The sequence below is a fragment of the Topomyia yanbarensis genome, chromosome 2, assembly GCF_030247195.1.
Source record: "Topomyia yanbarensis strain Yona2022 chromosome 2, ASM3024719v1, whole genome shotgun sequence".
Lineage (NCBI taxonomy): Eukaryota > Metazoa > Arthropoda > Insecta > Diptera > Culicidae > Topomyia > Topomyia yanbarensis.
Genome location: NC_080671.1, coordinates 213,586,372 through 213,658,460, shown reverse-complemented (window position 1 = coordinate 213,658,460; position 72,089 = coordinate 213,586,372). Strand labels below are relative to the sequence as shown.

Below are 72,089 nucleotides of genomic sequence, written 5' to 3'. Positions count from 1 at the left end.
GAGTGACATTATTTGACACATACGCACATACATACACACACACACACATACACACACATACACACACACACATACACACACATACATACATACACACACACATACAGACTTTTTCCGATCTCGACGAACTGAGTCGAATGGGATATGACAGTCGGCCCTCCGGGCCGGGATTAGGTTGACGTTTTTCAGAGTGATTGCATAACCTTTCTATATGAGAAAGGCAAAAATGTGCCAAAATCCAAAAAAGTGAATCGTAGTCAAATTTTTTTTTCGAGTTTGCATCAAATCTCGACGTTTCATGCACCTTGATCACATTTAGCATCAAAAATAAAAATTCAGTTTTTGATTTTTCCTATAGTTTATATGAGAAATTTCTGTGTGGCCGCACTCTGAAACCCGTAATTCCGGAACCAGAATTCCGATCGATCCAAAATTCAATAGCAGCCGATGGGAAGGTTGCACCTTTCATTTGAGACTAAGTTTGGGCAAATCGGTCCAGCCATCTCTGAGAAAAATGAGTGACATTATTTGACACATACGCACATACATACACACACACACATACACACACACATACACACACACATACACACACATACATACATACACACACACATACAGACTTTTTCCGATCTCGACGAACTGAGTCGAATGGGATATGACACTCGGCCCTCCGGGCCGGGATTAGGTTGACGTTTTTCAGAGTGATTGCATAACTTTCTATATGAGAAAGGCAAAAATGTGCCAAAATCCAAAAAAGTGAATCGTAGTCAAATTTTTTTTTCGAGTTTGCATCAAATCTCGACGTTTCATGCACCTTGAACACATTTAGCATCAAAAATAAAAATTCAGTTTTTGATTTTTCCTATAGTTTATATGAGAAATTTCTGTGTGGCCGCACTCTGAAACCCGTAATTCCGGAACCAGAATTCCGATCGATCCAAAATTCAATAGCAGCCGATGGGAAGGTTGCACCTTTCATTTGAGACTAAGTTTGGGCAAATCGGTCCAGCCATCTCTGAGAAAAATGAGTGACATTATTTGACACATACGCACATACATACACACACACACATACACACACACATACATACATACACACACACATACAGACTTTTTCCGATCTCGACGAACTGAGTCGAATGGGATATGACACTCGGCCCTCCGGGCCGGGATTAGGTTGACGTTTTTCAGAGTGATTGCATAACCTTTCTATATGAGAAAGGCAAAAACACAATAGTTCTTAAATAGGAAATAAAACCAAGTCTGGAAATATTCACTGTTGATTTTCTTTGAATGGTATCACTGCTAGTATCGCCCTTTTCAAGAAAAAGCGTTGATATGATATTTCTTGGACTACCTAGTTATTTGCTCAGTCTTTTTGTGAACAAAGTGTGGTGTCAGCCAGTTGATCAGTTAATAGTTTTTTTTTAAATAATTTCAACCTAGCGAATTACTTGATTTTCTGAACGCCATGCAAGGTTGCCAAGCCATAAAAAGTATTTTCTGGCTTTAGATGACATCTTCAGCAAAGTTTAATGAAACTGGATTACGCATCTAAACAATTTGGCACCTTACATTTCCTTAGTATTCCTGTTTAGAGAAATCCTTTTATTACTCAACAATCAAAAAGTTTTTTTTCTGTCAGGTCATATCACAGTTCAATGGTCATAGCTTTTCCAAAGACACCATGTAGATATTTATACAGCTGATCTAAGCTGATAAAATACTGATTTGTTACACTTTTCAAGAATATTGTCTGATGTTTATGTGCATGAACAAAACAACCGAAATTCTATTGTACAGTTTTTTTGTGAGTGCGTCTAAATTGTATATATTTTTTACAGTGAACAAATCTTATATTTTAGTAAAAGCAAGCGATTCTTCGTCTGCCTTATACCCAACGGAGCTACATTATATTTCCGCTGTTAACTCCGAGTCTTGTTTAATCCATGTAATTCCTCGACCTTTAAACCATGTAGCTGCGTCCTGCGTTTCGTCATTCTCGCCGTACATTACACCTGATAGAACCTCTGTGTACTTGAGCCATTTCGCTCCGAACTCCACTCGGATATTCTCCTGCGGTAAATATCGCAAACCGGTTTCGTTTTAGCTCCGGTTTCCGTTAGTCATTTAGCTCCTGTTGTCGTGAGCCGTTTAGCTGCTGATTCCATGAGCAATACTCCAGTTTCGAATATTTCCTAGCGGTGAAACTACTCTACTCCGACTGCCAATTCTCCGGCGACGGAATTTTCCTAGGTACCGATGTGAGACTGTTAGCTTCCAGCTTCGTCGTGATCTACTCGATCCAGTGGTGGATCTAGCCTGCTCAAAAGCTACCCTGTAGAGTGTCGGTCCGGCGATTCCAGGTGCAACGTTGCATTCGGTACATCGGCGCCTCGACGACCCACAACCGGTCCAACCTACCCCGATGGAGAGTTTTCCGAAGACGGAATTTCTCCCGAACCCGAATTGTTGTTTCATGGCGGTTTTCTAGCCGGCAGTGCTACTTTGATGACCCCTTCGCCACTTGCAGTGCAGCCTCAAGAGTATAGGCGTCACTACTCTGATAATAGCGTTCCAAGCATGTTCGTCGTGAGACACCTCTTCGATAATAATATCGACTATCACGCCGGACAAGTTCTTTGAATCTTTGGACTTTCGAAATTCACGTATTCCGGTGCCTTCTGCCTATTCACACACTCCGGACAAAGTGGTGATGAATCATATCCAAACCGATGCAGCTATTTCCGTGTTGTTCTACTCTTGTAGCCATTTTGCCAACGAGTCCATTCTAAGTCTCCTTGAATTTGGTATATTCCTCCACTGGTACCGACAATACCGTTCTATACGCGCCTGCTACACGAATAGAGGAGGAGATACCCACCAAGAGTCGTCTCTTGCTGCATCTTGGGCCTCGTTCTGTATGATCGTAGCCAATGTGTTGGTTGTTCTCGCTGTTTTCTAACACACGTTTCGAAATTACTGTTATAATTTAACCGATACTCGACCGTCACACCCAGGTGCTTCTGCACACGCTTCGATGGAAATGACGCTGATCATGACGTGCTTGATTTTTTTATGAACGCTGACCAGCTCTTCCTACGTTTTGTGGTGAGCTAGCTGCAACCTGTCATCAGCCATCTAGATTTCAATGATAGGTCTCTGTCGCCAACGTCATCCAGAGTCTCGCCAGTTATCTTCAGGACAACGCTATCTGCAAAGCCGACTAAAGGGAGTGCATCACAAGGAAATGTTCCTTAAAATTCACCCGTTCAAACGATCGTTTTCAAACTTTCAGGAAAGCAAAACAATTTATTGAAACCTTTCCGTGTTCGTTTTATTCAATTTCACAGCCGTATCCAAATCCTTCTTCTTAAAACTGCGTTGAGATGGCACGGACTTGATCTCCTTGTACCACTCAAGAACATTTTTGAGTAATGATACGAGGCTGAGTCCAGCTAGAAAAGCGGAGGGTCATCATGAAACCTCAGAGGTGGGGAAGTACACGCTTTTAGCGGAATTCTTTCATTAACCGTTACGATCGTCACGAAGGGTTTGCTTCGCTTTCCGCACGATCAAATTGCCCGCCAAATCAAGTATTTTTGGGCAAATTTGGACATCTTCTACTCTCTAACTCCCTCAGAGATGTCTAATTTTACCCAACATTATTCCAAAGATTCCATTAGATCCCCCTATGATTTATATATGTATGAATAGGGTATTTCTTTCTGCACAGCAAAAAAAAATAAATTTAGCAGCTACTACCTGCTACTCTACATACCATAGCCTGTTATACCACACCTGTATCTACATCTCATTGCATGCGCGCCCCTACCTAAGCGCGCTGCTCTGTGCACTGCGGCACAGTTAGATATACCGCGATGAAGAGAAAACGCGAGGAAAATGCTCGCGAATTATTGAATAAATAAAAGTGTTAAAACTAAAATTGGTTGTTGTGTTATCGTTTATTGATCCGTCACAACAGTTCTGGCGACGAGGATGGCGAATCCGGATCCATTACCTGATGCTTTGCTTGCTGCTGCTGTGCTTCCACCACCTAATTTTTCAATTGATGCTTTCGACAAGATAAAGTTGAAATGGATGCGGTGGGTGGAACGACTGGAAACTGCTTTTTCCATCTTCGGGATTGCTGACGCTGTGATGCGGAAAAATCTACTATTGCATCATATGGGTCCCGAAACGTACGATGTCATTTGCGACAAAATTGCACCAGAGGTTCCCCGAGACAAAACGTACGAGCAAATTGTCGTTACCCTGGAAGGATTTTTCAACCCCCAGCCTTTGGAAATAAGTGAAAATTTCCGGTTCATGTGTCGCCGGCAAGGTGACAAGAATGCTGCTTCCCCCGATGAATCTGTGGACGAATATTTAGTGTCCCTCCGCCGAATTGCTGTTACGTGCAACTTTGGTGATTATCTTGACACGGCGCTGCGAAACCAGCTGGTATTCGGGATAAAACGAAACGATATCCGAAGTCGGCTATTGGAAAGAAGGATCCTTACCCTTCAGGAAGCCCGTGACATTGCTGTTAGTATGGAGCTGTCGCGGAAAGGCGGAGCTGAGATCGAGGGAAACTTGGCGAAGCAAGAAGTCTTCGCGCTGCGCCGGATGAAAGGTAAAAGTGCTAAAAAATTGAAATTAGTGAAAAAGGGAAATCCTCCACGAATGTGCATCCAAACGCGGGCAAGGTTAGCTGTTTTCGCTGTGGGGATAAATCTCACCTTGCAAATGCATGTAAGCATAGGGAAACCGTTTGCTCATTTTGCAAAATAAAGGGGCATCTCGCAAAAGTGTGTATGAAAAAGAACGCGAAAGCGAACGATACTTCTGGTCGTGCCGGGAATACAGCAAACGTAGCTCAGACGAATTACGTCGATCAATCCGGTAATAGTGCGAAGCCTACTAATGCGGAAGTGCGCGAAGTGTGTACCGTCGAGTCGATGCCAGGAAATACGAAATTCTGGCTCGAAGTGCGTGTAAACGGATCGAATATTCGGTTTGAGGTCGACACTGGATCGCCAGTCAGTATTATCAGTGCTAGGCTCCGGAAAAGCCTGTTTTCGAAGGCGCGGTTGCGTGTGTGCGATACGAATCTTATTAGTTACTGCAACAACAGCATCGATGTGCTGGGTATCATCGACGCGCGGGTGGAATCCGACGACAAGATTATTACGTTACCGTTGTATGTGGTGAATTCCGATAAACATCCATTGCTGGGAAGAGAGTGGCTAAAAGTTTTGTCGGTTGACTGGAATAAGGTACTCCGGGGACCGAGTGCTGTTAATACAATTGCTGCTGCCGCTGCTTCTATTTCTACTGCTGCTGCGCTCGAAGAAGTGTTGGCGAAGTACCCGAGGGTGTTCGATAATTCAATCGGTAAAATTTCCAGTGTCCAAGCCAACTTACCGTTGAAGAGTAATGTGCGTCCTGTGTTCGTGAAAGCAAGGAAGATGCCCTTCAATATGCAAAAAATCGTGGAGAACGAATTGGATAAACTCGTTTCGGAGGGAGTACTTACAAAAGTTAACCAAAGCAATTGGGCGACACCAATCGTTCCTGTGAAGAAGTCCCAAAATCGTGTGCGGATTTGCGGGGACTATAAACAAACTGTGAATCCAAATCTCGTGGTGGACAAGCATCCACTACCTACTGTGGACGAATTGTTTGCTTCGTTGGCTGGTGGAATCAAATTTACTAAAATTGATCTCGTTCAAGCATACTTGCAAATGGAAGTCGCTCCTGAGGATCGAGAAATTTTAACATTGAGTACTCACAGAGGTTTGTACCGTCCAAATCGTCTGATGTACGGCGTCGCTTCGGCGCCAGCAATCTGGCAACGTCAGATGGAAATAATACTGCAGGGAATTGACGGAGTCAGCGTGTTTCTGGACGACATAAAAATCTCTGGTGCTGATGATGAAACTCATTTGCGTCGGCTGGAAGAGGTTCTTCGGCGACTAAATTTACATGGTATTCGTGTGAACAAGGAGAAATGCGACTTCTTTGTTGACACGATTGAATATTGCGGGTACCTGATTGATAAGGATGGTATCCATAAACTGCGTAAGAAGATTGAAGCGATCCAGAAAATGCCCCGACCGAAAAATAAGGACGAAGTTCGGTCGTTCGTGGGATTAATCAATTACTACGGTCGGTTTTTCGAGAATCTGAGCACTGTGCTGTATCCTCTGAACAACCTATTGAAACATGAAGTGCCCTTCAAGTGGACTAATCAATGCGAAGTGTCCTTCCGGAAGGTGAAGGAACAAATGCAGTCCGACAGTTTCCTTGTCCACTATTCGCCCGAACTACCGCTGCTGCTTGCCACGGATGCATCACCTTACGGAGTTGGTGCTGTGTTAAGCCATGTATACCCCGACGGTACTGAGCGTCCGATACAGTTCGCGTCTCAAACCTTGAGCCGAGTACAACAAAACTACATGCAGGTGGATAAAGAAGCGTACGCTATTATTTTCGGCGTAAAGAAGCTTTTCCAATTCTTGTACGGTCGGAAGTTTACCCTGATTACGGATAACCAGGCGATTTCGAAAATCTTCGGAGAGCACAGGGGATTGCCTGTCATGTCCGCATTGCAAATGCAACACTATGCAACCTATTTGCAGTCGTTCGACTACGAGATACGCTTCAGGAAGTCTACTGATCATGCGAATGCTGATGCCATGTCACGCTTTCCGCTTTTACGTGCTGATCCAGATAACGAAATTGAAGAATCTGATGTCATAGAGTTGAATCAAATTGATACCTTGCCGCTTACAGCTGCTGAGCTAGCGCAGGCTACCGCGGAGGATCAAGCAGTGCGCAATTTGATTCAAGGTATTAAGTACGGGAAACCTGTGGAAGGTGGAGACCGATTCGGAGTGGACCAGATCGAGTTTTCACTTCAGAAGGGATGTCTACTCAGAGGAATACGTGTATATGTGCCTGCCATTTTGCGAAAACGAGTGTTGGAGGAGCTACATTCCACGCACTTTGGAACAACCCGTACGAAATCATTAGCCAGAGGTTACTGCTGGTGGGTAGGCATGGATCGAGAAATCGAAGAAATGGTTTCAAACTGTGCTGAATGTCAATCGGTGAGACCAGAACCTGCGAAGATGAGACTGCACTGCTGGGAAACTCCTACGGAACCTTTCCAGAGAGTTCACGTGGATTTTGCGGGTCCTTTTATGGACACATACTTCTTCATACTGGTTGATGCGTACAGCAAGTGGCCGGAAATCAAAGTTTGCAGGTCGATTACAGCTGAGAACACGGTGAACATGTGTCGTGAAATCTTCAGTACGTTCGGTATTCCGTCAGTATTAGTAAGCGACCATGGCGTTCAATTCACTTCGGAAACATTTCAGCAGTTCTTACGAATGAACGGGGTAATGCACAAAATGGGAGCACCGTATCATCCTGCTACTAATGGACAGGCTGAGCGCTACGTCCAAACGTTTAAACAGAAATTGAAGGCCTTGAAGTGCACAAAGTCTCAACTCAATTTGGAGCTGTCAAACATTTTGCTAACCTACCGGAAAATGCTACATCCTTCTACAGGACAATCACCTTCGATGTTAATGTTCGGTCGGCAGATTCGATCGAGGCTAGATCTACTTTTGCCGAAGAATGAAGCTGGAAGGAGTAACAACTACGTCGTGCGACAGTTCCAGGATGGGGATCGAGTGCGTGTACGAGATTTTTTGTCAAACAGCAAATGGAAATTTGGTAGAATTGCTGAAAAGACTGGAAAATTACGGTATGTTGTACGGTTGGATGATGGCAGAGTTTGGGAACGTCATATCGACCACATTGCTGGCGTTGGTGCCAATCTGCGCGATGTCTCGCTTGAAGGCTCGGCGGACAATTCTCCAGAGAAGTTGGACGTTGACCACTACATTCGTACCTGCAGTTGGAGAGTCGTTGGCGAAAACTGCTGGTAATTTTGGTATGGAGCAAACTTGTCCAACACCGGAGTTATCTGGCCAAGATTCGACTACACCTACAAGAGTGATTCCTGATCTGATTGAAGTCGCTCCAGCTAACGGGACTCGTCAAAATGCTGCTGCTGCTACCCCTCAAACCCTACGGCGCTCAAGCCGTGTGGTTAAACCGCCACAAAAGTTGAATTTGTGATTTTTTTTTTGCATTACATAATTAAATAAGAATGTTTTTACGAGGGGGAGAAGTGTTATACCACACCTGTATCTACATCTCATTGCATGCGCGCCCCTACCTAAGCGCGCTGCTCTGTGCACTGCGGCACAGTTAGATATACCGCGATGAAGAGAAAACGCGAGGAAAATGCTCGCGAATTATTGAATAAATAAAAGTATTAAAACTAAAATTGGTTGTTGTGTTATCGTTTATTGATCCGTCACAACATAGCCCCTTGAAGTTAGCCCAAAAAAAAAAAAACAAAAAAACAGGCATACATCCAACACCGAAAAACTGTAAAAAATCAAATAAAAAAGTTACAATAAAAAACACTTTTTAAGGGGGTATTCCGACATGTACTTCAATTTCACCCAATAACTTTTTTCGCTTAACAGATAGCCATTTTACTACTTCAACAAAGTTTCTAAAATCATTTCGTCTACAAACTTTCCATAGATGACTATTAATTTTGGCAACAACTTGCAAAGTTATTTTTTTATCTGCGTATATACCCCCTTAAATCAAAATTTTCCAATATTATACTAAACTGCTTGAAAAATAAAGAAACCTTTCCGAAGACATCAAAGTGCCATAACCAATAGTTTCGTCGCAAATATCAATGTCCGGCTTTTTTGATTCCGTCCCACTGTGCGGTGGTAGATTTCTCCCGATACCGATGTTTGTTTCGGTGAACCATTTAGCTCCGCGCTTCTTCCTGATCTACTGGGTCTAGTCCCGGCGGTGGACCTTGCGTACTCAATGGGCCAGTCAGTAGGTGCCGTGGTCTGTCCAGCGATTCTAGATGGAGCGTAGCTTCTGGTTCACTGGCGCCCAAAGACCCTTTGCTTGCTGTTCGACGCGGTCTACTCGATCTAGCTGGCGGTGGATCTAGTCTACTCCGGCGGAAAGTTCCCCGGCGGCGGAGTTTTTCCCGAACCCGATTTGTTGTTTCACGGTGGCTTAGTCAGGGGCGCTGCTTTGTTGGTCCCTTCGTCACTTTCACGGAGATTATACTCGACACTATTCTGTTAACCGCATCCTAGATATGCTCGTTGTGGCACATCTCTTCGATGATAATGACGATTCTCATGTCAGATATACCCCTTCGAAAGTCTTTGACCCTAGGACATTCAAAGACCACGTGCTCTGGCGTCTCTTGCATGTGCAAACAATTCGGGAAAAGGGGTTACGAAGCAGGTACTTCTGGAAGCACCCGTGCCCTTACACAAAACTCCGTTATATGGAAGTTCACCTCGCCATGCTTTCTGTGCACCCACACTGACACATTTGGGATGAGTTGGTATGTTCTCCTTCGTTTCTCCGTGTTGTCGCACTCTGCCACTGCCACTTAGCCAACGAGTACGCTCCCACCAGTGTTCTTGCATGTCTTGTATTCCTTTGCTGGCGGCATTCCACATCCTCAGCCAGAGTGATACAGATGGGAATCATCCCAGCAATGACGCACACCACTTCGTTACGTACGCGCTCCCGACATGAGCACCCATTAGTCAAAACGTGCTTGTCAACGTAGTCCGGTTCCGCTTTGAGTTCAGTGCAGCAGCCTAGACCGGTTCGCCTAGAGCCGTCTTGCTCCGACGTTCGGCATGATCCCTGCCAATACGTTAGTTGTCCGCGCAGCCTTCTCGCATACACATGTTTTAATTGAACCGATCGTCAATTACCACACGTAGGTGATTTAGCGCACGCATCGATGGTATTGAGTGTCCGCCGTCGCTGATCACGACACCTTGTTTTTTCTGGCATCTTAGCTGTACTATCTACGTCTTGTGGTGGGCCACTTGCAACTTGCCATCGTGGTTTCACGATCCTCTTGGGTCTCGCCGATTATTGTGAGGACAACGTCATCTGCAAAGCCGACGATCTCAATTCACCTGGGCAGTTCCAGTGTTAATATTCCGTTGTACATTATATTCCAGAGCGTGGGGCCAACTGCCTTGAGGAGTACCGTTGTGGTCCTAATCGACCTCTGTCTCATGTTCGTTTTTCTTAGACCAATACTCGGTTCTGAAAGTAACTTTGCATAACCTTGCACAGATAGTCCGTAACCCGCATTCTGTGCACCGCTACGGCGATAGCCACCCAGCTGACACTTCTGAACGCGTTCTTCACGTCGATCGTTAACACGAAATAATAGCGTTTACCCCTTTGATCTTTTGCTACGGTGCTTTATCCGCGCTCGCGATGACTGTGTCGATGGCGTCCACCGTCGATATCCCTTTCCAGAATCCGAAATGCCTCTCCTATAGTCTGTTCTCACTTTCAGCGTAGGTCGTCCGCCTGTTGAGGATGACCCTTTCCAGAAGTTTACCGAGAGTTTCAAGCCGGCATGTAGGCTGATACCATGCTGAATCCCTAGTTTTGGCAGCAACACTAGCTTCTGGATCTTCCATCTATTCGGGAAGTAGCCATCGTCCAGGTATTTTTGTAGGACTATCCTGAATTTGTTCGGAAACGCCAGTCTTCAATGCCACGTTGGGATACCGTTCGTAACGGAAGCTTTTTTCGCATTCAGCCCTTTCGTCACTATAAAGAGCTCGTCGTTGGAGTCTCGATTGTCACCATAATATTCACTGGCTACATCAACGGCAGCACTGAGGATACTGAGTCTATCGTTCCACCAACACGCCGGACGCGGGTAGTTGCTTGGCTCCATTTTACTCGGCATTGCTACATCACATGCTCTAGCTACTGTTTCCGACAGCTCATCGGCACTCGGAATTGGAGTAACGCTGTCAGCACGAATAGCTTCCACAAAAAGGTCCTTGTCGAAGTTCTTTATTTTCCACCTACGCTCGCGAAACCTCACTCTCCGCGTTACCGTACAATTTCGCCGACCACTGGTGTGGTGGATCGATTGGTGGTCACTATGTGTGTACTGCTCACCAACTTGCCAATCCATGTTATCCATCAGCGAAGGACTTAGAATGTTATCTTGATGGTGGATTCTCGACCATCTTAGGGAATATGCTAGCGGAGCCTTCGTTGCACAGTCTTACATCCAGCTTCGCCAGGGCTTCCATCAAGCTGTAACCTCTTGCGTTGGTCAGCCTTATAACAACCGGCGTTCGTTCGACTAACGAGTCGGTTAGTGCGTCCAACATCCGATTGTACTGTTCTGCTGTCCATCTTGGGGGAGCATAGCAGCTACAGACGAATACACCGATGATCCTGGCGATCACGAAGCCTTCGTGTGTGTTATCCACCATCTCTTGGAAAACCGCCCAATACTTGAATTGTCGCCATCTCTGCACTATCCACCACCCAGTTACAGTTATCGGGAGGAACACGATAGAGCTCTGAAATAATTGCAACGTCGCACGTTCGTTTCTGTTGTTGACTACCACAACAGTTGCTGTGCTATTTCGCAATGATTGAGATTAAGCTGGGCTATCCTTATTATCATTGGCTTGCCTTCGCCTTTTTGTACTCTGGGCATAAAAAGCCTCATTCGTGCAGAGCAAGCACTTCGGATGCTTTGTGCAGTCACTAGCAATGTGTCCCTTCTCTCCACACTTTCTGCACTGATCAGATGTGTCTAGGCCTCTACAGTTTCTCGTCTGATGGTCTAAACCCAGGCACCTGAAACACCTTTCCGTTTGATTAGTGGCTCTAAGGATCAATTGTAACGAGTATACCGACTATCCGACTTTGAACTTACCGGCCGATATAAGCGGTAAGCGTATCGCTGCTGTCTATATGCCTTTATATGCCTTCCTCAACCTGATAGACATCTGCTATTTCTCTCGTTACGTTGCTCTAGTAGCGGGCTTCTCACTTCGTCTTCCATTGTGATCTCGTCCAGATTCCTCCACTCCACCATCGCTTCTTGAACTAAAGCTCTCATATTTGTTTCTCCTTGCACCGCTTCTGCCACAAGTTCCCGATAGGTCAACCTCTTGATCAATGGATCCTTCTTTAGCTCGAACAGTATCTCGCCTTTCTGAGTGCGCCTGGTTCTTACTACATTCTCCCCCAGCTCCTTCAGCTTGGGATCCACTCTCATCGTTTTTGAGTATTACAGCGTACGTCACGCCGTCGTTTGCTTTGACGACTAGAGCGTCTCCCCTACATCTCTCCTGGTGCGGCCGAAGGTCTTCTTTCTTCTTTTTCTTTGTTTCATCCTTTTCTTTCTGTTTTTCCTCCTCTCTTCTACGGTTTCTACGATTCGCCATCTACTCTCCATTTGTCGGCTGTTTCACTATCTTTTGCCAACCTTCTAGGGATCCTTCGGTTCCTCCCTCACTCCTGATTTTTCCGTTGCTCTTTTAACAGAATGGGAATACCGGTCAACCTTCCGCGTCTCATAGCTTTCGGCTACTGCTACGACAGATTTGATACTAATCACTTGGTCCCTGATCTGTCCGTCACGTCGCCCTTGCTTTTGACGAATTTGTAGACCTTTATGATTTTTTGTCTCAGTTTCGTCACTTTAGGCAACCCAGACTGCTGGTCTTTTTGGGTAACACACACCTAAAACCTTAGCTTTCCTTATCGACCTATTGCTTTGTCACCGTTCGTGCTCGGTATGGCCTCGCATGGGCTGCCTTCGCTGCTGTTGCTGTTGCGGTTACATATGCTGTTGTCTTAGGTCATTTTGCTGGGTCGGCGACCTCGCTAGTTCACTTTTGCGAACGGGTTCACCACACTTGCTCAGTTAGATTTTTTTTATTAAAGTAGAATACTTCTAACGATTCAATATAGGAGTCCCGTTTCAAAATTTTCTGCCAGAAATTTACTCGATTTTTTAAACGTGAATATCTGCCATTGTACTGCATGGAAAAATTAGATTATTTCGCTATCTGATTGGAAATATGCACAACAATTTTGTATACAATTCGGTAGTATGTACAATTACTAAAAATAGCGGAAATAATGGATTTTATAAAAGTAGTAATTATCTGATCCATGATTGGTCGGTACAATTCGCTCAAAAAGCAAGCGTTGCTGGGACTGCCTCTTTTTCATCGAATGAACTGTGACGCGTATAAAAAGGGAACACAAGAAAAATTCGTTAGTTTGTGTTCTGACGTTGTAAGCGTAGCAGCTACTGCGTTTCATGTCAGCTCACATTCTTTGATGGTAGGTAATAGATACCATGACAGCCCCAGGTGCTGATAGCATTTCATTCTAATCATGAAATGACGAGTCAATTTCATGCATACACGGAAGATACAATGATGACACACCATAGAAAAAGCAGAAAGCTCTTTTTTGCAGAGCTGAATAAATGGGTTGGTGATGGGGTGGTTTAGGGCGAGAACCGCGCTCTTTTCTTTAAATTATATGTGGCGTTAGGTACGCGTACAGATAAATTCACCACGGTGCGCGTTCCAGAGTGCATCGTGGTGAACTTAACTGTGTGTTTCTTCTGGCAAGTCGTAGTGCGTACTGGTTGTTTCTGGCTTATTGGATGCTGATATTTTGATTTTCTGTTGATGATTTGATACGAGTTTTTTCGGAAAGTTTATTTACGAGTTTATAGAGCATTTTTACACTACCAGGAAAACTTCAAATACTCGGTCCTCGGAGCAAACTGAGAAAAAGTTTTACGTATCATCATACTATAAACACAGTTAAATAACGGTCCGTAAAACAGATTAGTAGTATCCATATTAAGCCCGGCTTCTTTTATTTGACGCAATATGAAAACTCCACTCTAAGATACCTGCGTGGTTAAGGTTCAAGCATATTATCCATCCATATATATAAAAGTCAATGTTTGTATGTATGTGATTTATGAACTCCCAAACGACTTGACCTATTGCCGTAAAAATTTATACGTGGTAGACATTTGTTATGGGGCGTGTTTATATGCTATTGGTTGGGAATTATCTGCCTGCCAGTTGGCGCTTCGGAGCAAATTGTGTTTTATTACTATTTCGTTGAAAGTCGCAGCAACGCGCGATGGGTATTAGCTAGTTATTTATGAAAACATGGGGTAAAACGCGCCTCCTAAGTAAATATGATCATAGCATAACTATAGAACTTTAATTGGGAGAATTTAATAAATATCATTCAACCAACATTTCCCCCTGTAATCGCAATCATAACGCTTTGAAAAATATTCAAAATTTGAATAATTCACAACAACAACGGGACAGAAAGCTTGTTGGACTAACACGTAATTTTGTTTTTTGTCGAGATTTCACAAAAGTGTAGCTTTAAATCGTCTTAGGTTGTGCAAATCTTAGGTTTTCAAAATAATTGTTCTGTTTTAGATTAGAAAGATAGGTAATGTCAACGACATTACCGATATGAAGTAGCATACATTTTAAGTTGTTAATACGAATGCTGCAATTTTTACTAATTTACCATATGAGGATAAATATGTTGGAATATTTTAGGTTTCGATGTACGTGTACCGATACCATTAGAAACCATTTGAATTAACGATGTAGCTGGTTTTAATATAACCTATCAGAAGATAGTCAAAATTGTAGCATTCGCATTAACATCCTAAAGTGTATTCTACTTAACTCCGGTTATGTCTCTCACATTACCCACCCATCTTTTTTTGTTGTTTTGTCTTCTTCCATGCTCTTTTGGTCCCAACGTCAAGCCGCTATATACACCCGTAATAAATAGTCGCCTCATATGATCTCATGGTTAATTTTGCGGACAGTGAGGTCGCATGTAAGGGTTGATGCGGTCCTTCATAGGGTATCGCGTTCAGAGCCGGATTGGCTCCAGTCAGGAAAGCTCAACTGAGCCTACTTCCACCGGCTAAGGTGCCGAGTTTCGAGCGTACTTGGAGACCTGCCAAAGTCAAAGGAAAGTGACGAAATCTTTTTACCTTTCTCATAATAAAGGTTGTGCAATCAGTCGGAATTTCGACCATTTAACCGAGGCTCGCTAGGCCGAATCTTTTATATTATTCGACTCAGTTCGGCGATATCGGAAAACAATCTCTATGTGTGTATGTGTGTGCGTATGCATGTATGTAGATATGTATGTGTCAAATAATCTCACTCATTATTCTCAGAGATGGCTGGTACGATTTTAACAAAGTTATACTCAAATGAAAGGTGTAATAACGTCATAGGTCGCTATTGAATTTTATATGAATCGGTGTTCTGGTCCCGGAGTTACGGGTTGAAAAGTGCGGTCACTTAGCAAACTCCAATATAAACTGGTACCACCAATATGTCAAAATGATGCAATATACATTAAAGTGTGTGCAACATTAATTGGATTTGCGTGCTTAGGTCATTAATGATCCATCGAAGTCGCTTTGACCACATTGGTCACCTACGACGGTTCTTGATTCCATATAAGCTGAAACTGAACTGAATTTGTGTTTTGGATGCTGAAAATGCATGAAACGTGGAGATTTAATGTAATCTCGAAAAGCATTATTGACAAAAATAGACTTTTTTGGATTTTGGCACATTTTTACCTTTCTCTTATAGATAGTTTAAGCAATCACTCTGAACATCACTAACCTAATCTTTTTTTACTGAGTATTACTGATTTGATATGTGGATTTTTTATGTAGATTTTAAAACTAATGTGTTTTTTATGCGGATTTTCAAAGTTCTGCGGTTTTTTTTATGCGGTACGTATCCCCGCATAAAAAAAACTTCAGTCTATACTACGAATGTAATAGACATTCCCACAATTATAATGATCCCAACCATGGAGTCATGGTATGGAGAAATAACAAAAGCACAATTGCACAACTAGGTGGATTAAAACAGGCTTTGCAATTGATTATTACCGTGTTCCGAAAATATTTGTAAAATTTTTTTGGCCGTTAAATTATTTGGGCATAAAGAATTCTTCCTACACGTGGTGCAATTAGTACTCATCTTTTTCCACCAGCAGATCATGACGACCAACCTAAGAGTTTTTTTTGTCCTCTCTTCGTTTACAAAATTTTTGATCCCGAATATTGATTCGTATTTTTGTATAAAGTTATAACCATTTATAATAAAAATGTAATATGTATATGCATTTGAATGTTTATAATGAATATAACCAACCTAAAATCCTAGTACACATGGTTGAGAAAGGCACAATCGCAGCATTTTTTTTAAAATTATTATTATGCACCAGTTTGTTTTAATTTATGATCATGATTTACAAAACAAAGCCGACGTTGATTCCACATAACAATATTTGTAGTGGTCAGTACGATCGTAGGACTAGCCCCGCAATCGTTTTGTACACTGTATACTAAGGGAATCGTTGACATAGAATGTCAAGTTCCGCAATGAAATGTAGTACCAGTGCTTTGCTTTATTCCAATATTAAATAGCTGATGCTAGTAATTTAACTAAATTAATTTTCCTATTAATCACGATAAAATCCAATTAAATTTATGACCATTCGAAAACGTCAATATCAACATTCTCGAATTGTGGCCAAACAAATAATTTGCAATGAAATTAATCATAGTTTTACCCTTAAATAAACGAAACCCTTTCTGAAAACTATGCAAGGTACAGGAGGTCTCAGAAATTAATTCCAGTTTGATAAATGGTGGTCTTAAACTTGTTTTATAAATGAAATAAAAAACGAAGTTTCACAAAAAGTCAACAATTGCGTAACAACGTATAAGAAATCATACGAATACGAATTCATTCTTACCTGATCGATAAATGTTTGGAATTAGCATTTCATTTTGAAAAATAGAAAAAAAAAACGATTATTAGATGCCAGTCTTCTGTGTTTGATTTGAAAGGATTCTAAGAGTAAAATAATACTTAGTTAGAACATGTTTGTTTAAATGATATTGATTTAGAATTTCGTAGATCATTTCGAAGGTTTACTACGAATACCATAAAAATGTAATGTTTGAACTCCTAAACCTTCAATTCACAAACATCGATACAATAGCCGAGAAATACGAAGAAAGTTCCCCGAAGGTAATACATATCTAAAACTAAAAAATTGGGAGATAAGTTTCGTTGTCTTCCTAAATTTGGTGTGCAATTGAAGTGTATTGTTAGTATTTTGTAGTATTTTGTTAGTATTCTTCATATATCACCATTACCTTCAATCGTATTTATATTGTGTACATAAGTTCATTACATTTATTTTCAATATATTAATTGCATTTTTATTCGTTCCATACTTTCATTCAAATTCACACATATTAACGCGTCTAGGGAAGGAGGGGGTGTGAGAAGTGGTGACATGTTGTGACATATGGGGGAGAGGGTGTAAGCTAGATCGTCACGTAACATATTTTTTCTGAACAAAAACATTTTTTCGAAGAATTTGTTACGTAATAGAGGAGGGGGGATAGAGAAATTTGTGACAATTTGTTACATGGGGGAGTCAATTTTGGGCGATTTTCGCGTTACGTAATTTATGAATGGTCCCTAAAAACGATTTGAAATGTTCTCTAAATTAGAATGAGTTTCAAAAAACTGTGAACCTGTCAAACATGCCTGAAGCACCAGCTAACTTGTGCTGTGTTGATCTAGAACATGTTATAAGAATATCTATGCACAAAATATTTCTAGAAACTTCGATCTACATATTGGGGACATGTTATCGAAAAGCATCTATCTTCTGTTATAAAATAAATGATCCACGTCGTCGGGTAACTGAAGGCTGCATATGATAAAATTAAATCCATATTCCTTATCAATTCAGTTGCAAAACTTATTTTAGTTAACAGATTACTTGTAGCAAAGCAGAAGTAGCATTTCTAATAAAATACTGTTTAAATGCATTTTAGTTAGGAGGCTTTTTATATTACTACAAAATTTACATCATACATTTCTAATTCATAATAATAACCTTCTGGCGCCAGTCATGATAGTGCCCCGAGCGCACCACGTTGAGAAACTCTAGCGAAATCATCTTTGAGCAACGGCGGCTGCTCGTTTAGTGTACCACTAATGCGACTTCCGCGAGGATAAAATAAAACTTGCATAAATTTGTTGTATTTTCTGTAAAAAATCAATTTATTCAAAATACATATGTATAACATGATCAATGTCAACTGATTAGTGGGAATTGACTTCGAATAATTTAAAAATGAACAGGAGCACGTGGGATTTCATTTCGTTTGCACACCAACCAAGCATGGGTAAAATGACGGCAACAGTGTAAAATTTTTAATCCGCAGCGGCGCAAGTATGATTTTTCTAAATATGATTTGATGTACGGCAAAATGTACATATCTCCGAAACGGTGTTTCGATTCTATGTGATGTAAGCGGTGGAAATGTTCCTTATAAAATTCTCAACAAATGTATGTAAATAAAAAGTAGTACTTGCATAGGAAATAGAAGAGAAATTTGAAAATCAAAGCTTTGCCGGTACACCATTCTAACAAAACACCAAATTTTGCAACATAAAAAATACTAAAATGTAGCTTAGACGATGCTCGAGTTTTGTATGTTTTCCTTTTTTCGAAATTTTTTACCGACGATTTTTAAAAAATCGGCAAAGCCCCGCGCGCAATTCCATTAAGTTTCCCCTTTGGGTGAAAATATACTCATTTCCAATAAAAGTGGAATAACCCGTTTAATGGGTAAAGTACATATACCCATTAATGGGGACATGCCCTGTACGTCGACCTGAGTATTTTTTACTCACTTTCGATCACAGAATATTTCCAGAAAAATGGGTTGACAATACCCATTATTTAAAACACTGAAAACGGGTTTCTGGTTCTGCTATTTCATTAAAAAGAATGTTACATTACATAATAATTTACCTTACGGTAAACAATCAAAATACGAGAAAAACGCACAAGTTTAATTTTATTTACTTATATTCAGAGTTAAAAATATTCAAATTCATTGAATGAAAATTGATCATATTCAGCCACATTCATTTTCAATATTCAGTGATGCAGCTGAAAACGTCAAACGAACAAACCGCTCATTCATCCATGCAGATTTTCATTCGTCTCCGATTATTACATGAAGCGACCGTGCAGCAACGAATCAAACGCATCAAAGTAGGCCCTGGTACAATGTAAGCGATGATGATTGTTGTTTCATATGCTTTACCGGCATTTGAAAACATTTTCCTTGATAATTAGTGAAATGAATATATTGTACGATATTCAACTGAATGATTAACATGGATATTTGAATGAATATTTTTTCTATTCACCGCGAGTCGCATCAGGTTCATTTTCAGCCGTCAAAATAGAGCTTCGATTATTTGTAACTCTGCTTATATTTACATTATATTCTCAACTTTGAATGACTCCGTAAACGATGCAGTGAGACGACGAACAGAAAGTCTAGCGCTGTAAAATTTTAACTTATAACCAATTATTTCAACGAATTCGTGGACCTTCTTCAGGGCTGTCGGCACACCTATCCCAAATACTGCGAAACTTTTGAAAAGGCAGTCAATGGCCTGCACAGAGTCTTCTCCGCATGCAATGAGTTCACCTTCCATGAATAGGTAATAATTTCCAGTTTTACACACAACATGTGGTGGTGGAAATGAACCGGACTCGATATTTATTGCAATGTATTTAGCCAAAAGATTCCCCAACGACTCGTTCGTATCCTGTAATTAAATAGACCTTATTTACAATATATGTTCACTGCCCTTATACGCATATTTGTCATAGGTTCCATGTGACTCCCTATATACATGGGACAATTATGCGTATAATAGCAGTACATTCCTCATGTAAAAAACAAACCTCAATCCATATGATCAATGGCGCGGCAAGTTCATCTTCCACATTTTTATGTTGCAGCGCTGATTTCTGTTTTATGCCACGTCTTGTCAATGCAGCCATGATCCGTAGACAACCTCGCACACAATCTGAATGGATTACAATGGTTGGAAATATTTAATTCAATGTTGAACCTATAACTTTTAAGTATTTGAAGAATATATAGCCAGGAGTCATGACTAAGATCAACTCTGAAAAATTTGTCCAAACACCTTGTGAGAACCGCACTCTGAACGTGGTGTAAAATTACATTTTCATGCATATGTTGTACAAAAAAAAAACGCCAGCATTTTTCAGGATCAAAACTAAACTTGCACGAACAACTCCGCTATGTTGCTAAATGATTTAAGGATTTTTTCGTCAGAGTTGGTCAGCTTAGTCTAAATCAATATAGATTCAAATACCATCAATTCAATTTACCATCATGAACATTCATGTGCTTGTCGTCTTCTATCAAAAGTCCTCTTGCGAATATTTGTCGTAAATCAGAATTGGTGTTATATCCAGGATTGAGCTTTTCGAATGCCTTTTCAATCTAAAATATCATAAAACCAGAAAAAAATTGCTGAATAACGAAGAAACATGCACAATTTTTTAACTGCTCATTGCAAAAAGATTGAATACGAAGAACAATTTTAACATTTTGAATTTTAAACTTACTTGCAAACCCTCGAACGACATTAGGTGAGGAAATACATTTAGTATATCCCGCACGGATTTTTTTGTTATATAAGAGCAATACATGCAGTTCATGAGTATCGGCCATATATTTTGATATTTTGTTGAAATTGGCCGCATTCCTTTCAAGCTGAGAACATTCTTTTGCTTGCTCCAAAATAATCGATGAAATACTTGTAATATTTGGTTTTTTAATCTTGTGTGTAAATTTCCGGTCGCTTTGGGGGAGATTCTTTGCTGCATTACGTAAATGTGTCTGGATCATACCAGTGTGCTCATGATTAGGCCCTTTCCCTCCATTTTTCCAGAAAAAAACTGCCTGTAATATGAATTAAATTTATCGTTCGATTTTTAACCTTTTTGCCTTTCTCATATAGAAAGGTTATGCAATCACTCTGAAAAACGTCAACCTAATCCCGGCCCGGAGGGCCGAGTGTCATATCCCATTCGACTCAGTTCGTCGAGATCGGAAAAAGTCTGTATGTGTGTGTATGTATGTATGTGTGTGTATGTGTGTGTGTATGTGTGTGTATGTATGTGCGTATGTGTCAAATAATGTCACTCATTTTGCTCAGAGATGGCTGGACCGATTTGCCCAAACTTAGTCTCAAATGAAAGGTGCAACCTTCCCATCGGCTGCTATTGAATTTTGGATCGATCGGAATTCTGGTTCCGGAATTACGGGTTTCAGAGTGCGGCCACACAGAAATTTCTCATATAAACTATAGGAAAAATCAAAAACTGAATTTTTATTTTTGATGCTAAATGTGTTCAAGGTGCATGAAACGTCGAGATTTGATGCAAACTCGAAAAAAAAAATTTGACTACGATTCACTTTTTTGGATTTTGGCACATTTTTGCCTTTCTCATATAGAAAGGTTATGCAATCACTCTGAAAAACGTCAACCTAATCCCGGCCCGGAGGGCCGAGTGTCATATCCCATTCGACTCAGTTCGTCGAGATCGGAAAAAGTCTGTATGTGTGTGTGTATGTATGTATGTGTGTGTATGTGTGTGTGTGTATGTGTGTGTATGTGTGTGTGTGTATGTATGTGCGTATGTGTCAAATAATGTCACTCATTTTTCTCAGAGATGGCTGGACCGATTTGCCCAAACTTAGTCTCAAATGAAAGGTGCAACCTTCCCATCGGCTGCTATTGAATTTTGGATCGATCGGAATTCTGGTTCCGGAATTACGGGTTTCAGAGTGCGGCCACACAGAAATTTCTCATATAAACTATAGGAAAAATCAAAAACTGAATTTTTATTTTTGATGCTAAATGTGTTCAAGGTGCATGAAACGTCGAGATTTGATGCAAACTCGAAAAAAAAAATTTGACTACGATTCACTTTTTTGGATTTTGGCACATTTTTGCCTTTCTCATATAGAAAGGTTATGCAATCACTCTGAAAAACGTCAACCTAATCCCGGCCCGGAGGGCCGAGTGTCATATCCCATTCGACTCAGTTCGTCGAGATCGGAAAAAGTCTGTATGTGTGTGTGTATGTATGTATGTGTGTGTATGTGTGTGTGTATGTGTGTGTGTATGTGTGTGTGTGTGTATGTATGTGCGTATGTGTCAAATAATGTCACTCATTTTTCTCAGAGATGGCTGGACCGATTTGCCCAAACTTAGTCTCAAATGAAAGGTGCAACCTTCCCATCGGCTGCTATTGAATTTTGGATCGATCGGAATTCTGGTTCCGGAATTACGGGTTTCAGAGTGCGGCCACACAGAAATTTCTCATATAAACTATAGGAAAAATCAAAAACTGAATTTTTATTTTTGATGCTAAATGTGTTCAAGGTGCATGAAACGTCGAGATTTGATGCAAACTCGAAAAAAAAATTTGACTACGATTCACTTTTTTGGATTTTGGCACATTTTTGCCTTTCTCATATAGAAAGGTTATGCAATCACTCTGAAAAACGTCAACCTAATCCCGGCCAAATTTTTTTTCGACTCGTTTAGGGTTTCTGGATTTTAACAGGGGCGTAGTTGATGGTTTACGGAGAGGGGTTACACCCCCCCCCCCCTCTACTGTTCGCGCCCCTCCTTTAAAAATCTCCTTAAATCACCCCTCAGACCACCACCCCATCCAGCCCTCATACCCCTCCCTTTCAACCCCATCATCTTTAAACCACCACAAAGCATACCAATTTAAGCTGGGGAGTCGTTCGTTCACATACCCACCCCCGCATGACAAAATGAGTTAGCAAGCAGATAACATTAATCTAATGCTGATTAGGCTAATGGAGTATGATATTTTTTTGTTTCAAGTGTTTCACCGTCGACACGTAGCTCATCAAGTTCGTGGCTGGCATGCCATTGTGTATAAGTGCAAAGTGTACTAAGAATGTAATGGACATTTCCACGATTATGTTGAACATAAAAAGCCTCCGTGCCATAGTTTAGAGAAATGAGAAAGGCACAATTGCACCGCTAGGTGGATTAAAACAGGTTTTTAATTATATATTTCAATAAAAAGCATGCTTCCGGAAACGATTGTGAGTACTAAAGTTTGGGTCCTTGTGTCCCACATTTGTTTTTCAGATCTTATGGCGAATCTTGTGTATGTCATAATGTACCGGGTCTTACGTCGTACTTTCATTCTCAGGTCGTCTGCTGCGATGGGTATCCAGGACACGTTATGATCTTGCACATAACATTCTCATGATCAGTGTCCTGAATATCCATTGTGACCACATCTCGAGCGTTGTATCACCCCCTCCCCTTCTTGAAAGATGAACCTCTTATGTTATGACACGGTGCCATGTCATGAATAATGGAATTATGAATACGGGTATATACTCTAAAACAATATATACGCGAAAGGAGGTCTTAGTGGAATGTACGTAATGTTTCAAAGGTTTTGTTCCATTTAATTCCACTATGTTTGAAATATAGTGGAATTAAATGAAGGATGAATGGAAAGAGACTGCAATCAACTGAATGCACGGCTTTTATGCTATCGACATAGCCTAGATATTTCACATTATTTACTTCAATGCAAATAAAAACTTTGAAATATCTACCTGTCTCATTCACGAATCGCATTCTCGCTGTCGTTCTCTGTTCAAGGGACTTGAAAGCACATGTGACCTTTGTCTCACTTTACTATATTCAATTTTGCGTTAAATACTGGACCAGTAAATTCTATTCTGTACATAAATCTTTTTTTCGGGAATATGTGACCAAAAAGTAAACGTTTCAGGTTGCTGATAACTAATTATGGTCCAATACAATAAAGTAGAAAAACCAGATAATCTTAAAACGACGCCGTCAAGTAAAGAAGCATGAAAACAAAAAGAATAAAACCAAAAAAGATGGAAGCCCTAGAAAGTCCATCGCATATTTATTAGCTTTTTCTCAGATGGGATTTCACTCTGATCAGTTTATTTTTTTTTGTTTTCTTCCATTTAATTCCACTATGTTTGAAACACAGTGGAATTAAATGGAAGAAAACCTTTGAAACATTACTCTAAAACGCCAAACAACTACTGAGGTATTAAAACGAGTTTCAGAAAGGGTATGGGGTGGCCGAATCGGGACATTAGTGTACACACACTCACATGATCTGGTGCTTCATCCGGTCCTTTAAGTTCCTTCAGTTTGGGGAACGCTTTGATTATACCTATTGCTAACGCTTCTTTGTCTTCTCTAGATGGATACCCAAAAAGAAAGATTGTTTATAGTTTGTTTTGAGCATATTTGTTTTATGATGGGAGGCAATTTCATGAAATGTTTACGTATTACAATGAATTTCAAAAGTAATCCTTACACAGTGTACACCTTTTTAAAAAGCGTACACCAATACTGGAATCCATATATCAACTAGACACTAGAAACAGGTCCGGTCTAATGAATGCTTATGTCGTCATAAAACGTACGGTCATGAAAGTATTAAATATGCCACTTACTCGTGGTCTTTCATGAGTTTATAGACCATTTCTCCACACAATACACGAATCATCAATAAAAAAATATAAAAGGAAGTTATAAACGATTACTATAAATGATTATAAAAGGATTATCAAAGTAGTGCAACATCAACTCAATGAATTGATCGAAACCACAACTGCTCTAAGCCCAACAATCTCATAAATTACATATACGACATATCTTATTTTGATATGTTCAACAACGCTAATCTGGCCATCAAGTTAAATTTACCGTAGGAGCAGATAACACTAGGAATGTATAACAAATTTGCATAAAATTTGAAAAAAAAATGCATTTAGTTTCCATTTTTGCATCAACTTTGCATTGTCTCGCCGAAAAATCTGTTCAACAAACGTCTGACACTTATTAACTTCGTTTGATGCTTTTTGGGATGTAGAGCTAGTTTCTTGTAAGGCTTCGATATCTTACTCGCAGCACAAAATACATTTTAAATCCCTTTTTTTGGAAAATAACGTAAGTGAGCTGCTCCTAGGGTTTATCTTTGGATTTGCTTTATTTCTTCTAACGTTGTGTAGAGTATCCAAATAGAAGCAATATGCATAATCAAACGAAATAAAATAGTATTAAATCTTCTAAATAGAATTATAATGAAATTGACCCTTTTGCAATTTTCTATTTTCGTTTGGCAGTTAGCTTCTTTTCAAATCTTTGGCTTGATTTTTTCTCGACCCAATTAAGTTTAGTCGGAAAATGAGCCGGAATGCTGGCTGGCTCTAGTTCATATTCCGGCTCCAGTGACACAACCGATTCTAGATAGAATCGGTTGTGTCACTAGAGCCGCAATACTGACTAGACCCAGCTAAAATTCCGACTGAACTTTACTGGGGATACTGTATCAATAAATTTATATAGCGTTTAGGTAATTTTGAATGTAATCACTGTTGAACAAATCTGCAAATATATAAATTAATGAAATTATATATGTGGACATACCTGTATTTAATAGCGAAGTGATAATAAATCAAGAGATTTAAAGAGTGAATTGTTTGGAATTTTTGAGCAAAATGTTGAAAAAAAATCAATAATACTACATCGACATACTTTAAACTAATATAAAGAGAATCTGTAGTAGTATCGTGAAGTCTCCATAAACTATAAGACTTTCTAGTGAAAATTTCTGCTAAAGGAACTTTAACAATTACTTCACTTAGACAAACTCTAAAACTGTTTAGAGAATCACTAAAATCGAGAACCATTAGTTCTTGCAATATGAATGTGAATTCGTTATTACTTTCAATGATACCGTTCACAACACCATAATTATATTCAACACCTGTTTTAAATTTAGTAACTAAACCTGGTCGAAAGCTAGTTCCATTTACGGTCATGTGCTTAATTTGCTGAAAACGATTTGATAATTACTTTATCAATTTCGTAATTATGATGAATTATAGACCTAATTTGTTTTAAATTACAGGTATACCTCGATTTAACATACCCTCGATTTAACATATTTCGATTTAACGTAATTTTTGCCTCGATTTAACATACATGCAAAAATTTTTAATTTTTCTTTTCATTATTGATGTTACTAAAACGAAATGTTAAGAATCAATATCAATTTTATTCTATGATCCGCTTCCAATGCTTAAAGAAACATAATTTATTTTCGTTTTTTCGCTAGATTATGTTTAAGATTCTGAGATACAACAACATTCTTATTTTTTTAAAATTTATCTATGCGGACGAACTAAATAAAAAACGACTGTTCACCTTGTCAGTCACAAACCAAGTGATCGACCAAGTTTATTCTCACCAACCTTATCGCTCACATGCTCACTTTTGACATCTGAAAGTGGGTTCGTACTTTTACACCTATTCCTGTTGAACCCACACTATACACGCTTAATTAATAGCAATCAATAAAGTGTTACAATAATTCATTACAAATCCTTCCCTCTTAAGTTATTTGAACAATTTATACAACTCGGAAAATTCTTCACTAATATCCTATAGTAACATTTCAGATAAGGATAAGAATTCCTGAAATAGCCTATCTTCGAAACTATTTTACAAAATAATTTAAATTCACATTTCATTTGTAATATAAATAATTCCCGTCGAATTTCTTCTTTCTCGCTCTCACGGATCTCCGCAAGGAGCTTCCTGTTGCAACCTCGATAGTGTCGCTTTCGTTAATCGATCTTGCCGTTTCTTCTGATCGCAAGGCCTCAGGATGCACCTCACTTCTGGCTGGCGGTGGTATCGGCGTGAAACCCCGAAATGGTTCGTCGTCTTCGGAGTCGTCAAACTGCCTCTTTGCACCTTGTCTTGCCCTGGGTACGGGTATCTCCGCCAACTGAAACGCCACATTGCGCCTGCGTTCAGCTTTATCAGCAATTCTAATCTGCCCCCTGTGGGCCGAGATCAATACTGATCCGATCGCGATCTGCAGAATATTTGTACAAATTCGTTTAATAAATTTGGCTTCTAACCATTTTTGAGTTTCATTTACTTTATGGTTTTTATAGTAAACCTTGTCTCCCGCAACTAGCCTAGCAAAAGGGTCGGAAATTGGTTTTTCAAATTGTTTATATTCATCTTGTTCATTTTCTCGTTTAGGTAGAATTTGTTTTCTAAAATCCTTATTTGGATTTGCCAAGTCTAGTAGAGTTTTTGGTTTATAACATAAAACCCTTTCTGAGGGGAAATCCCCTCCGCTAGTAAGACAGCTGTTACGATAGTTAAAAAGGAAGAAATCTTAACGATCTTGAAGGTCTAATGTCCTCATTTCATGATCAAGAAGGAATTTTTTTAGGACATCTTTTGCCACTCGTACAAGGCGTTCTGCCTGCCCATTACTTTGAGGATGATAAGGCGGGCTTTTCATTACCTTGATCCCTTGCCTTTCAAAATACGAAACAAAATATTGAGAACTAAAAGGAGGTCCATTGTCTGTAACCATCACGTCTGGGAGACCGAAACGTGCAAAGAAACTTTGAAATTTTTTTGTAACTTTTTCTGCGTTTGTCCCAAACTTCATCCAAATTACTTCCAGCCATTTTGAAAAGCTGTCAACAATCAGCAGAAACACATGCCTTTCAAAATAAAAAAAATCAGCATGAACTCTGCTAAAAGGCCTGATAGTTGGAGTCCACTCATAGGTTATATTTTTTCCCGGAATTGTTGCCATTTTGAGACATATTTCACAATTCTTAGCATAAGAGTCGATGTCTGCATTCAACCCGAACCAGTAAACGCATCGTCTTGCAAGTTGCTTCATTTTAATTATTCCAACAAGATTAGCATGAAGCAACTTCAATACCTTAAATTGTAAGGTAAAAGGAATCACTACCCTATTTTGAAACATCAAACAACCATTTATCTCTTCCAATTCGTGATGTTGAGAATAGATATTTCTTAAATTTTTATCCATTCTTTTTGGCCAACCATGTTTAGTGTATTTTAATATCTGCTGTAAAAAGGAATCTCGTTTTGTTTCTTGCGCAATTGCAGTATGATCAAGCGGAAGATCGTTAGAAAAATTTAAACTATTAACCCCTTGCCTCTCAACACCTTTTGGAACTTCTAAATCAAGTGGGAATCTAGAGCAGAAGTCAGCGTTTCCCATTTTTGCTGATGGTCTATAAAATATATCATAGTCATAGATAGATAACTCCATTATATAGCGTTGCAGTCTTGTCACAAATGTTGAGTTTCGTCCAGATTTTCCAAAAATTCCTAAAAGCGGTTTGTGGTCAGTGTAAATGATAAATTTTTGTCCGTATAAATACTTGTGAAATTTCTCCATTGTTGATACGATTGCCAATGCCTCCAAATGAAGAATTGGATAAGATTTTTGCGCAGTATTCAATGAGAAAGAAGTAAAATAAATAGGTTTTTCTGTTCCATCTATGACATGAGCTATCACTCCTCCCAATCCGTAGGAAGAAGCATCTGCACAAACAACTATTGGTTTCTTTGCATCATATAAAACTAGAATATTAGCATTTAGCAGCTGTTGTTTACTATCATTGAAAGCTTTGTCACACATAGTGTTCCACACAAATTTAACATCTTTCGTTAACAATTTATACAAGGGATTCAAAGTTGAAGATAAATTAGGTAGAAATTTGCCATAGTAGTTTATGAAACCAAGATATGCTTTAAGTTGTGTCACATTTTGCGGAATTTTTGCTTGTTGGATTGTTGCTACTTTATCAGGATTTGGCTTAAGACCATTCTCTGAAATAATATGACCTAAATAAGGCAATTCTTTAACAAAAAACTTACACTTTTCAAAGTTTACTTTAATATTAGCTTTAGCCAAACGATCTAGCACCATAAGCAGCTTATTGTAGCAGTCCTCGAAATTTTTTCCAGCGATCAACACATCGTCAAGATAACAATAGACGAAGTCTAGTCCTTTTAAAATCGTGTCCATAATTTGCTGAAATATGGCAGCACTGGAAGATGCGCCTTGAGGAAGCCTGTTATAAGTGAAAAGTCCTCGTATTGTATTTATTACGACAAATTTTCTCGATTTCTCCGACAAATTTAACTGTGTATAAGCATTGGACAAATCTAGTGAGCAAAACATTCTACATTAGACCTTTCTCGTCAAAAAATTTTATATGATAGGATGCTTCCTTTTTTATCACCAATTCGTTACTGCCTATTGCCGCGATGATTTGGTACCCCTAACTATTGAAAAAATCAAAAATAGTGCAAGCTGCTCATTTAACCCCATATTCTGAATACCTATCTTGCCTAGTTTCCCCATATTTTTACAGCATTTGGATGAATTTTCTGTGGGGAATACTAAAAGGATGCCAGATCTGCATATATATTAGTAAATCTGCAGATTTTGCATTTTCACTGCAGATCTTTTGCAGATTACAAATTTTTGGCAGAACAAAGCCTATGCCAGCCAATTTATACACCAGTCTTCAACATTTTTGATCATTTAAATTATATACATACTATATTTCTACGTCGCATTTATTGAAGATTTCTCGACAAACATATGATTACGGCCTAAAAGCCAACTGTCAAAATCCACTTTGAATGAAAATTCCAGACAAACCGTTACTAGTCGAACACAGTTCATAACAGTTTATGAAAGAGAAAACTTTTCTCTTTCGTTTACTACCAACATCTGTGATTGGCGTGTAACCGTTTGTCCGGAATTTCCATTCAAATTGGATTTTGACAGTTGGCTTTTAGGCCGTAATCATATGTTTGTCGAGATTTTTGTAGCAATCTGCAGACTTTTATATTTTTACTGCAGGCTATTGTTTAAATAGACCTGGCATCACTGATGCTGAAATGATTCATTCTTTTACCTGTCGAAAATATAGAGCATTGTATGAAAATGTATAACCTCACTTTTCTGACAGTTTCGGTGTGCTTGTTTACCTAAGACTTGTTTACACGGACGTTATGTTTAAAATTTACATTACTTCAATACTTTCGATGCTCTTTGAAAGAATATCAACTCAAGAGGGATGAGGATTGGAACAATGGTAACCTGGTTCATACATTGACCAATCGGCGCTGGATGTAAAACCCGGTGGCATATGCTGAATCGCAAGATCAAGCATTGGGCTATAAAACAATGCTTTCTGGATGATGGATAAGGATTTGTACACATTTGTTTGTTTGCTCGTGGGTCCTAACAAGATGATCCGATTGATTATTCATTTTAGGTGGTGAAGTTTACCTGAACTTTATAGGTAACGAATTCGGTCGATGATAAGTTGACACATTCTTTCGTGACGTTACAACGATTTGACGATTCTTCATTCCATTAATACGTTATAACTTTATCAAATGAACGCCTACATCAAAACTTATTACAGATTCGGAAAGTAGACAAAATTTCACTAAGGATTCAATAAACATAAACTGAATATACTGGAAGAGAATTGTTTTATGACCGATAATGTAACGTGACGTTACAACGCGTCACAAATTAGAACTTTCAACGTATTTCTATAAAAGTCAAAATATCTGCTCTATAAGATTTTTTATCAAGAACAAATCTTCTATGATGTATTTCTAAATAGCATACAAATAACTAGGTGTCATTAAATATATTTTTTATTGTTTTGTTTCTTATTAAGCATCTTTTAACTTTCGTGACGTTACAACGCTCCTTTTTCAGAAAAGCGATATCTCATTGCGTTGTAACGTCACGAAAATCTTCAACTCTGTAAGTTGCGCTGGTGCTATTGTTTTGAGTAAAATTTTAAACATTTAACCGTTTAATGATAATTTATTCGAATTACAATATGGGGTAGTCGAAAAATCACGCTACAGTTTATTTTTTTTAATTGTCGCAAAAATAATTGATCAAACCAAGAAATGTGTTTTCATATATGTTGTTGATAGATTTGAGCCATTTGACACATTAAATTATTTTATTTTAATCACATTAAGCCATTTGACACATTAAATTATTATCTGGTAGTTTAACGGAGCCAGAATAGCAGCTTTTAACACATATTTCACAAACAAAAGTAAACTGGCAGTATTGCTTTATTTAATTTGGTAAGGAATCAGTTTCCCGATCCGAGTTTATAGTATGATATTTGTATTGTTGGGCTTAACCCTTTCATGCCCAACTTTTTTCTAGTGCATGTAGGGTTTCAAAACTATTTTTCCTTGAAAACGGTTGGGTCAAGAAACACGAAAAGCCTATTTTCATAAAGATAGGTGCTTCCATGACAGTGCTAGAAGCTGGTCAATTTTTACCTTGTAATGCTCAATGCAATTCTCCTAGAATAATGACAATAGTCCAATTACGTAGAAAACGTAGCCAACGACAGTCTAAATTGATAAGTTTTATCAGTTTTCAATAGTATTGCACCATAACGAAGATATATGAAAAAATCATTTTCCGTCGTCAACGTAAACTATCCCTGGCAGCACTGCTCCATCGGAATCCAATCAGACTAATTGCAATAACTTCAGTTCTAGAGCTGATCATTGTAGCTGTTAATACTCAAATGAAAGGCAATAGTCACATTGATTAGCCTTACTTGTTTTTGTGAGTAAATCTTGCCACAATCAAAAGTTATAGCTGTTTAAAAATGTTGTTGTCCACAAACAACATGGGCATGAATGGGTTAATCAAGTGGATTTATATGATAAAGCGAGCACAATTTAAGCGCCAGACAATCGACAGTGCTAAGGGACCATTCATAAATTATGTAACGCAAAAATTGCCCAAAATTGACTCCCCCCATGCAACAAATTGTCATAAATGTCTCCATCCCCCTCCTCTATTACGTAACAAATTCATTGAAATTTTTTTTCTTCGCTGAATACATGTTACGTAACGATCTCTCCCCCTATGTCAAGACTTGTCGTACCCCCTCCCCCACTCCCCTAAAAGCGTTACGTAATTTATGAATCGTCCCTAAGTATACTGAAATATTGTATATATTATACTTGCAAAGATTCAAAGATAAGGAACACGTCACATCGCCGTGATGTTACGAAACAATGTGTTACATCCAATCGTCAATTCGACGGGATTTTAAATGTCTGCAAACACCAATAAACACTCTATCATCTCATCTATCTTTTTTGAGCTCATTTGAGATGTACCAAAGCCTTTTTATCCCACTCTAAGCAATTGAGACGATTTAGTGCGGTCACCCAGATATGTATCTGTAGACCCAATTATGTCTTTACAACCTCCCGTAAATTTGAATAGATATCCGTCTATATTGGATTTAATAGGCATTTCGATAATGTAGCTGCTTTGACGATGTATATGTTAGTTACTAATTGACGGCACGTGCGACTACAACGGAGCCCGATCAGAAACACATAACAGAAATCTTTCAAAACTATATCTCGCATTGTTACTTGTTATTTTCTGTTATTTTAACTACTAACTAATTTATAACACAATATGTTACAAAAATTGTGTTTTGTTATAATCTTGTTATTTCATTCTGATCGGGAGGTTGCGGATAACCTTATATCGGGTGTCTCGTCGATGATGGCGAAGTGTGGAATTGTTGATTGCTGGAAGCGAAGAAATATTCAGGGAACGCACTTATTATTAATGGCTAAATACTAACCCGAAAACAAAGTTCGGATAGTTCATTTGAAAAAGTTGTAACAGAGAATGAAGGTTGGTCAAATCGTTGTAACGTCACGAAAGAATGTGTCGATGGTATATAACACCTTAAGCACTTAAGGATATACATTCTGAATTTATGAATATCACGCTAGTATAATTTCCTGTTCACGAAACAACTTGAAAGCGTTTCAATAAACCATACGAAGTAAAATTTGACACTATATCTGATAAATCATTCAAGCGTCTGATAAAAGTTAAACTACGTGACGTTACAACGCAAAGTGTATGCTGTTCTAACTTTAGTTCCCCACATCCAATAAAAGAAATTGTAGGCTTTTTAGAAAAGTATTTTTAAACACAAAGAGAATCCGGAATATAAATTTGAACAAAATTTCAGTTTTTTAATAAAATTAAAAAATGAGCATTTTTCGTGACGTTACAACGCAGAAACAACCAAAACTTCTATTAGTTCAAAAAGTATTAGTGGTCAAATCAAGAAAAAAATCCTTCTAGTTTTATTGTTCTACACTCAATAACGAACAAATTACTTTGAACAGATAATAATTTCAATCATAGTTTCATGAAATAGAACTTTTCTTAGAAGTCAATAATTTAGGAGCCATTTTCCGTGAAATTCAACTTACTTTGCTGTATATTTTTATACTATTTGTCGAAATGTCAATAGTTGGATTACATAACTTTTCAATAGTTTAAACACTACCGAATCGTAAAAAAAATATTGTGATACCAAAATAAGGCAAAACAAAAACCTCCTTCTGGTGTACAAGCCCGCGGAATGTGTCAGTTGTTGAAATGATTTTGATCATTCAATGCCCATATCGAAGAACGTTTCCATTGGTCAGAATGCCTACCAGCGTATGATAGCTGCAAACATGAGGAAAACAAGGTTATTGCTTTCGAATGGAACAATTATTGCGCACTTCCCACCAACCTGGACTCCGCACTTTTAAAGTGCGAGTGATCTCAAAACTGCGAGCTGTCAAAAAACATGTACTTCAAGTGATAGAGATGGTACTTTCATAGACAGACCAGTCGAACTAACCGGTCTATGAGAAGAAATTAATGGAAGAATGGTAAGTGCGCAGTGCGGTCGGAATCCAGTTTTTAGTGCCACAAGCAATATTTATTATTCGTGTTCAAGTTCCATTACAGCAAAAGTTTCGTCGATTATCGCATTGTCGCAACAACGATAAAATAATCTAAATTCTGCCCAAACATTTGAAACATTTGAAAAGGGTCTAACTGCCAAACGTAAACTTTGAGAAAAAAGGCAAAAGAAGTTTTGGTCGAATTCATTATAATTCTATTTAAAAATTGAATACTGTTTTATTTAGTTACAATAATCCTTTATAATCATTTTATAATAAGCGTATTGCTAGTTAGGACTTTTATATCAACCGGGCCCTTTTATAATTTGTTATAAAATCATTATCAAAATTCTTCATAATCCATTGTTGCGTTTTGTTTATGCACATGGCCAGATAGATAGTTTTTAACTGGGACGTGACGTGTGGATACGAAAAAACCTAATGTCAATTGCAGCCAGGAGGAGCTGTTAAATGCAACCAAAGGGAACCGGAAAAATATTCTCTGATCACTCACTACATTGAGAACTGTGTTTAAAGCGTCATGAGAACTTTTGGAAAATTATGGGAAGGGGATCTTGTAACTTATCTCTTAGCCAAAATCCCATAGTTGTCAAATTACTTCAATGTAAAATAAAATAACTGTCTGAATTATTTTGAGCTCATTTTTGGAAAGATGCTTCAAAATATGGATTAGGGGCCATGCATAAATGACGTAGCATTTTGGGGGGAAGGGAGGGTATGCCAAATTTGTGACGAAGTGTGACGAGGGGGAGGGTAGGGTCAGAAGTTGTGCGACGTAGCATTAAGTTTAAAACCCATTGTTTAGAGAAAACAATTTAATGATCATCCATTCCCAATAGAAATAAATTTAAATTCAAACAAGTTACGGTTTTTCATGAGGTAAATTTTACGATTCGCGGAATTGCAAGTTTGCGAAAATACAAAAAGATTTTGTATGCGGATTTAACTAACTACATTAGTTAGCTAATGTTGCTAATTAGTAGACTTAGTTTGAAAGCTGAATTAAATTTTCACTTCGGATTCAACCAAACAAAATTTAGTAATTTAGATGAACGTATGCTTCTTGCAATCATTGGCGGCTGCACGATTGTGAACTGAGAGAACTTCTCTTCATGCTCCCTTTGACTTATAAAATTCAAAACAAAACTATCAACACTATATTTGTCATGAAATGGGCTTATTTTACACGCAATTTGCTGTTATAATGAAAATGTTGATAAAAGTCGTCAAACATTTTGAAAGGACATGTAGGTATTTAAAATAATTGAAAAACATATGTAATTTTTTTTCATCTCCCGGGCGCTTTGCATGGGATGAGGGGGAGGGGGTAGGTAAATGCTACGTTATTTACGAGGGGGAGGTTAGAATTTTGTGACCAAATGCTACGTGGGGGGAGGGAGGGGTCAAAAATCGTCGAAAAAAAGCTACGTCATATGTGTACGGCCCCTTAGAGACAATTTTTCGAATGGGAATCTAAATTTGAATAGGTAATAGGTAAAACATAAGCTTGTTTACCGAAAACTTACATACATTTCAACATTTGCTGAAAATGTATTTTTTTAGATTGTGTAGAGTTTAAACAACAATTCAATATGGTTAACAACAAGAATAACATTTCAGAAACTAGTTGAAAGCTGATGTAATTTTGTCTCTAGCAGGTCAGGATCGGTTTTATGAGCATTGGATTTTTGTTGTATTATCAACTATATGAATAACCTCTTAGCAGGATGCAATGAATGGCGTACTAAAATTTTGTGTGCTACGTACTAGTACTGCAAGTTGTGAGGTTGACTAATAAGGGGCCGTACACATATGACGTAGCTTTTTTTCGACGATTTTTGACCCCTCCCTCCCCCCACGTAGCATTTGGTCACAAAATTCTAACCTCCCCCTCGTAAATAACGTAGCATTTACCTACCCCCTCCCCCTCATCCCATGCAAAGCGCCCGGGAGATGAAAAAAAATTACATATGTTTTTCAATTATTTTAAATACCTACATGTCCTTTCAAAATGTTTGACGACTTTTATCAACATTTTCATTATAACAGCAAATTGCGTGTAAAATAAGCCCATTTCATGACAAATATAGTGTTGATAGTTTTGTTTTGAATTTTATAAGTCAAAGGGAGCATGAAGAGAAGTTCTCTCAGTTCACAATCGTGCAGCCGCCAATGATTGCAAGAAGCATACGTTCATCTAAATTACTAAATTTTGTTTGGTTGAATCCGAAGTGAAAATTTAATTCAGCTTTCAAACTAAGTCTACTAATTAGCAACATTAGCTAACTAATGTAGTTAGTTAAATCCGCATACAAAATCTTTTTGTATTTTCGCGAACTTGCAATTCCGCGAATCGTAAAATTTACCTCATGAAAAACCGTAACTTGTTTGAATTTAAATTTATTTCTATTGGGAATGGATGATCATTAAATTGTTTTCTCTAAACAATGGGTTTTAAACTTAATGCTACGTCGCACAACTTCTGACCCTACCCTCCCCCTCGTCACACTTCGTCACAAATTTGGCATACCCTCCCTTCCCCCCAAAATGCTACGTCATTTATGCATGGCCCCTAAAGAAAAGTAAAATTAATGCTCGATAAATTTTTAACGGTCACGATCACATTCATTCGAAACTGCCAAATTTCGATGTTAAGTAACATTGAAGAATTTCAAAACGTAAAACTATTCATCTGCTGATAGAATAATTTTGACGGTTAATCCTCCTAGAAGTAATTATAGACAAGAATTACTCTTCAACCAAATTTGGGTCAAGACTTAATGTCTCCAGCAAAGTTTTCGAAAGTGCTATTTCAAACAACTTTGTCAAAGACATAAATATCCCACATATTCAGAGTATCGAAATATAGTAGTAGAAAACCTTTACAACAAGCTATTCTGAAATTACTGTATTTGATAAATCTCTTCTGCGGTAATTAAATAATAAATTCACATTGCGTTCAAGGTGCCTTTGAAGCTTACAAAAAAAATAAGGGAACTGGATATAAAACAAATAATTCCCAGATATTAAAAGGACTCAAAAACACAAAGAGTGATTCCATTTTCAGGGGCTAGCATCAATTCGGCGTAAGCTTAGTCCGCCCACCAAGTTAGTGTCGGATTCTGATGAGATGAAGTCGAAACGCAAGTTTCAGTTCCATCCATCCATAATTTAGTTATAGGTTTTGTGTTCTCAACTCGCAATGATTGTTTCAAACAATTTTATCCGTAGCGCAGAAAAAAAAAGTTTTCACCTAAATTTTTCTTCACTAAGAAGAAATATAGCAGGCCCAGTCCATTTAAATCCCTATATGTTGAATTCATGTAGCCTTCATATTTTCAACAAAATTGTTTGAAATGACATTATCAAAAACTTTGCTGAAGGCACCATGTCTCTTAATATTTTTGAAAAATTAATTCACCATAATTACTTCTATGAGAGTTAATCACTAAAATTTCTATATCAAAGCAGGCGCTGTTTTATATTGATAACTTCCCGAAGTTGTCAAACCTTCAAAGTCAAGGATTATTATATTAGGTGATCTTGAACGTTGAAATTTTTTAGATCATTTATCCCACTTTAAAAGATCGCAATTTTTGACTTCATTGACATATTATACAAGAAAATAATCTATAGAGGTTTGAAAACTGTTCCATGTTGATCCTTCTTGTTTGTAGACTGGAATGACATCTGTTAGACTACTTATGTTTTTGAGTTTTCAATAATTTATCAAACTCATATTAAATTTTAGCATTTTTTCAAAAAAATTGCGATTTTCATCAAAACCCCCTGTCAACGCAGAAACCGTCGAGCTGGCAACACTGCCTGACAAAGGCAACGCGTCAGAATCAAAGCAACGCGGCGGCAGTTAAGCGTCGCGTCAATGTGTGACAGACGTCATTTGATGACAGCGGAGATACATCACCGAACTGTCAACGACTAGACCACGTTTCATTTGGCAGTTCTTTTACTCATCGAAGCTCAGTGTGAACGGCAGCAGATAGAAAGTGAAATTAAAAGCAAAAGTTTAAAAGAGAAGTACAGTAAGGTATAAGTGAAAGTAGAGTGAAAACAGGAAAGATTTGAAAGGCGGTAAGGTATAATATAATAGAAGCATCCTAGAAAACCTGGAAGGAAACAAATTTATAATTAACATGTTTTTAGACAGTATTATTTGGCAAAGAGCCACGACTGGCAGCAAGGGCGAATAAAAGGGTACAGCCCACCAAATTGTAAGAACAGTTAAATTTAATCACGATTGTAACGCCAACTAACATAATTTTATTAACTTATAGTTGAAGCTAAATACAACTTTTACGCTACAAAACGGCCTTTTCCCTTCGCCCTACAACCTCGACAATCTTCAAAATTTGAGGTAAGATGGCCGAACAGACGCCAATTGGAGATACAACGGAGTTGGAACAAGAGGAATCCAATTGTGTGGCCTGCCAACGTCCGGATAGTGCGGACAATATGGTCCAGTGTGACCAATGCGACGGATGGCGGCACTATACATGCGCCGGGGTGGATGCGAGTGTGATGAACCGGTCATGGGTGTGCGGTGATTGCACCTCCATGCAAGAGGATGCCATTTCATTGAAGAGCGGTTCCAGTCGTGCCAGTGCAGCGTCGGCGCTTTCCGTCTGTATGAGCCAACTGGTGGAAAGGCAGCAGCTAGAACGAAAACGTGCGGAAATAGAGCTGCAACGCCGCCATCTTGATGAGCAACAAAAACTCATCGACAAAGTGCTGGAAGGGGAAGAAAATGGCAGCCATCGCAGTGGAGTTTCAGCGCGCAGTGCTACCAATGAAGCGGCTTCACCTACTTCAAGTAAGCGTCTTTCTACTCCACTTCCCCCCGGTGCCCCACTAGCATCATCTGTTCGTCGTTCGGTACCGGCGCCGGGTACACCCAGATCGGTAGCGCCACCGATGGTAACCATTCCCCTAGCAGTGTTGAAGCCGTCTGCGTCTCAGTCACCACAGGGAACGAAATCTGAGGATGCATTGTTGGAACTCAGGAACCGAGTGGAGCAATGCGAAAGGCGAGCAAAACCGACACACGAACAGCTATCAGCACTACAAGCACAGTTGGAACTGTGCCGCAACCTACTTGAGGGATTTCAATCCAGTGCGGAAATGTGCGAACGAGTCGGACAACCGGAAGCAAGCAGTACAGTGACGGAGCAGCTACCAAAGCCAGCGGCAAACCAGCCGCGCATGGAGAAGCAGACTGTCCCGGAGGACGAACGAATTCGGTCTAAAAATGGTTCCGAAGCTGAAGCAGTAGGTGGAATCGACCCAATGAATCGTCGCTGGCCTGTGAGGGAACCGGTAAGCCATACTAGTTTGGCAGCGGTAAGTCAAACAATCGCAGCAACGGAAAGCAATCCAAGCTATATGGAACCCCCAGGTAAGCGTCAAGCCTTGAGTAATTATTCAATAAATGCAAACGAATACACCTCTCAATATTGCCCCACGACCAATATGTATGAAATTTCCCGTGAACAGTCGCGAAATTTCGCGCATCCGGGAAATAGTAAAATGCCTCCTGAAGTTCCCCGCGAGCAGCAGCAAGTTTTTCACGCGCGCCCGGGTGTAACACAAATACTAACTCTGCCCAAGAGTCAATATAAGAATAAAACCGATGAACGAATGCGTGATTCCCCCACATACCCGGTTGAATTCAATAAATTTCCCCTGCCCCCTCGTCTGTCAGAAAATGTGTATCAAGACCAAGTGATTCCCCCTCGAGCTCCAGGAGGTCCAACGCAGCAGCAGCTAGCAGCACGGCAGTCCCTGGCTAAGGAACTTCCCCGATTCTCTGGAGACCCAGCGGATTGGCCGATCTTTATTTCAAGCTATCGATACACAACAGAAGCCTGCGGCTTTTCGGATGGTGAGAACATGCTTCGCCTGCAACGATGTTTGTCTGGTTCTGCGCTTGAAACAGTACGTAGTCGGCTGGTGTTACCAGCAGCGGTTCCCCAAGTGATCGAGACACTTCGTATGCGATTTGGACGTCCTGAGTTGCTGATCAACGCTCTGCTACGCAAGGTGCGAGACATCCCAGCACCACGGTCCGACAGATTGGAAGGTCTCATCGATTTCGGGATGGCGGTGCAAGCGTTATGCGACCACATCGAAGCGGCGAACGAACGCGCTCATTTATCGAATCCTTCACTACTACAGGAACTCGTTGCGAAGCTTCCCGCAGATCAAAGGATGATGTGGGCAGGATATAAGCGTAGTTTTCAAGTCGTCGATTTAAAAACCTTCGGCGATTACATGACGTCGGTGGTGCAGGACGCGTCGAGCGTAGTAACCTTCGAACCTGAGTCCAGAAGGAACAACCCACGCGATCGTCCAAAGAACAAAGCGTTCGTGAACACTCACGCGATGGAAGGAGCAGTCAGTTCTGTACGATCAATAAATGTGCCAACCGGCGCAGCGAAACAGTTTGACTGCGCACACTGTAGCAAAACTGGTCATCGAGTGCGCGAGTGTATTGCATTTAAAGCGTTGCACGTCGACGACCGCTGGAGAAGAGTCCGAGCTTTAGGTCTTTGTCAGAATTGTCTATTCAGCCATGGACGCAGGGCGTGTCGGATTCGTAGTAGTTGTGACATCGAGGGTTGTCAGTTCCGCCATCATCCACTGCTTCACTCTCTACGTGGGCCTCCAAAGGCTCCAGCATCGAATGCATTAGTGGCGGAGAATCACACCCACCGTCTTCTGACTTCGTCGACGCTGTTTCGGATAATTCCCGTGATCCTACATGGAAGCGACGTCTCGATTGATACCTTTGCATTCTTGGACGAGGGATCAGATCTGACACTAATGGAACATGATCTGGCTGTATCGTTGGGTTTGAAAGGTAGCCCTCAGCCTTTGTGTCTACGCTGGACGGGAAACACTTCCCGCATGGAAAAGGAATCGCAACGCATCACTTTCGAGATCGCAGGTGAAGGACAGCACAAACGGCACAAGATAGTGAACGCAAGAACGGTTCAATGTCTCAATCTGCCGAGTCAGAGTTTCCAGGTGGAAGAAGCAGCGACAAAACACGCGCACCTTAGGGGGATTCCGGTTAGCAGCTACCATAACGCAAAGCCTAAGATCCTCATAGGAATCGACAACCTACGACTTGCGCTACCACTTAAAGTAAGAGAGGGCGATGGTACCGGTCCTATAGCTGCGAGAACCAGATTGGGCTGGTGTGTCTACGGCCCGCGAGAAAGCGGTGACACAGAAGCTTATAATTTCCACGTAAGCAGATGCGATTGCGACGAAGAACTTCACGATACGGTGAAGCAGTTTTTTGCCATCGAAGAAGCAGGCGTGCGCCCGTCAAACATTCCAATGTCTAAGGAAGAACAACGAGCGCTAACTATCCTGGAAACTACAACCCGACGAGTAGAGAACCGTTTCGAAACGGGTTTGTTGTGGAAAGAAGACAATGTAGAATTCCCGAACAGCTACACGATGGCGGTACGTCGTCTAGAATGTCTCGAACGCAGAATGGATCGCGATCCGCTGCTAAAAGAGAACCTCCATCGACAGATGTGCGAATACGAGGCAAAGGGTTACGCGCACAGGGCTACGAAAGCGGAGATAGATGCAGCGGACCCAAGAAGGGTATGGTACCTCCCGGTGGGAGCGGTAATAAACCCTAAGAAACCAGGAAAGGTCCGAGTTATTTGGGATGCAGCCGCCAAAGTCGATGGAGTCTCACTTAACAGCGCTCTTCTCAAAGGTCCGGATCAACTCTCGTCACTTCCAGCCGTGCTATTCCGCTTTCGACAGTATGGGGTGGCGGTCAGCTCGGATATTCAGGAAATGTTCCACCAAATCCGTATCCGAGAGGCAGATAAGAATTCCCAGCGCTTCTTGTGGCGCGCTTGTCCATCGGAGAAACCTACGATCTACTTGATGGATGTCGCTACCTTCGGGAGCACCTGTTCGCCAGCTTCGGCACAATTCGTCAAAAATCGGAACGCAGTACAGCACGCTGAACTGTTTCCTGAGGCATCGAAAGCGATCGTCCACGATCACTACGTTGACGATTACCTGTCGAGTTTCGGATCCGCAGAAGAGGCAACAAAGGTAGCAAACGACGTGCGATACATTCACGGCCAAGGAGGCTTCAAATTGCACAACTGGCGGTCAAATAGCAGCACGGTCCTCGAGCAACTGGGCGAAGTACCAGATGGAACTGAGAAGCAACTGAACCTGATCGACGGGTCGACAACCGAGAGAGTGCTCGGTATGCTTTGGAGCCCATCATCCGATGAACTGAGTTTCTCTACTCAAATGAGCGACGAGGTACAAACACTGATTCGCATGGTAACCCGACCGACGAAGAGGCAGATTCTACGTTGCGTCATGACGTTGTTTGATCCACTGGGGTTACTCTCGCCGTTTATCATCCACGGAAAGGTCTTGATCCAGGACCTGTGGCGCGAAGGCACGGATTGGGACGAACAAGTAGGCGATTTAGTCTATGCGAAGTGGCAGAGGTGGATCGAGATGATCAACCATATCGCAGAGATCCGAATTCCCAGATGTTACTTCCCCAACGCCACGAGAAGGACCTACCTCAGGGCTGAAATGCATGTGTTTGTCGACGCAAGCGAAGTAGCCTATTCGTGCGCTATCTACTTACGCACCTTCAACGAACACGGTAAACCACAGTGCAGCTTAGTAGCGGCAAAATCAAAGGTCGCCCCCTGAAACCGTGGTCTATTCCCAGGCTGGAACTGCAGGCGTGTGTACTGGGCGTACGGTGGTCAAAATTTGTCAAGGAAAACCTCGACGTCCCGGTTTCCAAAACGGTTTTCTGGACCGATTCCAGAACGGCGCTATCCTGGATTAATGCCGACCCTCGAAACTATCGACAGTTCGTGTCCTGTAGAGTAGGTGAGATACTTGAGCATACTTCGGTAAGTGACTGGAGATGGGTGCCTTCCAAATCCAATCCAGCGGACGAAGCAACGAAATGGGGTAGTGGACCGTACTTCAACCACGACAGCAAGTGGTTCCAAGGACCGCATTTCCTGAATCTCCTGGAAGCAGATTGGACCTGTCGCAAAGAACCGGTGATGGTTACCGTGGAAGAAATGCGTGTATCGACACTACATCACAGTTCGTTTGAACCAACGATCGATTTCGACCGATTCTCTTCCTGGGACAGGTTGCAACGTGCGACCGCATACGTTCTCCGTTTTCTGCACAATGTATCGAAGAAACAGCCGCGATATAGTGGACAGCTGCAACAGTCGGAGCTGAAGGCTGCTGAAGAAGTCATCTTCAAGTTGGTGCAACGTGAACAATACCGGGACGAAGTTGCAGCGCTGTCAAACAAAGCGCCCAATGAGACCGGTCAAGAAGTCATCGGGAAAAACAGTTGCATCTACCAAATGATGCCGAAGCTGGACGAGAAGGGTTTGCTACGTGAACAGGGTCGAATCGCGGCAGTTAAGAACGTCGCCTACAACGTGCGCCATCCCGTGATTCTACCGAGAAGGCATCGCGTCACGGAACTTCTGGTGCATCGATTCCACCGCAACTTTCGCCATGGCAATGCTGAAACGGTCGTTAACGAAGTTCGACAATTGTACGCTATCCCGAGGCTTCGATTGGTGGTCAAGAAAGTGGGCAGAGAATGCCCGTCCTGCAAAATACGGCGAACCAGACCAATGATCCCTCCAATGGCACCACTGCCATCTGCCCGCTTAGCCCATCACGAGCGAGCTTTCACCTACACAGGGGTGGATTATTTCGGACCATTGCTGGTGAAGTTGGGGCGATCCAATGTAAAGCGATGGGTCGCACTGTTCACCTGCCTAACGATTCGTGCCGTACACCTAGAAATCGCCTACACACTATCAACAGAGTCCTGTATTTCGTGCGTCCGCCGATTCGTTGGACGGCGCGGGCCACCTGCCGAGTTTTTCAGCGACAACGGAACGAATTTCCAAGGAGCCGATCGAGTACTGCAGCACCAGATAAGCCAGGGACTGTCCGCAACGTTTACCAGTGCAAACACGAAGTGGAACTTCATACCACCAGGAGCGCCACACATGGGCGGAGCGTGGGAACGCCTAGTACAGTCCGTTAAAGCTGCAATGAAAGAAGCGTATTCCGAGGGGAAGCTTGACGACGAGGGGTTGCAGACGTTGGTCGTGGAGGCTGAAAGTATCGTAAACTCAAGGCCTCTGACGTATCTGCCATTGGAGAGCGAGGAGACCGAGGCACTCACCCCGAACCACTTCCTGTTGCTAAGTTCGAACGGAATAAAGCAAACAAACGACAAAGATGCAGGACCGAGACAGTTCAGCGAATCAGTTCGGTGTCGAATCCTGGGGGATTCCTGGGAGCACATCCAGCATCAGTTAAAAGTCTTCTGGGGGCGCTGGTTGCTGGAATATCTGCCCGTGATCCGCCGGCAACCGAAGTGGTTCAGCGAGACACCATCACTGGAACCAGGCGACCTAGTGATGGTCGCTGATCCGACGAGACGGAGTGGATGGGAGCGAGGGCGAATAGTCCGCCTGAAGCAGCATGCGGACGGTAGAAATCGACGAGCGGTCGTGAAGATAGGCGACAAGACTTGTATTCGACCGGTGACGCGGTTGGCTTTGCTCGACGTCAAGAAGAGTGGAGCTCCGGCGGACTCCGGACTACACCCGGGGGAGACTGTCAACGCAGAAACCGTCGAGCTGGCAACACTGCCTGACAAAGGCAACGCGTCAGAATCAAAGCAACGCGGCGGCAGTTAAGCGTCGCGTCAATGTGTGACAGACGTCATTTGATGACAGCGGAGATACATCACCGAACTGTCAACGACTAGACCACGTTTCATTTGGCAGTTCTTTTACTCATCGAAGCTCAGTGTGAACGGCAGCAGATAGAAAGTGAAATTAAAAGCAAAAGTTTAAAAGAGAAGTACAGTAAGGTATAAGTGAAAGTAGAGTGAAAACAGGAAAGATTTGAAAGGCGGTAAGGTATAATATAATAGAAGCATCCTAGAAAACCTGGAAGGAAACAAATTTATAATTAACATGTTTTTAGACAGTATTATTTGGCAAAGAGCCACGACTGGCAGCAAGGGCGAATAAAAGGGTACAGCCCACCAAATTGTAAGAACAGTTAAATTTAATCACGATTGTAACGCCAACTAACATAATTTTATTAACTTATAGTTGAAGCTAAATACAACTTTTACGCTACAAAACGGCCTTTTCCCTTCGCCCTACAACCTCGACACCCCCTCCAAACCAAATTTCTGGCTACGCCACTGGAAAACATATATCCGCAGGAAAATTCGATTTGTTTGCATTTGGCAGTGGGCCTTTTTCAAATGTTTGGCTAGAAATTCCTTACTTCTACAATGAATCATGCACAAGAAAAGTTAAAATGTTAAATTTAACGGAACAATGTATGATGCCGACATCAAATAAAAAATTACAGCTGAGCAACCTTGTTGGGAAAGTGTTAACATTTGGCACTGAACCAAACCAAGTTTCTCATACTATGATCGAATCAACAAAAATTCCAAGACCATGTAAACAATCTCTCTGAAAGTGAGGTTAAACATTATCATGCAATGTTGTCCACCGAGAGGTTCACTTTAGTTTGTTTACATAACCAATGAACTTTGTACCGCGACTCACCACTTCATTTGCCGCGTTGCCAGGAACTCAAGCAAAAATATTCAAAACAGTGTTGCCCAAACACACATTTTGAGTCCCACCATTCTTGCAAAGGTGAAAAAAATACTCAACATTCTTGCATTTTTCAAATTTAAAAAAATCATTAAAAAATCACGATAGCTCCAAATAGTCTCATTTCAACGGCAATATTCTTAAAAATATGTAGTCTTTTGAATAAAAATAAGAAAAAAGGGGGTTAGGTCGGACGAGAAAGGTCTATTCGCCAAAGACGCAAACAAATCCTGGGCTGTAGGTAGAGGGTACGTGTTACCGTGATGAATATATTCGGTACGGGACTTTATTTTTAACGAAATAAAACGGCGTCCATTTGCCAAACTAGTTTTTTATTTCTGCTCTTCCCCTGTTGCCAGATATCAATGTAACATATTCCCCCTTCTGTCAATTTAAATTAATATGATGTATTGTTCAAATGTCAACTTCGAAATCATCAAACCACAATGGACGCTTTATTTCACGCCTTGGTCTACCATGGTTATCGGCCCCGTCGATCTGCTCCGCTGCCACTATTGGTGTACTTGACCCCGCAGCTGGTGAGGATGGAGTACCCCAATCTGTAGTCGACCCATCGCTCGGCTGCTGCTGTTCCAGTTCACCGGACGTCGATAGTTTTTCAAGTGTGCTGAATTTCTCTTGAACCTCTTACCATCCTCGGTTTCGATTATCACACTGTTGCCTTGCTTCTCAATTACTGTTGCAGGTATTGGATTGTAGAGAGGCGCTAGCTTGTTCTGAGGCATCAACACCCGATCGTTTGGCTCGAGACTGGAATCCTTGCAACCATGCGCTAAATCGTATCTTCCCTTGCTCCTGTACCGATAGATCTTATCATGGTCCATTATTTCCTCGTGTTCACCGTTTGTGAAATGTCCAACCTCTGGTATCCAGTCACGCAACCGTCTACCGAAAACTAATTCAGCGGGGGTACGACCAGTAGCTGGATATTGTATGATTGAATAGACATAGTTTGCTTCTTGTAGGTCGTCCTTCCAGTCAGTGCCGTTGACCTCTGCAATTCTTAGAGCTTTTAGAATGGAGCGGTTCTGTCTCTCCACTTCGCCGTTGGCTTGAGGCCAATATGGTGTTGTATGTTTTAGTTGAATTCCAAATTCTGTGCAAAAGTTTTGCATCTTCTGACTAGAGAAGTTTCTTGCGTTGTCTGATATTAAGATGGCGGGAATTCCCATCCTGAGAAAATTTTGCTTCAGTTTTTCGATGATATCCTCTGTCGTTGTCTTCATCACAACTTCGGTAATTCTAAAGCGACTGTATAAATCAATCAGAACCAGAATCGATTCTCCAGATGGAAGCGGTCCTAACATGTCCATCGCTAACGTGTCCCATGGTTGGTTTGGCAATTCCCTTATGCACATCGGCTCCGGACGCGTCACATTACTTACCACTTGGCAATCAAGGCAAGTTTTAACTGATTTTTCTGTATCTTTGTCGATGTGTGGCCACCAGACCTTGGCTCGCAACCGCTGTTTCGTCCTTTCAATGCCAGGATGGCCAATGTGCGCCAGCTTCAATACACGTTGACGCAAACTTATCGGAATGACAATTCTTTCACCTCTCATAATGGTATCACCAACTACCGTAAGCTCATCTTTGAATGGAAGATAAGCCTTCAATTTTTCGCTCCAACGACCGATGTTCAATGCTTCCTTTACCGATGCCAATTCTGTATCATTCAGAGTGTGTTCCAGCAATTCCGGCATGTCGAGTGCAGTAGGTTTCGCAGCATCGCGGACAAGAAGCAGCATTTCTTCCCCATACGTATCGTAGGTGGTGTTTGGGCCTAGGGGTGGCCCTTGGTTTTGGGAAATTTGCAGATTGCTGTTAGTGGCTGGCTATGTTTACACTTGTCCGCAGACAAATAAAACTCTTGGATGGACCACTCAAAACAAACCGCAAACAACTTATGTGGACTGTATTTTGGAAAACCACTTGCAACTGGATGTGATTTATTGGAAGGAAAAACACTTTTTGCACTTCACACTTTACTCTTTGGAATAATACTGACTGCTGCGATGCGCAGAACGCGCGTACTTATATTACACGCCACACGTTCTAGAAACGCGTGGCTCATCCGCGATGCTTGTCGATACCATGTCAAACATCAATTGTTTTTCGTCTCCTTTCCGCATCGGGCGATTGTATCGATGATGCAATACCGCGCGTATCGCTGCTGCTGCTATTGTTGTTGCTACTGCTGTGTGTGAGATGATCGTGCGCGAAAGGAATATTTGGCGTTCATTCGAGAATGTTCTTGCTAGTTGGAGATGTTGCTCGACAATAATGAAATGGTGTGGATAATTTTATTTGGCAGTGATTAGCGCTGAACAGAGGCGCGAACATACTCCCCCGGGCTGGGATGGATTCCCAGAATTATTAGGATGTTCATACTTAGAAAGCCGGTTGTCCTCAATCGGAAGGATTGATGGCTTCGAGCTGGGGTGTCTCAAATATGAATTTCCTATATCTCCAGCGACTACCCATCCGAAATGAGTCTCTCGAAGATCCGGAAGGTCATCAGCCATTTGGAAGAATCCCGATTTTAGCAAACGGAAGAACTTGGATACACCGATGAGCATGTCAACATGGTTGGGCGTATGGAACTGCGGATCCGCCATTTGAAAACCTGCTGGTATCGGCCAATTGGATATATCGATTTTTGTTGTGGGAATCACTTCCGTTACTTTGGAAACGACCAAGCATTCTATCTCCATGCAAAAATTGCTGATTCTGGATCGAACTTCTGCGAGGATGATGTCTTTGGCATACGTTTTTGATTCTCCTATGCCAGTAATAGGGATGCATACTGGTTTTCTTTCCAGACCTAAACGGTTCGCCATTGATTCAGAAATTAGGTTTACCGTGGAACCGTTGTCCAACAAGGCGCGGCAAGGAATAACTCCTCCTTTGCGATCTCGCACATTGACGACGGCCGTAAGAAGCATAGGAGTTTTCTGTAACTGGGAGTGGTTGTGCGAAGATGGCTCATTACCAAATCGTTCACTGCGGGTTGATTCGAATGTTATCGACGAGCTTGTTGGTTGACTTGCAAAACTTCCCTGTGACACTACTTTCTGCAACGGAGTTTCATAGTGCAACATGGTATGGTGTTTCTTTTGGCATTTGAAACATGACTTAGTGGAGTGGCATTGTATCGATCGGTGTCCAACTCGGAGGCAGTTAAAACAAATATTTTTCCTCCTCACCATTGCGAAACGCTGGCTGATCGATAACTTTCTGAATGACGGACACTTGAAGTTAAAATGATTGCACTCACAGAAGTCACACCGAGATCCTTGTTTTGGCTGTGTTGTAGCTGTGTAGGCTCTATGGAATGATGTCTTGGTGGTTTGTGGTACGGGATTGACATGCTGTGGCTTGATGGAAAATTCGTTGCGTTGTGGTTGGTTTTGGCATCGCTCTAGTACGTAGACACGGTGTTTCAGGAAAGCAATGGTTTCGTCGTAGCTGGGCATATCTCCTCTCTTGATTGTGGACTCCCAAAGCATCTTAGTTTCGTCATCTAGCGCTCTAGCCAGTATGTAAATCAGCATCTGCTCTGAAACTCCAGTGAAATCCTGGCCAAGAAATTTGAGGTTCTCCACATGGCTGACAAAAGACTCAACGAGCGTTCGTAATTCATCGTAGCTCCCCTTGGACAACTTCTTCGTGTTAATGAGACCTCCAATGTGTAGATGAACTATGCGTCTTTTATCTTCGAAGCGTTCCTCGAGCAGCTGCCATGCCCGTTCATAGTTTCCATCGCTGATAGTTTTTGCGTCTATTATACCTGCAGCATCTCCGATGAGTGCTTTTTCAAGATGATACAGTTTGATACGGTTGGATTCGTTGGATTGGTCCACCACATCTCAGAACATCATCTTGAATCTCTCCCAGTGCTCATATTTTCCATCGAATGTAGGTATAGCACGTGGGAGTGGCTGTTGGACAATCACCGGCTGCTGATTGACGATGGACTGTGAGGGTGGCGGAATTACTGGTGTCTTGGAAATTTCCTCGAGCCATGTTTCTAGCAAAATGGATACACTGTCGTGAAGATCCTCAAATTGCAGATAGCACTGACTGTGTTCGTTTCGTTTGGCTGCAGGAATACTTTCAATGATTCGCTGATGATTGCTAGTGAACTCGGCGTAGGCTGCTTTTAACTTCTTCACAAATGTTTTTATTTGTGGAAGAGTGAGCTCGGTTTGCTCCACTCTGGCATTCTGCAATATGGATTCAATCCTGACCACTTTTGCTTGCGCCATTTCGCAGAAGTGAATAAGCGCACTGACATCTTCATCATTATCAACATCAGCATTTTTCACTGGGGTTCTTTTGGGCGGCATTTTGGCTGTTTATCACTAATCACTCAGTAATCACACCAGAAGTCACGGTGGCAATAGGAACGATGTAACTAATATCCGGTTCGACGGACCAATGTTTGGGCCTAGGGGTGGCCCTTGGTTTTGGGAAATTTGCAGATTGCTGTTAGTGGCTGGCTATGTTTACACTTGTCCGCAGACAAATAAAACTCTTGGATGGACCACTCAAAACAAACCGCAAACAACTTATGTGGACTGTATTTTGGAAAACCACTTGCAACTGGATGTGATTTATTGGAAGGAAAAACACTTTTTGCACTTCACACTTTACTCTTTGGAATAATACTGACTGCTGCGATGCGCAGAACGCGCGTACTTATATTACACGCCACACGTTCTAGAAACGCGTGGCTCATCCGCGATGCTTGTCGATACCATGTCAAACATCAATTGTTTTTCGTCTCCTTTCCGCATCGGGCGATTGTATCGTTGGATCACTCACGCTCGCGGACGATGATGCAATACCGCGCGTATCGCTGCTGCTGCTATTGTTGTTGCTACTGCTGTGTGTGAGATGATCGTGCGCGAAAGGAATATTTGGCGTTCATTCGAGAATGTTCTTGCTAGTTGGAGATGTTGCTCGACAATAATGAAATGGTGTGGATAATTTTATTTGGCAGTGATTAGCGCTGAACAGAGGCGCGAACAGGTGGTGCACTTCGTAAAGCTCGGCAATCGTGATAATGAATCTGCGATGTTTGCTTTTCCGGAAACGTGGACAATCTTGTACCTGAACGACTGCAGTCTCAATGCCCACCGCTCTATGCGCGAACATTGCTTTGGTTTTGATCCAAATATGACTTTTAGAGGCTCGTGATCGGTGACTAACAAAAATTCCAACCCTCTCAAATATGCTTCCAGTCTCTCTGTAGCCCACACTAGTGCCAGCGCCTCTCGTTCATTTTGAGCGTACGCTTTTTCCGCAGTGGACAAACCTTTACTAATGTAGCATATCACTCGTTTCTTTCCTGCACGTTCCTGCAGCAGTACTGCACCGAGTCCAACTGGACTGGCGTCCGCTATTAAAATTGTTTCGTCATCTGGCGAATAATACCCCAGATTGCGAGGATCGGCCAGTTCTCTTTTAATTCGTTCAAAAGCAGCAGAATGATTCGGTTTCCAGTTGAAACGAACATTGTTGTGTAGCAGCTCTCGAAGTGGTGCGGTTAATGTTGATAAATCAGGAACAAATTTTCCGAGGTAATTGGTTAGCCCTAGAAAGCTTCGCAGCTCCTCAACCGTTGTAGGATTCCGAAAATTTCGAATGGTTTGTACCTTATCGTCGGCTGGACTGATTCCTTCAGCAGTCAGTTGGTGCCCCATAAATTTGACTTGATCCCGTCTATATTCGCACTTGCTTTCATTGATAGTCTATCCATTTTCCTTCAACCGATTCGATTCATGTTCTTTCATAGTAGATCCAAAAATTAAGATATCATCAATAAATACTTTCACTCTGGGAATTCCAGTCAAAATTCGGTCGATTACACTTTGGAAAATTTCCGATGCGCAACACATACCAAAATTCAAGCGCTTGTAACGGAAATAACCATTATGAGTCGCGAAGGTCGTTATTGCTCTGGAGCTTTCTGTCATCTCGACCTGGTGGAATGCTTTGTTGAGGTCAATCTTTGAAAAGATTTTGCAGTTGTTCAGATGCGGAATTATATCGTCGAATATCGGCAACGGATGATGCTGAGGTACGATCGCCCTATTTGCATCCCGCATATCCACACAAAGCCTCACTTCGTCTTTGTTACCTGCCTTCGGTCTAACAACAAGTCTTGAGATCCATGGCGAGTCAAGTGGAGCAGGTTCAATTATGTCTTGGCGCAGCAGTTTTTGTATCTCTTGTTCTACTTTTGATTGAAGTGGTATTGGAATTCTGCATTGCGTATGCTGAATCGGATTTATCTTTGGATCAATTTCGATGGCAACCAATACCCCTTTCACCTTCCCAATCGCCGCTTCATGATGTCGAATAGAACAAATCGACGTGTCGATCTTCAAAATATTCAGTCCAGTTGCTGCCTTGCGTCCCAACAAGTTCGCACCATTTTCCTTGACTACGTATACTTGATCATTGATTAATGTTTCCTTGGTCGATATCGTGGCGGTAAACATACCTTTCACCGTCAAACAATGGTTACCATACACTCAAAAAATAAATCACTTTAATTTTATGTGATTTTTCACTTAAATGAATACTTTTCACCTTTCAACATATATTACGTGATTCCTATAAATCTTATCTGGCAATCCTGTATGGACTATGTGACAAGCATATCCTTCAGATGCAGCGTTTACGTGAATTTCCTGTGTGCAAAAAATCAAACAAGAAAATGGCCGACAACTTGCTTGCTGATTTAGGTCTTCCTCATTCTATGTTGGAAGTTTTTCAACGTAAGCAATATATTTAATTATATGGTAGTTTAAATTAATGTTATATTTCCTTCAATTTCAGAGTGCGACATTGGTTTTTTTGAGCTCCTGACCCTATCAAAAGAGGAAATCCAAGAACAATTGGAACCGACAGGGGTTGAGTGGGCGCTTGACACTATTTTCGACCTAGTAAGCTCCTGGAGAAAACGCAACGTAATTTATTGAAATTTGAATCGAAATGCATTACTCTCTTACCAGTGTATTCAATTTTCAGAAATTGCAGATAGTGAGACTCCTGGCAAATTCCTCTGAATCACCCACTCTCGGCGCGGAGGTTAAGGAACAATTAGTTTTGGAATCACTTAAAGAAGAAGCGCCGACTGCATCATCCGCAGCAGGAGCCAGCTTTTCGCTGTTGGTTGCCGACGTTCTGGACGATGGTAATTCGTCGGAGGTTCTGCCCGATCAGTTTGCGGAAACTATAGAAGTTGAAAACTACCTTGAAGACGATGCTGAATGTTCAAGAATTAGCGAACGCAGGAATATAGATCTGCGTGATGATGTTTTGAATAGCAGCCAGGAAGAGCATCAAGACTCATGCAGCCAGGAAAATCAACATAAAAAAACCTATTTTAATCCACCTAGCGGTGCAATTGTGCCTTTCTCAATCATGAATCACGAGAATGTGTGCGTTGTTTATATTCATTAAAAACTTTTAAATGCATATATTACATTTTATTAATATACATCACATGACAACTATATACAGGACAATAAATCATTATTCGAGTTCTAAAATTTTGAAAAAGAAAAAACAGCCATGGTAATATTGAACTGAAAAAAAAGGTGCGAAATCGGCAAAGTCCCAAAAAGTCGATTTCTATAAAAAAATTTTTTTTCGAGATAACATAAAATCTCGACGTTTCATGCAGATGTTTGGCATCAAAAATACGAATTCGATTTCTGAAATTTCATGGGGTCCCCCCTTTGAAAAAAAAATTGAGTTCCGGCTTATATGGGAATTTCATATGTGACCGGACGGTTTAGTCTATATTTCCGGAACCATATAAGCGATCCGTACGAAATTTTATAGACATCTATGGGGATATTATAGCTATCATTTGGGACTAAGTTTGTGAAAATCGACCCAACCATTTCCGGGAAACTGATGTGAGTTCGTAAATTTTGGAAGATGGCCGGTTTTTCGGGCACTTCCGGAACCGTTTATGGTGGTCAATGTAGTCAACGAAAGTTTGGTTGGCCGTCGGTGACCTAGAACAGCAAATTTAAGTTGTTTGAGAGACATTTTAGCGAAATTTTTACCTTTTTTGCTTTCATCGGAGTATCGGTTTGAATCACAATTTGCTATGTGATCGCACGCCACAACCTGTAACTCCGGAACCGGAAGTCGTATCGGGATGAAATTAAATAGCCATTTACGGGGACGCAATACCTCTCATTTGAGGCCAAGTTTAGTCGAATCGGTCTAGCCATCTCCGAGAAACCGATGTGACTGTTATTCTGAATTTAGATACTTCCGCCGGGGCTTCCGGAACCGAGGATGGTGGCCAATGTGGCCAAATAGACTTTGAATGGATGTTAGTGACCTAATACTACAAATCGAAGCAGTTGTGGTCGTATTTTGGAAAAATTTTCACCTTTATACATTCATTACAGAATTTATTAAAATCGACATTTTCTGCGTGTTCGTACTTATCACCCTGTAAATCCGGAACCGGAAGTCGGATCCATTAGAAATTCAATAGCAGCCTATGGGAACGTTGCACCTTTCATTTGAGACTAAGTTTGTCAAAATCGGTTCAGCCATCTCTGAGAAAAATGAGTGACATTTTTGGTCACATACACACACACATACACACACATACATACATACACACATACATACACACACAGACATTTGCCGAACTCGACGAACTGAATCGAATGGTATATGTCACTCGGCCCTCCGGGCCTCCGTTAAAAAGTCGGTTTTCAGAGCAATTGCAATACCTTTCTATTGAGAAAGGCAAAAAGGTGCGAAATCGGCAGTCCCAAAAAGTCGATTTTTATAAAAAAAAATTTTTTCGAGATAACATAAAATCTCGACGTTTCATGCATTTTAAAGATGTTTGGCATCAAAAATACGAATTTGATTTCTGAAATTTCATGAGGTCCCCCCTTTGAAAAAAAAAATTTGAGTTCCGGCTTATATGGGAATTTCATATGTGAACGGACGGTTTAGTCTACATTTCCGGAACCATATAAGCGATCCGTACGAAATTTTATAGACATCTATGGGGATATTATAGCTATCATTTGGGACTAAGCTTGTGAAAATCGGCCCAACCATTTCCGGGAAACTGATGTGAGTTCGTAAATTTTGAAAGATGGCCGCTTTTCCCGGGCACTTCCGGAACCGTTTATGGTGGTCAATGTAGTCAACGAAAGTATGGTTGGCCGTCGGTGACCTAGAACAGCAAATTTAAGTTGTTTGAGAGACATTTTAGCGAAATTTTTACCTTTTTTGCTTTCATCGGAGTATCGGTTTGAATCACAATTTGCTATGTGATCGCATGCCACAACCTGTAACTCCGGAACCGGAAGTCGTATCGGGATGAAATTAAATAGCCATTTACGGGGACGCAATACCTTTCATTTGAGGCCAAGTTTAGTCGAATCGGTCTAGCCATCTCCGAGAAACCGATGTGACTGTTATTCTGAATTTAGATACTTCCGCCGGGGCTTCCGGAACCGAGGATGGTGGCCAATGTGGCCAAATAGACTTTGAATGGATGTTAGTGACCTAATACTACAAATCGAAGCAGTTGTGGTCGTATTTTGGAAAAAATTTCACCTTTATACATTCATTGCAGAATTTATTAAAATCGACATTTTCTGCGTGTTCGTACTTATCACCCTGTAAATCCGGAACCGGAAGTCGGATCCATTAGAAATTCAATAGCAGCCTATGGGAACGTTGCACCTTTCATTTGAGACTAAGTTTGTCAAAATCGGTTCAGCCATCTCTGAGAAAAATGAGTGACATTTTTGGTCACATACACACACACATACACACACACATACATACATACACACATACATACACACACACACACACAGACATTTGCCGAACTCGACGAACTGAATCGAATGGTATATGTCACTCGGCCCTCCGGGCCTCCGTTAAAAAGTCGGTTTTCAGAGCAATTGCAATACCTTTCTATTGAGAAAGGCAAAAAGGTGCAAAATCGGCAGTCCCAAAAAGTCGATTTTTATAAAAAAAAAATTTTTCGAGATAACATAAAATCTCGACGTTTCATGCATTTTAAAGATGTTTGGCATCAAAAATACGAATTCGATTTCTGAAATTTCATGAGGTCCCCCCTTTGAAAAAAAAAATTTGAGTTCCGGCTTATATGGGAATTTCATATGTGACCGGACGGTTTAGTCTATATTTCCGGAACCATATAAGCGATCCGTACGAAATTTTATAGACATCTATGGGGATAATATAGCTATCATTTGGGACTAAGTTTGTGAAAATTGGCCCAACCATTTCCGGGAAACTGATGTGAGTTCGTAAATTTTGAAAGATGGCCGCTTTTCCCGGGCACTTCCGGAACCGTTTATGGTGGTCAATGTAGTCAACGAAAGTTTGGTTGGCCGTCGGTGACCTAGAACAGCAAATTTAAGTTGTTTGAGAGACATTTTAGCGAAATTTTTACCTTTTTTGCTTTCATCGGAGTATCGGTTTGAATCACAATTTGCTATGTGATCGCACGCCACAACCTGTAACTCCGGAACCGGAAGTCGTATCGGGATGAAATTAAATAGCCATTTACGGGGACGCAATACCTTTCATTTGAGGCCAAGTTTAGTCGAATCGGTCTAGCCATCTCCGAGAAACCGATGTGACTGTTATTCTGAATTTAGATACTTCCGCCGGGGCTTCCGGAACCGAGGATGGTGGCCAATGTGGCCAAATAGACTTTGAATGGATGTTAGTGACCTAATACTACAAATCGAAGCAGTTGTGGTCGTATTTTGGAAAAATTTTCACCTTTATACATTCATTGCAGAATTTATTAAAATCGACATTTTCTGCGTGTTCGTACTTATCACCCTGTAAATCCGGAACCGGAAGTCGGATCCATTAGAAATTCAGTAGCAGCCTATGGGAACGTTGCACCTTTCATTTGAGACTAAGTTTGTCAAAATCGGTTCAGCCATCTCTGACAAAAATGAGTGACATTTTTGGTCACATACACACACACATACACACACACACACACACACACACATACATACATACATACATACACACACAGACATTTGCCGAACTCGACGAACTGAATCGAATGGTATATGTCACTCGGCCCTCCGTTAAAAAGTCGGTTTTCAGAGCAATTGCAATACCTTTCTATTGAGAAAGGCAAAAATTCCGGGTTTGACGACGGCTGGATAGAGGTTCAGCGTCATAAAATATTGTGCACAACTGCTTTAGAAGAGCTTTTAAATACGACGGAAACTGGCAAGGAAATTCTATGTAAGGCGAAGGAAGGCGAACTGTCAGACACGAAACAGGGTGAGCTGGCCGAGATAATTGCGCGATACCACATCCAATCTAAGACCAAGCTCACATCTGACGACTTAATAGGCTATAGTTGCGCTGTTACGTCGCTTTTTCGATTAGAGAGAGAGGTAATATAGAAAAAATAATATTCGAAATATTTTATAACTAAATGTTTTGTTTTAGGAAAATTATTACATCCCGCGAGAAGGGGACCGCAAGAACCCAGGAGGGAAGATTGCGAATAAAGTAGGCAACCTCAAGCAGAAAAAACGAAAAGCTACTAAAAAAGAGGAAGAACACACCAAAAAGATTAAAGCTCTCCAAAGCACACCGACAGGCGAAACTACAATAAATGATTCGACAAAGTGGTTACTTCTGAATCGAGAACCTTGGTCAACAGTGCTAGATAAATGGGCAGCAAGCCACGAATATAGCAAATCTCTATTAAAAATTCAAAAGCAGTTCCGAAATTATTAAACAGTTTCCAACATTATGCCAGCGACTATGGCTATCAACTGGTACTATTTATAATTGTTCAATGCTATATGTACTGATTTTTATTATTTATTTCACAGATCGATCTTGATTTTGCTGCTCTTTTTCTCGACTTACCAGAAGGATTAGAGAGACTGCGAGCGACCGTTGCGGAGATCGGCACGTATGTCGAGAAGAGAGCGAACGATCCATCGGCAGTTGGCCTGTTAAAGCACCTGGAAAACACGAGCGAAGGTAATTATTTATTCATAAATCGAATCTCTTGAAAAACGTGTCAAATATGTTCTACTTTTTTAAATTCAGTGGAACATTTGGGGCACGAATGATGCAAACTTACAGCGTTTTCAGTTTTGTCTGATGCTGCATCAGTATAGAATAAAAGATACACTAAAGACGGCCAAGCTTGAATGTAGCATAGACAAATGGGTGCAAAAACCGAAAATGCTATTCGTTCTTTTCACTGCTTATTCCTAAGATTTTTAGCCCTTAACTTACATACCTTCAACATCACTGGAAACAATGAAAACCACACCGAAGTATTCCAAAAATACATAACAGAACTGCATGATGAAGCTTGTGTGGTCTGCGGACATTCCGTTCCGATCACAAATATGTTGCGGCCAGGGAACATTTTTATAAAATTTGTATGAACTTTTTTGCTAGGATGGTAAACATCGGAGCACTTCCACTTGCAACAACCAATCCCACGTCGAAACAATTGTTGCGTTCAACTTCTAGTTCTAGTAGAAACCAACCACTAATCTGAATCAAATACCGCAGCTGATTTTAACAGAGTATAGTTTTGTTTATTTATTTTGGTGTTATCAGGGCTGCCAGATATTCATTTCGATCATGAACCGACCAAAGGGCCGAAGACGCAATGATATCGAATCGAGAAAAATAGCTTTGAAAATTCGCTTCAGAAAATTAAATCGTATTTTAACAGTGTTTGCACACTGCTTTTTCAAATGTATTGAAACACTTTAAAACAATACTAGTTTTCAGAAGCATTACTAATATATTTTATATAATAACGTTTTCGTTGATAAAATTGAAAAAAATATATTTCGCCCAGTGTTGTTATGAAATGTTGATTAGGCCATTTTTGAGTCGCCCTCTTATTTTGACCACTCACAATTTCGCCCTGCAGTGTCGCCAGAAAACAAAAACCAAATGTGGGTTTCGCCGTGCTCGCCGGAGGGGAAAATTTGTTATTCTCCCCGGGCGTATCAAGCAGTTGGTTTTTGTTTAGGGCGACTCTGTTTACGGACCTTGTAAACAATGATGCTGTCAATTTCGCCCGTACACACTACCTTAGAAATGCAGAGGCGTAATCCGCCTGGCGGCTTGTTTACAGCTGAAAGTCGGATCCGCCGTTTTGTTTTTTATTGATTTTCATGAAGTGTGAAACATTTAAAAATGAGTTTTTATATTTATTATGAAGTATTTTTACTCCTCTTTAAGATATTACTCATATCTCCGTTTGTGTATATTTGTTATATAGGCCCATTTGTCGGTTCACGATCGATTTCAAATATTTATAAAATTCCAACTATGTCAAAAGGTCACAAACAAGAGGGTGAATGTTTTGACATTTCTTTGAAAAATGAATGAAGCCAACATAAGCTGGCTTCCTGGCTCGGATAGTTGCCAAAAATGACATTGCTAAGAGCCAATATTGTTAACTCGACCTGAAACTTGTCGAATGCAAACAAACTTCATTTTGATGTACTTACCTGGAATACAGGTAAAAAAAGAGTTCGGATTTTATGGAGAATAAGCAATGCAAGAAAAATCTCATATATTGTTATTATTTATTTATTTTGACTCCCACTTTCAAACAGTGTTATGCAGTTCATGTGAATAGACCTTAAATATTTGAAACATAGCTAGCGCTACACCGAGGAAAAAGCACATGAGAATTTCATAAGTCTCGGCATATGAACCAGCCTTCTGACGATGCCATCAAACGCTTTCGAATGTCATAGGCAGGCTTATGAAGACATTTATCTTTATTCATGCACTCCATGGAAGTTCAAATTATGTTTTTCGTAAGACAGTCTTATGACTCTGCTCCAATATATGCGTTAAAGAATTTCATAAGTTTTTCTTATGAAACCCGTACGAGATCTGTTATTGATTCTATAAAATTATATTGAATTTTTCATAAACGTCTCTTTTGTGAAAAGTTCATAATTGCATCTTATGAATTCAGTAGTGGCATAGAAGTCCAACCAGGAGCTAATAGTTTTAAGCCAGTGCCTTTTAGTTGCGTTTTGTAGCAAAATAACCGAGGTTTTTACAGAAATTGAAATAAAATTTCAAATAATTGTTCAATTTATTCAATAAATTACTGAGTGGTTTAAATCAATTTACATGGTTATGACTTTTGTTGAAGAAATCCGATTATCATTGATATGAACTTTGAAATAAACTGTGCATATAATTAGTGCCTGGCGCGTATTTATCGCGACGCGTATAATTATCAAAATCAGTTTAGAAGTTGTAAACATAATCATTCAGTTATGAACCTTATTGTCTAAATCCAGTTTTCCGGAAAATAGCGACGAAGCGATGCTCATTATGTATAAATTTTAATATTTAGTAAGAGAGTTTTCTCCTCAATCTTGTAATGGGATCTATACTTGGGGGTTCATTTGTCCCGAATTTCTTCTCAAGGTTTATTTTGACAGTTGATTTTTTCACTCTATCGAAAACGCTCGAGAAATGTCAGTCATGTTAGAACATTGTTTTTATATAAATGCACAATAGTAAACATAAAAAAAAATTATGGCATTCATTCGAACATTGTGATGAATTTCATAAGACTGTTTTATGAAAATCACTTTTTCTATCATGTTTTCTACTTAGAAATGTCAGCAATTTTCATAAATGGGCACTTATGGCGTTCATTCGGACATTATCATAAATTTCTTAAGACTGTCTTATGAAAATAGTAAGAGATGGATTTGGAAAGTTTCCCCTCCAAATCATAAGACAAACTTATGAAATCCATTTAAAATCCTTATGTCTGAAAGTCATAAGTCGTTTTTATGGAAATTCAATGCAAATTTTGCCCGGTGTACTGGTATTTGTGGCAGCTTCAGGCAACAAACAGTTTTCACGGGGCTGGTCACAAATGACCAGTTCACGAGTGTTTTTTTAAAGGGTCAATAATACGCTCAAAATTTACTTCAACCCAGTTAAAAGAGATTATAACTACCAGAGGTCGCATGTCGCTGTTAGCGCTGAAAATTTATCATCTCGTTCTTACGCTCTGATAGGCCCATTAGTTTGACACATAATGCCCCGGGTACACACATGTCAAAGTAATGGGATACAATATGCTAGAGCGAGACCCCATGTTTCAGTCCGTGAATACATGGAGACAGTAGCGCTTTGCTCCCTCTGGTAGTTATAATCTCTTTTACCCAGTTAAACTCATTGCGGAACCAGTTCGGATTTCTTAATGGAGTCATTATGGATTCAAAATCAAATGCAACAACCGATTCCGACTCAATCGGTTTCAGAATCGGTTGTTGCATTTGATTTGGAATCCATCTGACTCCATTCAGGATTCCGAATCAAATTCCGACTGGTTTGACCGGGGAATTGCTCATAGAGCATGGATGTTAACATTTTATGAAAGAGAAACGTTTCTTCATCATCTGTTACCGTGATTTATAATTGGCGAGTAATAGTTTGTGCAGAATTTCCCCTCAAAATATACTTTGACAGTGTGTTTATTGATCTTATTCAATAAACATGAAAGTTACCTTTGTACAATACTAATGGAAAAGATTACATTTCTCGACAAACATATGATTACGGCTTAAAAGCCAACTGTCAAAATTCTCTTTGAAAGGAAATTCCAAACAAACCGTTTCTGGCTAAACACAGTTCATCGCAGTTAATGAAAGAGAAAACTTTTCTCTTTACTTGACTACCAACATCTGTGATTGGCGAGTAACGGTTTGTCCGGAATTTCCTTTCAAAGAGGATTTTGACAGTTAGCTTTTAAGCCGTAATCATATGTGTGTCGAGATTTATGCGCTGAATTTCTCATATCTGTATCATTGAAAAACTCCAAAACAACAATTAAATAATTTCCAAATAGCGGAGGTGACTAACAGACATAACACTCAAAAATAATGCTTTGCCCACTTTAACGGTCATTTTAAATATTATCGATTCGGAATAGCTTATTTAGTAATATTATTATGTAGCGCTTGAAAAGTAGTGGGCTTTCTCCAATTCCCCACGGACACTTAGGGATGTGCGCAATAACAAAATAACTTAGCAAGTTAGCATTTTTTCTATTCCCATTTCTTTTATTCTGCTGTGATTTTCATGCATTTTCTAGCCTTTACTTCTAGCAAATACAAATTTAAATACATATTTGTATTTGCTTCTAGTAAGCATTCAATGAGTGGATAGATTGAATATGTCCAATGTATAACATTTACAGCAGAAGAAACGAGAGGCAGATAGTATGCTATCGATGCATAAATAAAGTTCTGTGTGTTCAAAATAAAAACCTATCTTCACAACCTTTCAAATGACTTCAAAATGAAAACATGTCTTAACATCTGGCATCGCTGTAGCCAAATACTGTTTTTATCTCCGCGTGTCTTTATAATTAAAACATCGTCTTTGGGATATATCAATAAATTTATATATTTTGTTCGTTGACGTTGTAATAATAAATTTCGTAGTCTCGGTTCAGAAAAAGTAGTTCGGGATTTCCGTTTGGCTTAGGAGGTAAATGTGCAAAGGTAAATTGATGTTCGATGAATGAGCAAGGCAAGTTTCAGGAGTTAATGAATCTATTTTAAGACGGGAACGATTGGCTAGAGTACTCCATTCGTTTCCAGCAAACCCGTTGATTCAAAACATGCTACGACTGCTACAGTAGTGACAGTGAAAGAAGTGAAAGTTTCACAGGAGAAGAAACTCCTAACGATTATTCACGAAAGTAGACCAAAATGCAAGAGAAAACCAATTGGTTTTACCAAGAATGTGGCGGCGAGCCTACGTGTATTAATGATTTTACCGAGAATCCTGATCCTCCAAGATTCATGAGTCCCACAAGATTGCGTAAGTGTACGGTTCTGCGAGGAGTGTTATGAAAGAATAGTCACCCGATAGTCTGGAAATTTTTCACGATGTTTGATCATCTCCCACTTGCTCTGATAGCTAGATAAATCTTTTCTTTGTATGTCGTCAGAGCCTTGATCGATATGCTTTAGATCAAGCTTTAAACAGGTTGCAGAAAGTGCCACATAAGGAACCGACATGCGACATCCTCTGCTCGTATCACGATGACCAAAGCAGTTGGGCCTTATGCCAGTTTCTCAGTGACGGGTACAATTTGATAGTAATTGTCTAGTTTAGAGACTTTAGTGAAAGAGATTCAATTTTGATGCGGTTTTTTGCCAACAAGGTGTATTTCTAAATAATAAACCGAATCCGAGAGCGGATATGTAAAATTTTTAACCTAAGTTTGGTGAACTAAAAAAATAAGTTGTGCTTAATAATACTCAAAGCAATGATAGTGCTTTAACAAGTGAGCTGCGGAGCTAGTGTGATGTGGCTTGGCCGCATATCCGAGGCCATGGATCCAAAGCGGCGCAAAGCCGCTGACTTTCCGTTGGACGAGGCGTTGATCAACCCGTCGCCGGAGTTATAAGCAAACCTGTGATCGCAGGTTTGCTTGCAATTCCAACAATGGGTTTATCAAATTTATGCAGGCCTAATTTTGTATAGCTTAATGCATAACAATTGCCTCATAACATACACGCAGAAAAAAAATTAGTAAAATTAAGCAAATTTTGGTTTTAAATAATTTTCCCGTTTGATATAGTGACAAACAAGATTCAGGTTTGATTCAATCTATACTGTTGGTTGAAATTACCAACTAATTCATTTGTTGGCTTTTCAGTAGTTTCAACAAATATTTCGTTTGAAACAACAAACTCATGATAAGTTTAAACGAACAAACAAGTTTGAAGAAACAAAAACAAATCGTTTTTATTAACCAAAGGAGAGAACTACTCAAATTTAGTTGAAATTAAACAAAGATTCTGTTGGTTTTTAACAAATGTTTCTATTTGAAATGTAAACAGAAGTATTTGTTGAACTAAACCAAATACATGCTTTCGAAAAACGCCCATTTCAGTTTGAAATAGTCATTCACCACGTTTTTGATTCAACTAAACGTTTTGTTGATTCAAAAAGGCCTGATTCTTCTGCGTGTAGCAGATTATGAAGAACCAATGTTTGGTGAGTGAGTAAAGTATGGGACATTGTTGGCATGTTTGTTTTAAGTTTTGCTTAATCCTTTAAAAGGCCGTTAAAATTGAGCAAGGAATCAATACATACTATAACAGAAATCAAAGTTTACATAATTTAATACACGTACGTATTTTGTTCTTTCGAAAATAATTAATCTTGGCTCTTTTATAGATTGCATGCAAATCCATGTAAAAAACTGCATAATCTAGTCCAAGTGAACCTACCAATTATTACTATATTAAAATATTTGGTGAATTGTAAGTTTTACAGAAAGACTGACGTTATATTCTGCAACTGGTCAATATTGGCCATCTTTAGACATACAAACTGCTTTTAAACCGTCACTTAACTGAAATTAGTCACATCAATTCTGTTTTTTTTAAATTTTTATTTCAGATATCAGAGGTAGTGCTTTGTTGTTAATACTTAGCACTGCGCTTCCTATTTCTGCAGGAGTAAGATATAAGCCGACTATTTCTGTGGCCCAGGACGACACGATTCTATTTGTAGAGGACGAAGAAGCCGCAAAAGAAAAATTGAAATCCATTTATTCCGAGTACAACGCACGAGGTCAACCCATCATACCAAAATTGGTTTTCTTTGGAAGCGGACTTAATGGTCCCATCAGGCAATTTTTTGTGTACTACGGCAAAATATCCTACGAGCTTCCTTCGGCAGCAAGAGCTATAGATGTTTTGATTAAGTTTACGGCTGTTTTGGGACTCTCATATTCGCGATTGTCGAAATTGGTGTGGCATTTCCTCAGCGATTTTGTTTATGATATACCACAGAGAGTCAATATTAGATAGAGATATTCAAGTGTTAACAAATTGAAAAATTATTTGAAAGTAAACATCCCACCAACATGATAAGCTGTATGCAACCGGAATGTAACCAGCAGTTTTCAGCTGTTGATAAATATCTGCTTCATATTAAAGAAGACCATGTAATTCCATTAGCATATAGGTACAAATGCACATTTGGTTCATGTACACAATATTTTTCAAAGTATCATCCGTTCAGAAAACACATCATAAATCACTCAAAACTTCCCACAAAAAACCATCCAAAAGTTACATGCCAGTATCAAAATAATAGTTTTCAGACAGTTCCTCTATCCAATATTTCTTTTCCTAATAACAATGAAGATACACCACCTGCTAAAAAAACAAGACCTGATGCAGATAATTATTTAGGAATTGAATCATTCACGTGCCCGTCTGATAAAATGAGTAGATTTGCAATTGATTTCACTCTAAGCCTTCATACTAAAAATAACTTTTCGAGAAAAGACGTTTACGACATTCAAGATAAAGTGTCAATATTGTTATCAGAGCTTGCTGCTCAGATTCAAGAATTGAATATAGCTTTTGCGAATCCAGAAGACGATTTTAAGTTTAAAAGCTCTATCAGTAAGATGAAATCTTTGTTCAGACCAATCAGTTCAGATTATAAACTATTTAAACATTTGAGTTGCACTTTAGGACTTTCACCACCAGTAATGAAAACTATAGAAAAAGATGGAAAAGTTAGCTCTAAGTCGATTGAAGTAGACTTTGACGATCAAATATACCCAAATTATCTTATCTTAATGCCTATTGCCGATCAAATTAAAGCCTTTTTTGAATGCAATAACGTATTGCACACAATATTAAAAAATACTGAACAGTTGGAAAACTCGTCCGAAATTTTGAACTTTGTCAATGGTATAAAATGGAGAGAAATTAAAGCCCGATATAAAAATGACATAGTACTTCCACTATGGCTCTATGCAGATGAGTTTGAAGTAAACGATTCGCAAAGTTCACACAGCAATCGACACTCTGTTTGTGGGATTTATTACAATTTTCCAACAATCCCTGAAGAATTCCTTGGAAAATTAAACAATATTTTCGTAGCTGGTATGCTCAAAAAGGTAGATATTAAGAATATCGGAGTGAATAAATTAATTGAAGAATTAGTAAACACATTTAAAACTATAGAAGAAGAAGGCATATACTTAAAATTATGCAATGAGGTTGTCTTAGTAAGAATTGTACTTTGCTTGTTCCAAGGAGACAACTTGGGTATACATACTATGCTCTTATTGTCAACGGGATTTAATGCTACATTCTATTGCCGTTTTTGTAGAAGACCAAAAGAGCTACTTAAGTCAGACATTAGGGAACATGCGGACTGTATCCGACGTAAGCAGGATTATGATGAAGATGTTTCAATTGACAGGCATAGCGATACAGGTATTTCAGGACACTCAGTGTTCAACACGCTACCGTCTTTCCATGTGATAGAAAATAAAACCGCAGATGCTATGCATGACCTTTTCAGCAGTGGTATCTGCAAATATGGTTTCACCGAAATTTTAGATCATTTTATATACCAAAAAAAATATTTCTCTGTTAAAGACTTGAATAATCGTAGAAAGGAAGTAGGACAAACTTGTTTGGATAAAGAGCTCACTCGAATGCCAAATATAACTGAAACATATGTCAACAAACTGAAACGTAAATCGGTTTCAATAAGAATGACTTCGAATGAAATGCGAATTCTTTGTCACTATTTTACGTTTATTGTTGGCCAGTATGTGCCACAAGATGAGCCGGTGTGGGTATATGCTATTACGTTGATTCAATTAGTAGATTCGTGTTTAAAGCGATCGTTCTTAAAGGACGAAATAGAACAGTTACGTCACCAGATTGCATTGCACCACACTTTGTATATAGAACTATTTAAAAAGGATCTTAAGCCCAAGCATCATTTCGTAGTTCATTACCCAACCATAATTCTAATTTCGGGACCTATTCAAAATATGATGTGCTTCCGCAATGAAGCCAAACACAAAGGTTTTAAACAATACTCTCACATAATAACTTCCAGGAAAAATATTTGTTACACTTTATGTATTAAAGCTTTTTTACAATTATCTCATGACATCCTGAACCAAACTTTTCTCAAAAAAGATGAAAATAAGGAATTTCAACTAGCAGACCTTCGTTTTCGAAATTATTTCACGAAAATTGTTCAACCTTTAATTATCGATGATAACTCATTTAATTTTATGCTTTCGAGCTCGGTAGTTCACAAAGGAACAGAATATAAAACTGGGCAGTTCATGGTTAAGTCACACTTAGACAATATTCTGCTTTATGAAATTATAGAGATAATATCACTTAATGGTAATTTTTATTTAATTTTGCAAGTATGGAATGTTACTGGCGAAAATAAGCACTTCGCGGCGTATGAAACCTCAGGCGCAATATCACTTGTTGATGTAATTTCTATAGATTTTTTTGATCGACCACCAACGATGGTTCAGCGCATTGAAAACAAACATTTGATAAGAGTTAAGAATAAGCTTAATATTTAAGTGTATGTATTTAAACCAGAGTTAAAAATAATCGAAGCTCTTTTTTGACGGCTGAAAATGAACCTGACGCGACTCGCAGTGAATAGAAAAAATATTCATTCAAATATCCATCCTTATTCATTCAGTTGAATCTCGTACAATATATTCATTTCACTAATTATCTAGGAAAATGTTTTCAAATGCCGGTAAACCATAAAACAACAATCATCATCGCTTACATTGTGCCAGGGCCTACTTTGATGCGTTTGATTCGTTGCTGCACGGTCGCTTCGTGTAATAATCGGAGACGAATGAAAATCTGAATGGATGAATGTGCGGTTTGTTCGTTTGACGTTTTCAGCTGCGTCACTGAATATTGAAAATGAATGCGGCTGAATTTGATCAATTTTCATTCAATGAATTTGAATATTTTTAACTCTGATTTAAACTAAGGCTGTAAATAAATAGAAGAAAAAAATAAAAGCAGTTTTCTTTCAACCGTTGAGAAAAACTAGAATTGGGATTGAAATAATATAATAGTATCAGTATGTGCTTCTTCATGTAAACAATATTTGTCTTATCATGTAAAAATTACGTGTTGTTTATATACTTACTAACGGACATTCACGTAATAAGTGCATGAATTGAAACATACATTGTTACGTGAATTTCCGTTACTTTTTATACACAAATCACGTAACTTATATCTGATGAGTCAGGTAACTTTTACTTTATAAACAGGCAAACTATAATTTACTGGCTCATCCGATAGAATGTAAGTGAAAAGTGCAGTGGATGAGATTCATGTATGTTTTCACGTAAAAGCAACGTGATTTATTTTCTGAGTGTACGTCAAAAGCTTCTTCGATACCTGACGGGTCTGTCGTTCGACCTTAACCTATTTTAATTTTTAATTTATTTATGCGATTTTAAATATTCCCATGCTGCTTCACTTATTACATTCACGCTGGCTCCCGAATCCACAAGCCAATCCAGTTTCACACCCCCAACTTTACAAGTTACTGTATCGTTTGTATCGGGGTTAGTAGCAAAGATATAATTTATGCTTTCACCATCATCGTCATTAGAACCTTCCGCCTCAAGTTCGTCGCAGGTAGAATCATCACTGTTGATTTGTCTAACTTTACCTTTCGGCTGCTGTACCAGTCGTGAGCCTTTTCGCGCAGCATGTTCCTTCGGTTTGGTTTTACAACACCTTTTGAAATGTCCCACTAGATGACACTTTTCACATCTCTTGTCTCTGGCAGGACAATCTTCGTCGTTGGCGTAGTGGCCACTTCTGCCGCAACGAAAGCACTCTCCGCGTGCACTGGTGGAAACTCGACGGACTTCCTCGCATTTCTGAAGATTCTTCTTGTGTTTCGCAATAGTTTCTAGTGAACGGCCTAACTCCACCGTCTGTGCTAGAGTCATGTCGCCTTTAGTCAAGATTTTGGCCCGCAGCTCGTCTGAAAAACCTTTTTCAAATATCTGTTCCTGGATGGCTACTTCTAGCCACTCGCCATATTCGCAAAGTTGACCCTGCTCTTGCAATCGTAGAGTAAATTTTTCAATAGACTCGTCTGGTGCTTGTTCCAAATTTCTGAAAATGTGCCGTTCGCGAGGCAAACATTTCAATGGTAAAAAGTAATCATCCAATAGCTTCACTGCCGCTTTGTAAACATCGGACCCATCTGGAACTACTAAATCTGCATCTCCTTTTAGATTGAAGTAAATGTCCTGCACTTCAGTTCCTGCGTAGTGCAGTAAGTACGACCTTTTTCCGGCTGCGACAGTAACATTATTGACTTCGAGAAAGATTTCAAACGACCGCTTCCATTTCTTCCAGCGACTTGACACGGTAGATGTGTCACTGGGATCGAATTTTGGAACCCCTGATCCTGCCAAGCCATCCATGTTTAATCTTCCGACGGATTCTCTTGACCCGTTTCGCACACTGTTCCGGGATTTACCGGTTTATTATTATTTACTTTCACGAATTCGATCAATGTCTACGCTCCGAATTTAATCACTTGTTTATTAATTGACTTGGCAGTTGCGGTTTATCCTCGTCGCCAAATGTTACCGTGATGAATATATTCGGTACGGGACTTTATTTTTAACGAAATAAAACGGCGTCCATCTGCCAAACTAGTTTTTTATTTCTGCTCTTCCCCTGTTGCCAGATATCAATGTAACAGTACGTATTTGGAATCAAAACCTTGTTTAAGGAAACCTTGCAGTCAATCACGAGCCTTATTGTATCGTTTTTCTTCATCACTACAACCACTGGGGAAGCCCACAGACTGGTTTTAATTGGTGAAATGATTCCTTCGTTTTCAAGTATTTTTAATTAATCATTCACTTTTTCTTTTAGACGGTATGGAACATCGTAAGCTTTCCTAAAAATTGGACTGTCTTCCCGCAATACCAAATCTGCTTCGAAACCAGCGATGGGGGAGGAAATACTTTTGTCGAAAATATGTTTGTATTTTGTTTTGATTTCACTTAAAATTTGTTCAGTAGAATGCTGTGGAATTACGGAATTAATCGAAAAAATATTAAAAAATCTCCCTCCACTCTTCGCAAAAAACATCGAGCCAATCTCGTCCCAATAGAGGAATAAAACGATGATTACAGTTTAGTACAACTAACTCCAAACGAGCCCGTTTGCCATTGACTAAGACTGTCACGAGAACCGATCCCAAAATCTCCAATGATGACCCATTAACTACCAAAAGTTTTCTTTTGCAACCCTTCAACGACAGATGCCTAAAATTACTCATAAAATCGATTTTGCTAACTACGGACACAGCTGACCCACTGTCCACTTCCATCTTCATCATTTTGCCCTCAATTTTAGCTTCAAGGAAACAAGGTTCGCTAATTTTGTTTACCGATTTAATCATCAGACAAGTATAGTCACCTGAAGAGTCGCTTTCACTATTGTAGTCAACCCGGAGCCGTTTGAAATAGTCATGTACTTGGTCTGTTTTTTCTGTCTCTTCCTCGATGAATTTAACCGTATTTTTTTGCTGGTTTTTTAACCGATAGCAGCTTTTCTGAATGTGCCCTTTTTGTTTGCAAAAATTGGACACAAAATTAGCGTACCTTCCTCGGCTAGAAGACCTGTGCCCTGAACGTGATCTTCCTCTGTACGGATGACGATTGAATCTATCTCGACCATTCCTGCTTCTCGATCTACCCCGATTCCAATTATCATTGGGTCGAGGATCTGATTGAATTTGTCGTCTGCCTAAACGGTGCCTCACAGAATTAATATTATCTTCTGCATTAAGGAGCTGTGCTCTCGAAGTAGCAAGCTCGCGGTTTTTAATAATTTTTTCTGCCATCCTAACTGACAAGTCTTCCTCATCTAATAGACGCTGCTGTAATTTTTTATCATATACTCCAAAAATTAACTGGTCCTTAATTGCCATATCGCGAAATTCACCGAAATCACACTGTTCGGCCAGAAGCTTTACTGCCAGAATAAAATTCTCGCCGGATTCTGTCGGTCCTTGTTTCCGGCAGCGAAACTTAAACCTTAAGACAGTATCCGACTCCACTTTATCAAACCTCTCTTTTAATTTCTTCGTAATTGCGCCATAGCTAAGAGTCTTTAAAACAGTGCCTGGATAAAGCAACTTTAACTCTTCGAAAACCATTCGTAACCCAACTTTGTACCGGGAAACAAGTGCTTTTTGTTCTCTCCGGTGTGGTTTAGTTTTTTCGGTAGTACGAAGGTGCTTGCTGTGGCAGAGGCTGCAGTAAAGCATTAGTAATAAACAGTCCCGCGAGTGATAATTATTACCTGCGATATCGGTGCAGTGAAGTTACTAAACAATTTTCTTGCCTGAAAGACGGCTTTGTTTAGACGAGCTATATCAGCTCTATTGTGTGAAGGTCACGCGGGTGACGGATAAAACAAACGAAGGATCAATTCACCTACCAGCTCGTCAGGAACCAACTGTTGAAGTGTTTTGTTTTTTACTTTTCTTATCGATTTTTTTTCTTTTTATTGCTTTTGATTTTTTATTTTGATTTAAGTTAAACAGTGCGGTCGAGCGTGTTGCTCCCGCAACAAAATGGAACAAACAGAAGGATCACCCTCCGAAGACGAATATTATGGGGAAGAAGAACATATATCTGATACTGAGACAGATAATGTTATGGTCGATCCACTTCCCCCCAATGTCTCACAGCCCCCCGAGTCAAGGTTTACCAGGATGGATCCGCTGGTACTTGGGTGGTATACTTTCGGCCCAAAAATAAACCGTTAAACAGCATAACTGTTGCACGGGAGCTGACAAAACGTTACTCGGCCGTAACCGAGATTAAAAAGGTTAAGTCAGATAAACTGCGCGTAGTCGTTACTGACTTGAAACAGGCCAATGATATCGTTAGCAATAGCCTCTTTACGCTGGAGTATCGCGTCTACATCCCTTCTCGTGATGTGGAGATCGACGGTGTGGTAAGTGATGCGGGTCTAACTGTCGATGATCTGATGAATGATGGGGCTGGCCGCTTTAAGGACCCTAACCTTCAAGTGCAAGCAATTGCACTCAAAGTCCATCGAAGATGGTAATTACTATCCATCAGACTCGTTTCGCGTAACCTTCGCCGGATCTGCACTTCCGAGCTACGTTGAAGTGGGAGGAGCTCGTCTACCTGTACGCCTGTTTGTACCGCGGGTCATGAATTGTTCCAATTGCAAGCAGCTAGGTCACACGGCCACCTACTGTAGCAACAAGCAACGGTGCGGTAAATGTGGGGAACGCCATGCGGATGATACTTGCAGTAGGCCCGCTGAGAAGTGTGTTTACTGTGGGGAGAATCCGCATGCACTTTTGACATGCCCAACGTACAAACTTCGCGCGGATAAACTGAAGCGATCCGCCAAAGATCGCTCCAGACGCTCTTACGCAGAAATGCTTAAAAGAGCTGTTCCACTTATCTCCGAAAACCCATTCGCTCTCTTGCCAACTGACGATAACGCCTCTAACGACCCTTGCGAGGGGCATTCTTTGGCTCCGCTTGGAAACTCTAGGAAAAGACCTAATCAAAACTCACCTGAACTTCCTCGTAAGGGTCCTAGGTTGTCCCAAACAAGGGTACAAAATAAAAATAATTCATCAACTGGAAGTGCTGGTACAAATCCGAAGATAATACCTCCTGGTTTTGGGAAATTGAGAT

The 72,089-nt window shown here is 40.1% G+C and overlaps 4 protein-coding genes across 6 annotated transcripts; 2 read left to right on the top strand and 2 right to left on the bottom strand.

Annotated features, from left to right (window-relative positions):
- Positions 1-4,002: 4,002 nt before the first annotated feature.
- LOC131680040 (uncharacterized protein K02A2.6-like) lies at positions 4,003-7,967 on the top strand. The gene is made up of 2 exons (XM_058960772.1): positions 4,003-4,758; positions 4,800-7,967. Exons 1-2 carry the CDS (start codon positions 4,003-4,005, stop codon positions 7,965-7,967), a joined length of 3,924 nt encoding a protein of 1,307 aa, XP_058816755.1.
- A 10,245-nt stretch (positions 7,968-18,212) lies between these two features.
- LOC131682867 (uncharacterized) lies at positions 18,213-25,914 on the bottom strand. Of its 3 annotated transcripts, XM_058964638.1 has the most exons (6): positions 25,804-25,843; positions 24,116-24,203; positions 20,524-20,860; positions 20,284-20,398; positions 19,828-19,952; positions 18,213-19,688 (listed from the first exon to the last, which is right to left on the bottom strand). In XM_058964638.1, the coding sequence occupies exons 3-6, from the start codon at positions 20,782-20,784 to the stop codon at positions 19,350-19,352; spliced, it is 840 nt and encodes a 279-aa protein (XP_058820621.1). In that variant the 5' UTR covers positions 20,785-20,860; positions 24,116-24,203; positions 25,804-25,843; the 3' UTR covers positions 18,213-19,349. The 3 variants fall into 3 exon arrangements, with proteins under 3 accessions (XP_058820621.1, XP_058820620.1, XP_058820622.1); XM_058964637.1 differs by lacking the exon at positions 24,116-24,203 and having other exon boundaries at positions 25,440-25,914; XM_058964639.1 differs by lacking the exon at positions 24,116-24,203 and having other exon boundaries at positions 25,780-25,893.
- An 11,369-nt stretch (positions 25,915-37,283) lies between these two features.
- LOC131680039 (uncharacterized) lies at positions 37,284-44,929 on the top strand. The gene is made up of 4 exons (XM_058960771.1): positions 37,284-37,771; positions 37,839-42,240; positions 42,369-44,680; positions 44,748-44,929. Exons 2-3 carry the CDS (start codon positions 38,055-38,057, stop codon positions 44,453-44,455), a joined length of 6,273 nt encoding a protein of 2,090 aa, XP_058816754.1. The 5' UTR covers positions 37,284-37,771; positions 37,839-38,054; the 3' UTR covers positions 44,456-44,680; positions 44,748-44,929.
- Positions 44,930-67,808: 22,879 nt separating this feature from the next.
- On the bottom strand, positions 67,809-68,810 carry LOC131680038 (uncharacterized). Its single transcript, XM_058960770.1, has one exon. The coding sequence runs from the start codon at positions 68,808-68,810 to the stop codon at positions 67,809-67,811; it is 1,002 nt and encodes a 333-aa protein (XP_058816753.1).
- Positions 68,811-72,089: the final 3,279 nt, after the last annotated feature.

Bases quoted from the DNA above. Each gene is read 5' to 3' on its own strand.
- LOC131682867 (XM_058964637.1), bottom strand. From the start codon at position 20,784: ATGCAGCAAAGAATCTCCCCCAAAGCGACCGGAAATTTACACACAAGA. The intron at 19,953-20,283 runs GTAAATTGAATT...TAATCCATTCAG, and splicing joins GCACATGAATGTTCATGATG to ATTGTGTGCGAGGTTGTCTA. The intron at 19,689-19,827 runs GTTTGTTTTTTA...ATTTAATTACAG, and splicing joins CATTGATCATATGGATTGAG to GATACGAACGAGTCGTTGGG.
- LOC131680038 (XM_058960770.1), bottom strand. From the start codon at position 68,810: ATGGATGGCTTGGCAGGATCAGGGGTTCCAAAATTCGATCCCAGTGAC.
- LOC131680039 (XM_058960771.1), top strand. From the start codon at position 38,055: ATGGCCGAACAGACGCCAATTGGAGATACAACGGAGTTGGAACAAGAG. The intron at 42,241-42,368 runs GTTACTTCCCCA...GGTAAACCACAG, and splicing joins AGAGATCCGAATTCCCAGAT to TGCAGCTTAGTAGCGGCAAA.
- LOC131680040 (XM_058960772.1), top strand. From the start codon at position 4,003: ATGGCGAATCCGGATCCATTACCTGATGCTTTGCTTGCTGCTGCTGTG. The intron at 4,759-4,799 runs GTAAGCATAGGG...TGCAAAATAAAG, and splicing joins ATCTCACCTTGCAAATGCAT to GGGCATCTCGCAAAAGTGTG.